The sequence below is a fragment of the Rhyacophila brunnea genome, unplaced genomic scaffold, assembly GCF_057557595.1.
Source record: "Rhyacophila brunnea isolate RB1 unplaced genomic scaffold, BYU_Rbru_1.0 scaffold_17, whole genome shotgun sequence".
NCBI classification, from domain to species: domain Eukaryota; kingdom Metazoa; phylum Arthropoda; class Insecta; order Trichoptera; family Rhyacophilidae; genus Rhyacophila; species Rhyacophila brunnea.
Window position 1 is genome coordinate 11,200,948 of NW_028232827.1, and position 71,488 is coordinate 11,272,435.

Below are 71,488 nucleotides of genomic sequence, written 5' to 3' on the forward strand. Positions count from 1 at the left end.
TGTTCAGGCCTTGGCTTAGACTAATGAAATTTTGGACGATTCATCTCTCACCCAATCATTTGTAGGAAAGATCAAGGGCATGGTTAATATTAATAACAATAAAGAAAATCATTTCGGGATTACGTGTTTCCTTTTTATGTCCATCATCGCGTATTATCATAGTATGCCAATTAAAGTTAATAGCGCCTGTTCACGTGCATGGATTTACTGGCACCAATTTAGTATGTAAATTAAACTATCGTGATAATAACTGTTTAGACCATGGGTGGCCAACCTTTTCACCGGCCGGGCCAAATTTTAGAAATGAGATTTCTTACCGGGCCATACAACAAAATTTCTTTTATTGTTTAAAGCAAACAAGAAATATATTGTATTTTTAAGAAGATATAACAGAAATATTTATTTGATTAGAGTTATACAATACAAAAAAAATAATAAAAAATAAACAAAATATAATAAATTTTAGTGAGACGTCTGATTTTGTTTGTCAGAATCAAGTGCATCGATGTTGTTGCTACACGCAAACAGTTTAACAAATGCTCATCAGTGATTCATGTTCTCATTTGAGATTTAATATGCTTTGTTCGACTAAAAAGCTGTTCATGCGTGTAAGTGTTTCCAAATAGCGAAATCATCGATACAGCGTGTTTGTAAAATGCAGGATATTTCTCCTTGTCCAAATATGTTTTGTAAAACTCTTCCAAACCAACCTGATTGAATTTCTCCTTTAACTGTGCATCACAACACATTTCACAGTGTTCCATTTGTAAAATTCCTGGCAATAAATTCACGTCTATGGAGAATGGCGTTGCAAATGCATCAAAAAGCACACAATGCTTTTTAAAATCTTTAAATCGGTTTTCAAATTCCAGGTTCAAATCGGATATTAATGAAGCGTATTTATCCGCCGCCATTTGTGTGACGTCTGTCTGCAATAAGAATGTAGGAAAGTGAGTGAAGATTTTTGTCCTTAACTGTTGTTCCCAAAGCCCAAGTTTCATTTGGAATGCGGAAATTAGATCATACATGTTATTAATTAGTTGATCTTTCCCTTGTAGACGAGTATTAATAACATTTAGGTGGCTAACTATATCGACCAGAAATGCAAAGTCGCTAACCCACTCCTTGTCTTCAAATTCTGGGATACTTTTTGACTTGCTTGCGAAGAATGATTGTATTTCTTGCTTCAAATCAAACACTCTTTTCAAAATTTTGGCACGGGTCAACCATCTTACTTCTGCATAAAATGTAATGTCATTATACTCTGAATCCGAAGACTTGAGAAACTCTTGGAACTGACGGTGATTCGACTCCTTCGACTTAATAAAGTTCACTGTTTTGATGACCACCTTCATGACATGATCCATTTTAAGGGACTTGGAACATAAATTCTCCTGATGAATAATGCAATGAAAATTTAGCATCAAAGTATTACCAACTTTGCAGGCCTCATTTTCAATCAATTTTACTAAACCTTCTTGTTTCCCAACCATTACTAGAGCACCATCTGTTGTTACGCCCGATAGGTTGTTGAGTTGTAACGAAAAGCGATTCAATGTCGATGTAACAGCTCCTTACAAATCTCGTGAACAAGTAGTGTCCTTAAATGGATACAGTGCCGCTAATTTTTCTATTTTGTTAAAATGGACATCAACGCCCCTGATAAAAACCGCCACTTGGGCGGTATCTGTTAGGTCTGTGCTTTCATCCAATGCTAGAGCATAAAATATGAACTTGGATGCTCGATTTTTCAAATTATCTTCAATATGTTTTCCAATGTCGTCCACACGCCTAGTAATAGTTTGACGAGACAGGCTTATTTTTGAGAAATCCGTTTTCTTTTCTGGGCACGGAATTTCAACGACATTCTCCAAACATTCCTTAACCATTTCACCATCTAAATATGGTTTCGATTTTTTTTCTAGTATCATGGCTACTGCATAACTAGCTTTTACATAGCATGTTGACTCTTGAGCCGCTCTAGTAAATATCCGATGTTGTGCAGAAAGTTTTCTTTTTAATTCATTTACTTGGTCTTGTCGAAATTGCCCCTCGTACTTTCAAGACAGAAACAGAATTATTGCATATCAAGCATATTGCCTTTGTTTTAAATTCCACGAAAAAATAGTTTATAGTCCATCTGTCCTGAAAACTTCTCAGTTCTTCTGTGACTCTTCTCTTCTTTGATCCAACGTCTTTACTACTTGACGCCATTGTTCTAGCAACTTGTACTCTTATCAATGTGTATTTAAAAGTCGATCGCAAAATCTCACGAGACACAATATGGCGATAACGCACACAATGGAAGCGACCATACTATTATGTCCGACGGTGTTGCATGCTTACCAGTGCCACAGACTGGCGGTCACATGACGCATTCCGCCCCGCATCCCCCATTCACGCTCACGTCTATCGACGCAAGATCGGCGTGCACGCTTTTTAAAGTCAGCTAACGTTGTGATTGTTTGTTAAAACGAATATACCATAGAAGAAATTGTCACGATAGTTGAATCAATGTACTGAGATACTTCCATATATGGGATATGATACGAACTACGCACGATGGTATGTTCTTTTGGTGGTTTTATGTACACTAAAAGAAAAAAATGTGTGTATATGCTCCGCGGGCCACAAGTAGACACCCAGCGGGCCACACGCGGCCCGCGGGCCGCGCTTTGGCCACCCATGGTTTAGACGTAATACTGCTGTCTTTCTCTTCAAGCGTAAGTGAGACGAGTTGTTGTCATTGTATGGTGCTTTCACTATTTGATAGGTTGTGAAAATTATTGGTAAACGTCAAAATGCGCATAATATGTCATGCAAGTTCCAATCATCACACAATAATTCAGAAGCTACTGAACTTTTTGATCGATGCATGCAACCTTGCATCTTATACCTAATGATAATACGTGTTTACATGACGTGTATTTTCTTGTTAAGGCCGCGATAATACATACCTACTGTCAGCAGTAAATCCATGGACGTGTAAATGGGGTATAACTCGAGAAGATGATGAATCGACCATTTATTGAATTAACTGCAAGGTGTGAACAAAAACGAACCATAGGTGCGAGTGAGTAAGCATTTGGCATGCTTATTCTCCACTCTATGCGTTAGAATAAGATAGAATTTATACTGCTGAATTAAATTTTTTTGAAAACGTCACCGGTAAATATGGATTTGACTGATTACATTCATTTAAAAACTGCGAGCATGTGTTGCTAAAATTTATTGTTTTTGTGTTAAATATAAAGATAGTGGTAATTATTTTTAGTTATTTTAGTAGAACACATGGTTCGCTATGTTGTGTTTAAATTTGGTAGCCGTACTGAAAAGCAACATGTTGGCATAATGTTTCATAGTTAAGTTGATAATAATAAAATTGAGGTTCGACTGTGCGTTATACGCAAGAAACATGGCTTCATTCTTCCAAAAAATTGGCGCTCTCTATATATCATTACTCTGAGATTAACTGCTTTTACTGGTTAGGTGTATTTTTTAGTTTTTGTGCGGCACTAGGGGCATCTTTTGACAGAGTTTTAATATGTATTCTTTTTTCAGAGGTGCTACCAGAATCCCAAGAATGTCCGCCGGTTTGTGAAAATTATATCTATGTTTCCCTCATTCATGAATCGCCCGATGCCTCCAAATGGATATACTCCATTTTTGGTAAGCTCCAAATATTACTTGACAATAATTAACAACATGCAAGTTATCCATTATTGTATTGGTAATGTAATTCTATAGTTCTGACAAAGTGTGCCGGTAACCAAGTTTATTTCATGTTGAATAAGTAATTCTAAAATACTACATCACCGTTTTCAATATTCTGTAAAGGGATCGTATTCCCAAATGATCCATTATTACTACTCCAAGAAAAAAATGTTATTTCTTTATGTTTATTAGTGTTTGATGGGGTACAAATCTGGCAAAAATCGATGGCTCAGTTTCATAGTACAATAAATCAAAAATTTCAAGCTTTGAGTTATGTTAGTCATTATATTCGTATATCGCTCCTCTTCAGTTCCACAAAATTACAACTCGAAAAAATTATTAGTTACCCTTGTAGGGCCAATGTTTTTATCACTTTTCTACAAGTTTAGTCATCTCAGGTGAATCAAAACTTTGATCAGCCATTATTCAAAACTACTAATTCCTAGTTGTAGCACAATGGAACTGAGCCATCGAAATATTCAAATTAAATACATTCCTATGAAAATAATAACATTTTATTTTTAAATGAGTTCTTAGTATTACAATTAATATCTTAGTTTATTTAATTAATCGTTTGTTATATTTTCAGCGCGTTTGTATGCAAAGCTGCGACGAATTGATATGCTATATGCTCAAGAATGGTATGTGTACTCATAATAATATACTACTATATAATATATCTACTTCTTTTGGAAAGAGGATGTGCGTACTGTGTTTTTTTTATCTTCGAGATCATTAATAGGTACATGTGATTATATGGATTAAGGAGTTGACGGGAACAGTATCGTCAACTTAATGTTTTCTTGCCAGATATATTATTTTTGAATAGGCATCTAGATTACAAATACACTTTTGGCATAAAGCGTTAAAACTAGTTTTTCTCGACACCGTAAATCACTTTGTTTTAAATGAAAATAGTTTAGAATTAAATACACCAAGACCAGTTATGAATAATTGCAAAATCCAGTGATCAGGAGAAACCACCATCAACTCTTCTATCACCACGATATGGAGGTTCATGTGCTTCACCTTGTAGGTGGACATTGGGGATCTTGTTGATTTGTTACACCATCCTATTCACACTGTGTTTTCTTTTAAGGAGCCGATGTCAAAATATGTACGACCCAGGGAGAAACTCCACTCTACATCTGCACATTTGCCATTGTGACCAACAAGACTACGAGTTTCGAATCTCTCAGGATGCTCCTCAGATACGGTGAAATAAGTTAAATCTATTTTTGTATGTAGGTACACAAAAACTTATTATGTTTTCCACAGCAGCAGTTATTTTCAGTGCTAAATAAAATAGTGCTGGATTACTGTTTCTAAGATTCACTTTCTTTCAACTACTTACCTTTCGAAAAGCAATTTTTCAATATTTCGACAGTAGTGACAACAATTGACAACAAATCGAAGTCACTGTGGTACTAAAGATTGACTTTCACGTTGTAAGACAGGCATTTTCTTATAATCCCTTCCGAATTCGACTGATTAATCTAAAGATGTTGAAAACCTTCTTCTATAGAGATAGAACCTAAATGTATTTAAATTGAAGCATTAAAAAGAGACCACTGGTCCACATATAACATTAGCTACTAGTGACAGCATTGCAAGCTCTTTTGAAGAGAACTTCACACATCTACTATGACATCTATTTGCCAGTTTGCAGGCCGTGTAAAAAGACAATCTGTCACGATGAGTAGATAACCAGCTATAAACATACCACGTAAGTGTGAAGTTTGATAGTTTTGACAGCCCGTTTATTACTGGACAACCATTCACCCGTTTACACATGCATGGATTTACTGCTGACAGTACGTATTATTGCGAACATAACAAGAACATGCAAGTGTAAACACGTATTATTGTGCACGTTGCCAGACTGCATGCGTGGATCAAGAGTGTTTAGCGGCATCTTAATTTTCATGTGATAGTTGTACCTTGCACGATATCTGCGCACGCAGATTAAAAATATAGTGGCCAACCAACAAAGCGCAGATCATTTTAATGTTTATCAATTTTTACAACTTGTCCGAACCTGTCAAATAGCATTACACAATAACAACAAACACGTTCACTCTTGAAGAATGAGAATGGCGAGACAGTTGCCTACTTTTGTGTGTAAACAGTTATTGTTGCAATAGTTCGATTTTGTTGCCGGTAAATCCATGAACATGTACAGACATTATAACATTGTGTAAATACATTTTTCATTATTGATAACAATTTTTGAATATCAAGTGACCTGTCAAATAACTTGATATTACCTACATAATCATAACACACACGCGTGATGTTTATAATATAATATAACCATTACTGAACTAATTAGAGTCTTTTTTGTATAATTTCAGGGTGCCCTATAAATCAAGGAAAGAGCAACGGATTAACTGCACTGCATGTGGCGGCTCGCCATGGCCATGATACCCTCGTCCGCTGGCTACTACTCAACGGCGCCCACCCCAATCCCCCCAATTGCAAATTTTCCCCACACGATGTCGCATTGAAATACGGTACCTACCTATTTATAATTTCATTATTACATATTTTGTGTACTTACATATCAACATTTTCTATGTGTGTCAATGGCGAAGATTGCTTACGAAGCAATTGAGACTATTAATTTTAAAGTTGGTAAACTCCATTTTTACTCCATTTAATAATTTCTTGATTCTGACTTTGTAAATACTTTTCCATAAATTTAATAAAATATCAAATCTGACTCTGTTTGGTAGTTAAATAGAATTAAGCCGAAGGTTTATTGAGCTGCCATTTTTAATATTACATAACTAACTTTAAACATAATTATTTACTAATTTTAATGAGGATAAGTGGATCTATTCTATACTTATGGACCGCTAAAGTGATAAATGTTATCAAACTAAGGGTAGGTTTGTATCAAAGTATTGGCACTTATTGTAACAATTACAATAAGTTGGTTGTAATTGTAATTGTTACAATAAGTGCTAATACTTTGATACAAACCTACCCTAAGTTCAGTGACGTTCCGTGGGGGTAGGCAGATTGAGCGTCGCTTGGGAGCGGCAAATCGAGGAGAATCATTTGGTATATGTAGAAAAAACTACGTAAGCTGAGTACCTACTTAATAACGAAGATACCTTTCCTTTTAAAAAATCAGCTCACTGGTTGGAAACAAAATGTATTAATTAACATAAAAGGTTTAACAGTACTGTATTTTTTTTGTCGAGTTCGCGATGTCTAGTTTACTTTCGTTGCCCTTCGATGTCCTTGGTGACCAGAAACAACACGAGCACGGGTGATGAAAAATATTGTATAAAAAATAGGGCTGCATTATGGCCCTGCGAAGGGGCAGCATTTTGTCTAGGGACATCACTGCCTAAGTTTGATAATTTCTATCACTTTATCACTTTAGCGGTCAATAGGTATGGAATATACCCAAAATGTCATTATGTTTGCAAAAAGAAAGTTATAAATGTGTTTGACGGTTATCTCAAAATGTCAGAATATGTAGGTTATCGACTTCGGCTAACGGCCTCAATTATTTTTTAGCGCTAACCTTATGAAATATCTTGAAAAAACCAATATTGTAAATATTATTTTACCAAAAAGGTGGGTTTCTCGCCCTGTTTTTCACTGTTGTGATTTTAAATAAAATTAGACACGTTTTAGCACATTGTCCCTGACAAAAAATGGTACTAAAAGTGATCACTGCATCTAGCAACTTCCTATACATTGAGCAAACTAAGGGTTTCTCCTCCATTAGACATTGTACTTTTGTGTTTTTTGTGACTTACGCTCTTACATTCTCAAATTGAATGGGGCCACTCCTGGGTCATTAGTAGATCCGCTAGTGGCTTACCTTACCCCTTTGTCACTGATGTGCGCCCACGGGAGAGACATAAAACAGTCTAATGTATTAAATTACCCTAAAGTAATCTGGGTTGCATTTATTATGTCCCTAATCTAATTTATTTGATGATTACAGGACACATAAAGACTGCCGAGCTACTACAAATTAATGTTGGCCAAGGTGAAGGAAGAATTGTAAACAATAATGTCATCGATAACTGACTAGAAGAATGTATCCTACTTTGACTTTATATTGTGATTTCATAACGATGCTAAAAAAATTATATTCATATTCTAATTCTGTTTTAATACAATTATATACAATATATTTATAATTATATTGACGGATTAGTGCTCAGATATAGTAAAATTTATCCAGTTTTACATAAATTGGGTTATTATTCTTAAAATGCTCGTCATATATTCAATATTTCAGAAGGCATTGTTTCATTCAAATACATAATAATAATATATTCCTTTAGACTTGGGGTTTGTTTAGACGGGCTTAGTGCTAATTATTAGTTCTAAGCCCTTATGCATAGTCCAGTTCAACATATGTTTGCCCGTAAACAAATAAACATTTTATAAAACCTGTATCCAACTATTAGTATAAAAACATTTAAAATGTGATAGTGTAGTTTTTTGTATTCCACAGCATTTGGAAAATATATACAAATTTACTGACAAACAGGCAAGTACTGCCATATTTGGTAAAAAAGGTTTCATGAGTGGTCTTGTGGTATGTTGTTTTGATTAAATCGTTAAAATCGTACTATACAGATTGCCCAAACTGTATTTAATTTGATTGCAATGTTTGCAAATATTGTGGAAGTGAGTTGAATTTCAAACAAATTTAATGTTCGTGCACGTGTATTTGTGGGGCGGCAAAAGTTTACAAACCATTGTATAATTGGACTGGACTAGGCTTAAATTTTCAATAATTTGAATCATTCAAATTCAATTCAAAGCATACAACATCTGCGCATTAACCCGTTGTTATATACTAATACCATACATCAGAGGTACGCCATCAGTAAAATTATAGTATTTGATTCCTGGTAGTTAGTTATATTTAATTTTATTTAAATACAGAAGCGGCCCTCGTAGTTGAGTTCGTAAGTCGCAGGCCTTTCATCCACTTAATTCATTCAATTCTCGGTGAGGTCACAATGTATTTATGTGATTTTCTCAAAGCGTAGTTGTTTTCGATTGTTTCTTCTATTCTACATAACTATTGTTTTACTACACCAATGTCGTTGGACTTCATGGCCTGTTGTAGTGTTAAAAAAAAGAGAAGAAAAAAGAACAACCACACACAAACACAATGTAATGGTATCTCATATATTTTCATATTGGCGTACCTCTAAGTTACTTTTCTCCTACTATATTAATTACCTAATTCTTTTTAGATAAGGATACTTTTAATGTATATGTTTCTTGTATGGACGTAATGTTATGTATATTATGACAGGCAGAATATTTAAAAATAAAACTAGGTTTATGATTTCTATTTAAATAATAATTTAATTTTGATTGAAATAGATGTACTAAACCTAATTTAAAAAATTCATTATTTTATACTTAATGAAAATTTATATTAATAATAAGTACATCTCGTAATAAAAATATTTCAATATAATTAATTATTCCACTACCTATGTATATAAAAAAATATTATTTACAACTTATATTATTATTGACAAAACATTAACAATACAATTTCACCATAAATTATTTTATGTTAGGTACTTATAATTTTAATAAAATATTATTTTAAAAGCACACTAGACGTGCCACCTATGCCACGCGCGCGTCGCATCTAGTATGCTTTGGCCCTTAGAGGTATAAAATATGTATAAAATTCAACATATTATTATTATTTTGTTATCCTGAACACATTGGTGTACATTTATTTCTATTGTCTTTGCTCAATTATTGCAAGCCAACTAACAAAATACATACAATATTTTTTTTCAATAGTTTCAATTGACCAAATGAAAGAGTTCTGATATAATTTGACTAAAGACCGCAAGATGTTATTTGCAAAAATTTCAATTGCTGTAAAAGACATGTTATTTTGAAATATTTGGCACATTTTTTCCGGATAACTTCCCGCTATATAAAATAAAAATATTCTAAACTATCAAATCAATAAATATTTCTTGCCCCAGCATTATTATTTACAACTTCTTGTAAGGCGATTGAAATTTTTACAGTTATGTAATTATTGTAGTATTTATTTAAAAATGAACACGATATATAATACCACAATGTATTATCAGTACATTAAATTGAAAACCAATAAATATTATAAAATATCAACATCTGAAGATTTTTTATTTAACATTATAATGAGGTACCTACTGAAGATTAAACGGAGTACACTACATCCGATTAAAAAATGAATTAGAAGCAATTTTCACACCACTTAGTTATTTATGTGTAAAACAAGATTTAAACATGTAACTGGTTTGCAAAAAAACTTATAACCATATTATCTACAATATTGTGGAGTATAATCCTATAGACATAGTGTATAAAATGGCGTTATTTTAACAGCAACCGTATGTTATTTGAATGTTTTGACGTGACTTGTCCCCCTTCAAACACGAAAAACATTAATAACCACAAAGAAATTTAAATGTTTTTCTTACAAAGGAGACGTCATTTAAAAAGTTATGTAGAATTATTGACAATAATTGCATATTTGAAACTTTGAAGTCGAATTACACATTGTGGTCACCGGCGTAATTGTATTCGTTCAATCCTCATCCCCTCTACTAAAACTAAATGCATCATCATTTGATAACTGGGATCACACTTTGCTAGGCATTCTAATCAATTCATGTTAATACTTGATTATCGACTTATTGAAAAATTAAATCAACATATAATTTTAAATACTAGACACTACGTGATATCATTAAAAATCACTGGTTTAGCATACTAGAATACTTATTCATATAGATACTCAAGACTGACTATATTTAGGCCGTGGCACATTGTGAATAACGGTGGTAGTGCTAGTTATTTTGCTAGCTAGGATTTTCGATTGCATATTTCGTTCAAATCATTACCATTTATTTCAGTATGCAACATTCACCATTTTATACAAACAGTTTACCGTATTGCATTCAAAGTATGAGCAATATTTAGCACTACGATCAATGTTTACAGTTTTGTATCACGGCCTGACTCGTAATAATAATGCTTTCAAATGTGTAATTTTTTCACATCTGAATATAATAAAACTATGTTAATTTTATACAAAATACACAATTTTTGAAAAACCTTTAACCTACCCCTATGACTTGTGCAAAAACAATATTTGCGTATTCCGAAACATAGCTTTAGCTACCAACTTTATGATTGAATCAAGGTAATAAATGACTTCAAAAATGGGGCTTCTGATTGTGCCATCTAGCGGAGGTCGGCCATCATCGCGATCTTAGCTTTGTCATCTGCTAGTTGGGGAATGCAGTACTTTTGTCCTGTTATAATGTGGCCGAGGCACTGTAGTTTTCCGGTTTTGATACTATGTAGAATCTCTCGGTCTTTTCCCATTCGATTGAGTACTTTAATATTTGTCACCCGGTCAGTCCGAGAAATTTTGAGGATGCGTCTATACAGTCACATCTTGAAAGGTTCAACTGTCCGTGACATCTCTTGGTTTAGCGAACATAACAATGTACCAGTCTCAGACCCAGGTTAAGGTCTCGATTGCTAAGGAGGTGTCTCATTTGAGAAAGGCACTCCATGCAGTCTGAATTCTAGTTATTATTTCCTGAGACTGGTCCTATTTCTCATTGACCCATGTTCCTAAATATCATTCATAATAAGGTTTTTCGAAAATGCAATGATGGGGCTAGGTGTTTTAATTATGACATCTTTTTATACTAATTGTGATTAGCTATAAAATAATTATTTTTTAAAAAATAATAGCGCCCATACACGTACATGGATTTACTGGCAGCAATAGTGTGTATTTAAACTATAGTGACAATAACTATTTACACGTAAAAGTGCTGACTGTCTCTCCAATCTCATTCTTCAAGAGTGAGCGAGACACGATATTGTCATTTTATAGTACTAGATAGGTATTGAAAATCGGTTAACGTCAAAATTCGTTCGTAGTTGGTTTTTTTGCCGGCAGGTTCGCCACTATTGTTCTACTGCGCAGGCGCAGATCGAAAAATTCTCAAATGTCGCATGAAAATTCAGAAGCTTCTGAACTTTTTTGATTCATGCATGCAATCTTGCAACTGCAGGATAATACATGTTTACACATACATTTTCTTGTTATGCCTGCAAAAATATGTACTGTCAGCAGTAAATCCATGCACGTGTAAACGGGGTATTTTGTATTGCTCATAATGCCTGCTGCCATTTGTGTCCACTGTGTAGACAAAGTCGTGACAGTAAACTAGGGAACTTAGGTTGACAACCCGTTAAAATAATATATGTTAGGTATAATAAATAATGACATATTTTAGTTGACAACCTTTTTCTTTGGAAATGCTTGTACGTTCCATTACTGTGCAAAAACTTTTAACAGTAGGTACACATATCCCAGATTTTTTTTGCGCACACATATAACATAAAAATACAAGGAACATTATTTGTAGTCTCAGGTATATTTGCTAATTTGTTAATATGAACTAAGCTAGAAGGATGTTATTCTTTCTTTTTCTGCGTTTGTAACTTATAATAGATGCCCTTCCGTTGCATGAGTTGTGGGTGCGTGCCCGACTCGGCCACCTTGCCTTCATTGAAGACGCATATCATGTCGGCGTCTTTGATGGTGCTCAGGCGGTGAGCTATCGTGATGCATGTCCGCCCCAGCTTTGCTTTGTCCAACGCCTCTTGCACGACCTGTCAAAAAAGAAATATAAGCATGTAGACCTGTATAACCTGATACCGGTGGTAAAATGTGACTTATCTTAGTACTAGACAAGCCACTTTCTCACTGGAGTGGAAACTTTAGTGTAATGCAAAATCTTATTGTACGACAACATTATTTAGGCGACAACAGGAAGTCGCCCTTGTCGCGAATAGAATATTTCACAGTGTTGTCATTTTTTGAGAAAACATATCCCGCGAAATTAGGTTTTAAGTTTATATCAATTCTATTCTCAGTAAGTTTATAAGTACATTAATTTATAAGTCTAATTATTGTTCAATAAATATCAATAGAATTTTTTTTTCAAATAATTTCACCTCTTAATTATTACTATAATATTAGGTTAATTAATACAGCGTAATTATTGAATTTGGAAGGAAATGTATCATTGAACCCACATTAACTGATAATATTGCTGCAGGTATTTATTAATTAAATAACTAGAACACAAATTATGACCAAAAAAGTAGAAGTGAAAGATATACTTAACATATTCAATATTATATTGATGACCCAATCACATGTTTTATAATTTACAAATGATGTCTTTATATAGTATTTTTAGTAAAATTGTTGTAGAAACACATACTGTGAAAATAATTTTCTATAAATTAAATTATATCCACCTTACATAAATTTTAAAACAATATGTACCTACCTACCTACTTATCGGTTTAAAAATACAAGGACAATTCATTAACTAACTAATGATCATTTATACTTAATTATTATACGTCTAAAAATATTAATAAAATAGATTACGATACACATAACTTTATAATATACAAACATAATTTCCAGTATTTGGGGAAATATTTCTAGTATTACAACACTGAATTTTGACATACCTGACATGACAGGAACCCGTAAAATGGGCTTGTTGAAAGTGTTGTATAGGCTCGCCTTTTAAATACGACTCTTTTTCTTCTTCGCAATAAATCAAAAGTTTACTGATAATAATTCAAACATCATTTCGTATTGTTTTAGACATCTTTTGAATATAAAAAGCTTCAAATTACGTAAATTGATAGATGCGTCCAATACGAAGTGTCAAAAATGCAATGAATAATTTGGGGGCGTTCCTAATTTGAAACCGGAAGTTCGATTAGCTGTACTGGATGGGATTGTAGTTCACAGATTTGCCACGTAGCCAAGATGAAGTTGCCGGACAATAGTTATAACTCTGAGGTGTTTTCAAATTATGTAGGTATCTTAATATACAATATTCTTATATCTGGCACAGTGTTGCCATATTTATAGTACAGAGCCTCCAAAATTATAGTAATTGGGGATAAAATATAGTACGCGTTGTCATCTGTTGAAAATGTATAGGTTTTTTGTTTCTCAGAAAAAAAATAACGGACAATTTAGTAGAATGTGTAGCGCCGTGGGCCGCAGGTTCCCAATTTTTCATAGTCGGCTCGTTTTTTTTAGAAGAAATATTATTTCACTGCGGGCCGCATGTTCCCAATTTTTCATGGTCGGCACGTTTTTTTAGGGGAAAAAATTTTCAGATTCCCAAATTTTCAAAGACGGCTCGTTTTTAGAGAATGAAGTTTTACGGAATTTTGTAGAATGAAGAAATATGAGTAGATTCCAGAAAATATCAGTAGATTCAGTATATTGCCAAAATTATCAAAAAATATCAGTAGACATGGCAATTGCGAAATTATAGTACTTTTTACATATTTTTTCCGAAATTCAAAATTATAGTATTTTGGGCGCACTATACCTATTTTATATCGTACATAGTACGCGAACCAAAATTATAGTACAAATACTATAATTATAGTACGGTTGGCAACACTGATCTGGCGGCATAACTTTAGATATTTTATAGATAGAGGAATATTTTTTATCTTTTATCTATTACGGTTTAGTTTAGGAAAGATTTAATACCATCTATAATTATTTGTAATGTGAGTTCAATATAAATAAAAAGGTTTGACCGACAGATTTAATTGTGTACTATTATTTATGTCAGACCTCCACAGCCTACGTCCACGGTTTGCCACTGCTATATCGTCACTATAGGATTGGTTTGTCGAATATCCGTTTTTGTCGAAATCGACCTTTTAATGCAGAATGATTGTTTGTATCTAAATGGACCAGAACCATCCTTTTCTTTAAATTGCTTTGTAATGAAAACAGCATTCATATGCTGTAAAAACAACAATTTAAATACCTTCATGTATTTAAATATAGGATAATCATATTTGTTTTTCGTCTCCTGAACATTTGACATTTGAATACGTGTATTAAATGAGGCTCTAAGTACCAAAAAGTAGTATTGCCTGTAGTTACAAAATACCAAGTCATTGCAGTAAAATTTCATGAAGCAGACCGTTTGAAAAATATAGTTTTACAGTGTGAAGCAATCACGGCAGCTTCTATAATTTTAGGTATTAAGAACTCGCAAGAGTCAACACCATCGTCAGCTATTTTATATTGAATGCCGTTGATCACTGCAGTGTTACTTACACCATTATAAATAAAACACGCCAACGGATAGGGTGTTCATCCAAAATTTTCGAATGCGATTTTACGCCAGGTATATAATACGCCCGTATAATTGCGTTCATCCAAATTTTGTATATAAGCATCTCGCCGAATCCGTACACCGAATGCCCCTCTACCATAAGTTGAGCGAACCGATTGCTAAATTTGTCAGAGTCGATGTTTGACAGATCAACTGACAGCCCGCGTTTGTTGATAATTGTCATACCTAGGTACTTGTTTTCTTCCGTATTTCATTATGATTCAGTGAATTATTTTGATTATTGTCTAATGGTATTATCTATTTTACAATTGATCCTATAATTGGTGCTTCATTTTATTCAATCATGAATGCTTTATTTATAGGTACTAAACTTTGCTTTCGTAGATGAAGCTAATCTAGCGCAGATTCATGAAAATCAAATAAATATAATACAATATTTTTAACAACACAATTCACATCATGCTGGAATCGATTTATGCATAATAATTATAGGGTAGGTAGGCATACTATCACGATAGGTAACCATTTCCTTTCATTTGTTTATATTGTAATGATTATATTTATTTTTAATAACGTTTATTCGGCATTCGGATTATCCGGCCATAATGTACATAGTATTAATCGAAAAATAAAAGAAATAATATAAAATTATGTAATAGCGACAATGACATTAATGTCATTGAATAGCGAGTTCAAAATATGTGGACTACTAGGGCTACCTAGCGGCAAAATGTGAAAAAATATCGTTTGTTTGACAGTTAAGTGCACATAGACATCAAAAACTGACCATAGAGAAAAAATATGTTTCTGTTTTAATATAAGGAATACTTGTTTTACATAGACGTGCATATACAAACACCGTTATTTGAATGCAGCATACTGTGAGCATAATAGAACACCGCGGCAACCGAGTATACAAAGCCGAAGACAAGTCAGTGAACACTCGACAAGTTTTATTGCGGCAATAAACGGTTCCGGCGTAAGATGAGACCGTCATAAACCATTCGGTTTTGCTAATTCCATGGATAGCCTAGTACAACGTCGACAGGTTTAATTATTTTGCTGTATTTTTTTGACTTGCTTGAGGTACTTAGACTATAGTTGAAGTTATTGGCGTTGGTATGTAGAACATTTTTCTATAAAAATGTCAGTTTTTATTATTTTGGTACTTAGCGCCTTAATTAATACACGTATTCATTTGGTCTATTCGACAAACCAATCCTACAGTGACGATATAGCTTACCTATATAACCTGTCTGCACTTTGTTGATAACTATCATATAATCTGATTGTACACATGTGATTCAACTAATTATGACTATTCCTAACACGTGGCACATGTCAAAATAAGTATGGGATAAAAAATTATTATTAAAAATTGATCGAATGAAACGAATTCGCACTCACTGGGGTCGCAATGAACAAGGGTTACTTGTATTGATATAATTCCATGAAAAGTATTTTTTCGAATTTTCATTTAGTTATTAGACGCCTGATAAGTTTGGTGAAAATAATCGTATCTTCCCAGTTGGCTCAGAAATAATCAACTATCGTATTACATATTTTGGAGATTTCTGCACTAGGCAAGGAACCAACAGAAGGAAAAGAAATACCTTCTCGCTCTCAGTATCAAGAGCCGAAGTGGCCTCATCGAGAAGTAAGATCTTAGGATTCCGGAGTAGAGCTCTGGCAATGGCCACTCTCTGTTTCTGACCTCCAGAAAGTTGAGCACCTTTTGTACCAAGTCTCGTATCGTATCCCTGTAAATTAAGAAACAATTCGATTTTATTAGAGCTCGCAAAATTCTTTTGATGACATTAATTTTATTTTAAATATTGTGTGTTCATAAAAACTTCTGGATCTTTCTTATAATACAAGGTAATCCAGTGTGATAATCATCAAGTAAAAAGGCCTATTTTCAACCTCTATGCATTGAAGTGACACCTGTCAACATTCTTGTCGATGCATTCGGTAATATTATGCAAACAAAGCAATATTATAGAGTAATAATATTTAAGCTAAAAAACGCGTCGAAGATTGGTATATATCTATTTCGATAGAGTCGGTGTAAAGATCTACCATCGTAAGTTGGCAGCCGGTCGAATTTGAAACTAAAATTGTTTATCGAGGATAAATTTGTTATAAATGCCATTTAATTTTACAACATGTTTCTCGAATTATGGATTGCATAATATTTGTACAGAAATCTACTACCAATAATAAATTATAAATTACTATTTTTTTGTTAGTTATGGTAAAATTCTCAATGTCATACTAGCGCCCTCGCTGAAACGCCAATTTATGATGGTAGATCTATAGTTTATGTGAGTTTTATTGGTATTGTCTTAAAATAGTTTTTTTATATAAATAATGAAATTTCAATACAATACAGTAAATGTGTCAGTGAAATGCACATATGTGACTAAGCGATTAAGTGCAGCATGCATGAGAGGGATGCAATGTTGGTGCCCTCTTTATGCAAAAGACGCAAACTCTTTCATATACAAATTTATATGTGTCAGAGACAGACAGCTTATTGTTAGCTGTGCATACCTTTGCAGAGAGAGAGTGTGCGGGCTGAGCTGTATTTCGCTGTGTTACAGACAGACAGACAGATAAATCATGACAACTATATAATGTAATATTATATTGGTCTACGGAAATGGCAGTCATGGACAGTGGAAAAACAACTATAAAATCTACTGGATCGATGAACTCATAAAGCTTAGAGGACGTATTTGGCAGCAAAGAACTAAAGTTCGGGAAGAGTGGAAGGAGCTATCGGGAGACCAGTAGTGAATTGACTTCATCTATGACCTATTGTGTATGTATGTTTGAAAAGAGTTTCTTACTTGGGGCAATGATGTCACAAAGTTGTGAATATTGGCTTGTTTAGCGGCATCTATAATCTCCTGTTGGGTGACCTCTCGAGAGTTGTCTCCATAAGCAATGTTTTGGCCGATCGTTCGGTCAAACAAAATTGGTTCTTGCGACACTATACCAAGGTTACTTCGCAGTTCACTCATCAGCAACTCGTTCACTGGTTGATTATCCAATATCTAATAGAAATCATATGAAATACAGAATTTAATACCTGACATTAAATTGACACAACTCAACGAAGTTGAAAAAACCTTCTTCTATAGAGAGGAGCCTAAATGTATGAAATTGAAGCAAAAAAAGACCACTGGTTCACTGATTAAGTTAGCTACATGTGACTTCACATTACAGGTTCATTTACAGAGAACTTCACACTACTGATATGACATTTATTTGCCAATTTCCAGGGTGTATAAAAAGATAATTTGTCACAATGAGAAGATATGCAGCCAATAATACTACACTTTGGTATTATTATTTAATTGAAAAATCATCTAAAATTTGTGTAAAACGGTTTACAACTGCACTCGAGTAAGTAATCAGACGAATATAAACAAGGCCGCCATTAAGTATGTAAGAATATCAGAATGCCAACGAAGCGATCTTAATATTTGTGGAGTTTACATGCTTCATGGACTTGCAAAATAATTTCAAATGTCAATAGAAATAACGTATAAGACTACTTCTATTCATAGTCCTAATTCTTTGACACAACCCATGGATTTCTAAGCAACGCTTACTCAGAAACAGAGACTGATGAAGGGTTGCCATGGTAAATACATGACCCATTTTTTTGATATCAAGAGAAGTTTTGAATCATCTTTAACAGAATTAGTTAAAATAATTATAAAATCAGTGAGTTGGGGACCGTGGCTGTCAAAAGTAATGGACAAGTATTAAAATATCAAGAAGGGTCCTTTGAGTAACTTGCATCGCAGAAGTATCACATTTTCTACAACATCATCGTTACTATAATCCCAGCCTCTTAGTGCCGAGCCACACCGGGCGACTCTGCATGATGGACCGATGCATGCAGTTATATGGAGCATGCCACACCTGGTCGCCCAGTAATCGCGCAAGCAATAAAGTCGCGCGATCAGTAAAATCTCGTTCGTGCGCTCGGTCTGGTCTCCCGGTCTCTCTGGTCTCTCTGGTCGGGCGATCAGTAGCGATGTATGAAAACATATAGCTATGTATTGAGCGCTGCCACACTAGGCGACCAGTCGCCGGCAGCCACGCCGCATTTTTTGCATAATTGTGTATACATTCATTATTATTATTATTATTGGCTGCCTCTCTGGTCGCCGGCAAGTCGCCCGAGTAAATCGCCCGAAGAGACCAGTCGCGCGACTGGTCTCGAGACCAGAGTCGCCCGGTGTGGCTCGGCTCTTAGAGCGTGATGTCATTTATGGAAAACCCCTAAAACAGTGGGTTGGAGCAGTGGGACTGTCCAAAGAGAGTTTCCACCTACAATATTTTAAACCATTTTGGAAACGCTGCTCGAAGTAGGTATAGTCCAAATTCTTTAGGTCTGCTGAATTAATACTGATACCGCCTAAACCATGGCATCCTCAGAGGATCCAAGGCCATGAGGCCTGAATCATCATTGGGCTGATGGACAGATCGACTGCGAGGCAAATTTCTAGCCCATAAGCTTAGATGTATGGAAATTTATAGTCACCCTTTTGCAAGTTCTACAAAATTTAATAGAATCAGTCTACCCCTTAATATAAATAAAATCCTGCATTTTTTTTATACCTACATTAATTCTATAAGCAAGCCAAGTAAAACCTAGCATCATTATAAATTCTATACTTAGTCAATTTTAAAAATACTTAGAAGCAAGCTGTAATTTTAAAGCCAATCAATAGCAAATGATTTTGTAAATAGTTACCTATATAACTTAAAACAATTGTCAGCACAATATTTTAGATGCCAAAAATAGTAATTATTAATACATATCATTTTTTAATATTATTACCTACATTTCATCCAATTTTGACCAATAGGTATTTTCGTACACTTACCTGTATAAATATTGGAAGCAAAGTTCCCAGCCATACAATGTACCTAATACCTAGAATATCTGATTTGAGATTATTTTGAAAAAATATGTATTTGTGTACCTAGTTCAAATATTTCAAAATATGTACCTACCTAGCAAAGAAATCCAGCCCCTTTCCAAAGCAGGTAGGTACCTAAAAAAGGTCTGGCTGACTATTTCTGTGGTGAGCAGAAATTCTCAGAAATAGGAGATCCAAGGTATTATGCAGAGTGTTTTTGTCATTTTTTCAGTGACAGAATTTGTAGGTTTTTTTTATTCTTGCCTAGAGTTGACCTGTTCTCCAAAAAGGTTGAGTCAGTCGGTTTTCGAACTCTCGAGGGTGATGTCGGCCGGCGCCTCGCTCGCCGACGTCCCCGCCATTTTAAATTTATTTTTTTAAATATTATTTTTATAATTTTTTTCCTACTCTGTACTACTTTTACTGTAACTGTATTCCGAACAATAAAACGCCGTTTCCGCCAATAATTCCGCATTGCCAATCAACATAAGCATGTCCCCGAAAGAAGCCAGCAGACGATATCACGATGATTGACATTCATCATCAGGGGGGGTCCAGCGCATCATCCTACACCCTCCCCCCTTTCGGAGGTGACAATACCTATATAATATTTTAACAGCACAGAATACTGCAGGACCAAAATAAAATAAGTGTTAACTTACGACTTGGCCCTCTGTAGGATCGTAGAATCGTTCCAATAATTGAATGCATGTAGACTTTCCACAACCACTGGCTCCGACAAGCGCAATGGTTTTTCCTGATGGCACAGTGAGACTCATGCTATTAAGTACTTTGATGAGAGGCCTCGTGGGATATGAAAAGTCAACTGCCATGTATTTGACACGACCCTCTGATTCCTGTGAACAACAGAACAGATCATTATTAACTACTATGAACACGTAGTACAAAGTACCAGTAGCAAAAATTATTTGATTAAATTTTTTAAAACATGAATTTACATTATGAGCAGTTTAGATAAATAGTGTGTTCTCCCACGCTCCCTTCTCGACTATCTTATTAAAAGGTTCTCCCTCAGGTTGACAGTCTTGTGGCTGGACCCATTGCCCAAGCGAATAATAACACATCTGTTAGTGTTTTTACGAATTGTGTACTTGTGTAAAGTGTAGGAATTTGAAATAAATAAAAATAAAGTTGGTCTTCTAAGATCAAACAATTTTTTCGACCGAATGATCCATCAGAATATTATAGTTAACATTATCTACAGTTGCGCTGTGTTGTATAATTACCACCAATCACACACCTCTAAAGGTTTTAATAACTCGTCCGTAAATGTATCATGTTTTTGTATAGTTGTGAGTTGTGACATCTACCGGTAAATCATCAAACAGATCAGCAAATTGCAACTAAAGTTAAAGGCTTTTCAGTATCAGCCTTCAAGCAAATAATTAAAAAATATATTGTAACAATTAAGTTTTTCTACCCGTTCATCTTTCATCCTTAAACATAATATTTTATGTGAGTTATTTTTTGAGTGAGTTATCTTGTCCTATGGATTTATAACAATATTTTAGAAGCCTGTTTTAAATGCAGCATTCCCTAAATCTAAAACATATAATTTACTTGTAAATATTAAAATAATTAAAATATTTTAGGGGACAATGTGGGAAACATGGTCGCCATTCTGGAAGGATAAATTTCAGGTGGCTCCCCTTCGTAAACATCGCCGATGGATGCCAAACTTGATGCTCTCCTCAAAAAATGCAGTTTTCTTCTAAAAAACGTCGCTTCCATGAGGCGACTATTAGGAATAATGTTACTTTTACGACATTTTAATATGATTGTAATAATATCGTGTATTTTGATGTACAACATTTTAAACTAACATATTTAGAGTCCGCCGGTCTGTTTGGTGAGTCGACAATCTTGGGAACTCGGTTCAGGAGATGAATAATTCTGCTGGCTGCCTGGATCCCCTTCTGTAAGTTGGGCGCGAAAGTCAACGCGTTGGCAATCGAGACCGTACTCATGAGCAGTGCTTGCGACACTCTGAAATAAATAGAATGCACATCATTATATCAATAATGGTGTAATCATTTGCAGTGACAGTGTATAAAATCCACTAACATAATTGAAAGGCAAAATAAGTTGAAAGGCAAAACTGCACAAGTGATTTCAAATTCAGATTGCATTGTGAGTTCATTACTTTTGTTCTAGGTACTGAAAGGTTAGCAATAGTCACTTATGTGGTTTTGGTTTTCAATAGTTAACATAACAAATTTAGGGCTGTGAATATATTACACAATATTTTAATTTAAATTATTTTTATATTGCCAACTGATTACTTTCCATTATATGGTCACTTTCAACAGCAAATAACTCACTTAAGAACACTGCCGTAATCGACACCCTCGTGCTCGATGAGATAACCCCCGTAGAAGATGGAGGCGGCAAACGCAAAGTACATGATACTCCTGGCGATGCCGTACACGATTCCGCGGTAGTGCGTGTTTGTCTTGGCCTTGATCATAGCCGGCTCCAACTCTGACGTGAACTGCGTGAGGAACATCTCTTCGCGACCCAGTGATGCCACCGTGCGAATATTGCTGATAACATCCACGGCCAACTGTATAATACAAATAGTTACATGTTGCCATTATTATTTTTCAATTAATTTATTTAATAGTGTGATTGTACATACAAAATAACAAGTTTAAGCTGTTCACAACATTTCATGAAACATAATATTAATCGGTGTTCAGGTGAGACAAAAAACCTTGTTACCTACCACACGGGTTTGTTCCTTCCTAATTCAATCTTTCACTATACGGCTCATATGTTATTTTATCTATCTTATTTTATTCTATATAAGTATCTCTATACATATAATACAAAATATTATGTTTGTTTGTTTGTTCCTTCCTTCCAAGTTCAGGCAGGCTTATTTTCAAACAGCGTTGATTCCATTCAACCAATCACGCCAATGCAAAGGCTGAATGCCATAGATTATGAATGTGATCAGAGATTCACAAAATTTGAGAATGTGACATTCTTTATTGAACAATCTTAAGAAGATCATATGGGGCTCCAGAGAGTGGAGGTTTGAATTAACTGATTTTATTTGTTTTTTTTAACGAAAAATGGATGTTAGCCACTTGCTCAACTTATTACGTCCATACTCTGACTACAAACACACATTGAAAACAATATGAGTATTTGCCAGACCCAGGATTCGAGCCTGGGACTCACGACAATATAAGCCGACACGCTAGCCGCTCTGCCATCGTGGGCGGCATTGAACATACAAAATATGAAAATATTTGGTAAATCATATTGGTGTATTAAATGATGTCTCTGAGGTGTTTTTTTTAAATTACATCATCATCAGCCGGGGTCGATTCATTGCTGGATGAAGGCCTTCCCTAGCTCCCTCCACTCTTCTCGGTCCCTAGTTCTTCGCTGCCACGTACATCTACTGAACTTTATGAGTTTGTCTGTCATGCAGGTTTTAGGGCGTCCCTGTGGTCCTTTAGTGCCCCTCGGGTACCACTGTATAACTAGTCTAGTATATTAGTCGAGCAGCTATCCACTCGCCGTGTGACACGTAGGTTATGTATGTTCAACTAACATTTTAGTAAGGAGGAATGAAAATACAAAATGTGGATTTAACCAAATTTGAAAACTTACTCCTGTTATGATGGTTGCTTCCTTTTAAAAGAAATATTTCGAATTCAAATATTCACAGATATTACCTTTGTACTTCTCTCCATAGCTTTTGAGGAGCCAAAGTTTTCTGACATCGCCACCGATCTGTGCAAATACGTGCTGATAAGGGTGAAAGGGGTGAACGCCAAAGCCACCAATCCTAATCTCCATTCAAAGTACACAGAGAGTGCAATCGATAAGATAAGAGTGGCAATCGACTGAACTATTGAACCTATGCGTTGACCGGTAGCCTGTAAATATATAACAGAAATGTCGTTAGTTTTTATTTTTAAATATTAGTGAATCCAATTGTTACTCTCATGATATTTTTATGTGTAAACTAAAGAATTTGGAGTAAAAATAGAAGAAGTCTTGTACATTATTTCTCTTATGACATGGTTATGGTCAAGTTGGCAACTCACAACAAAAGTATTAACATCGCTCATCTGGTTTATTTAATTTTCTGATACATGCAATGGCTGCCATTTTTATTATGTTTCTTGTGATTACTTACTTGACTGCAGTTATAAACGGTTTTACAAACATTTTACAGAATTTAAATTTGTCTTAAAAATTGCTGTCTTGTAGTCAACAATGCTCATATGTCTATGAGTATACCCGATAATGATTCCAGCCTCTTTAGGGTTTTTAAGGTTCTATGGAATCTTTTGGTGGTTTTTGGTTATTAACAAAATAACAATGCAAAGTTTTCCAGTATTATTGATTTTATTTACTGCATTCATTATAAAATCATATTATGCCTACTGGAAACCACTAAAATGCCTCAAAGAAATATTTACAAATAAAAATATAACAAAATAAGGAGAAATAAAGGTTACAATTGATTTATTGCTGGCTTATATTTTTCACTGGAAGATAAGTGAGGTAATAGTAACTGTGCACTTACTCCCTGTACGGCACTCGCTTCTCCGGACAACCTGGCGCATAGAGATCCGGTTGCGTTTGCTTTGTCGTCGTACCATCCGATTTCTTGACGCAACATCGCTTCGAATGTTTTCGAACGAAGTCTCATTGTCATTCTCTCGCCGGCAACTCCAAACATGAACACCTAAAAGGAAGCACGCATAAAGTCATATGATATCGCAATAATCTCTAATAACGACTTTATGCAATATCCACTAGGTATATTGACTTCGTTATAGTCAAGTTATGTATTACACAGAAGTGGCATTAGCGCACAATTATTTAACAAATGCAAATAATTCATAACCATGAAGAACGAAATAAGTTTCGAAGGTATAGAGAATGCAGTATCTATATTAAATTTGACTGTAGAAGTAGAAATATAGACCTTTTATTCATGTGATTGTGAAAAATTCGAAAGTTATTCCCGGAAAAAGAGACAAAAATATGTTCAAGCTAATTTCATTTATAAGCATTCTAACATCTAATAGCTATACCGAATGGGTATTTTCTCAGATGAATTTAAAATGGTCAGATACAAAAAACAGATGTTCTATTGAGTTGATAAAATCGGAATTACTTGTTCAATTCAACATGATATACTGATGTGCTGATTTTTGCCAAAATATTAAGTAGGTAGCAGAAAGAATCTTTAGGAAATAAAATCTCCAGCCAAGTACAAATAGGCGAGTGTCGGGACAAAATATTGTTTAATACTATTATTTTGATAGTTAAAGAATTTTGTGGTTTGTGTCGTGTCATTTATGATTGATATTACAGAAATAAACATTAGAATTATTGAACTAGGTACCTATGCGTTTTTCAGGTTGTCCCGCTTTTTGTTCCTAAATTCTGATTTTTTTATCTCAGATGGTAAAAATCTCAATTTGCTAAATTAATGCGTGACACCAAATTATATACGTATCGTTCCTTAGTCATAAGTTTTCAAGTGGTGAAATTATCTACTATAATATTATTATCTTACCGAGAGGAAAGTAGCAAGTCCATGGATGAATCCCGCAACGACAAAGAGAATGCAGTAGAAATTTGTTTTTGTTCGCACCTCTCCTCTGTCATCCTCGGCTAAGAACTGCAATCAATATTTTTTATTTGTTAATAATATAATCCTTCACCATAATTTTACCAAAGTTTTGACAGCGACCCTTTACCACAATATTAAAAGTGGTAATGATTTAGTACCCAATCATTATCATCTTTTATATTAAGGCATACGTAAAACTATGTTATATTACCATTTACTCAGAGCATATTATGGACCTCCACAGAGTGAAGTTTATCATAATATACATTTTGTAATGAGGAATGGTCATTAGCTGTTTGCCCAACCTATTGGGTCCGTACTCTGGATCAAATACACATTGAATAACAACATGCAAATTTGAATACGTATAATACGTAATAGGTATTCATATTCTTCCAGCTTAAAATAGATTACAAAGTAACAAAAAATCTGCAACTGAAAGAGATTCACACCAAATAATGACAGGCAATAAAGATTAGGTTAGGTTAAGTTAGGTTAGTTGAGATGGGTCTTCAATCTCTATATGAATACATAGCGTGCACATTGCCTACCTAAAACTGATTTCAAAATTACAATTTTTCATGATGATGCTCCACCGATGGACTTAACATACCCTAGATAGTTATATGTATGACTCTATTGGTGTTTGTTATGCCAAATTTCTATTGCCGGGGTTGAGCAAAATCCGTATGATTTTGATTGGCAAAGTTAATTAAAAAATATTACTCTTATAATGTCGCCGAACAATATTGAGAAGACTGGCATCGAAGATCCCATGATGAGAGAACAGAGGCAAGCGGCCACCACAAATTGCCACTCGGGCATGTTTAGCAGGACAATCTTCGATAAGGAAATGGCCGGAGGCTCAATATCTTCTTCTGGAACCTGGAAAAATATATGAAGAAGAATTTGAGAAACATTCTTCGAAGCATAATATTATAATGTATCAACATACTAGTGGAGGTGAACTGAGTTAACCATTAACCTTCCCTTTACGATGCTAATAAATTCCGTCAGTTCCGGTGATGTCACCTTGAGTTACCGTACAAGATTGACAATATTACAATAAATAAAAGGTATATGCCTATTTTGGCAACATTGTTAAGTCTAATAAGGTTTCATGAACTATTTGCTGTTTGTTTTAACTATAAAATGATCAAAAAGTTATCATACGAGTATTTCTATACCCCCCCCCCCCGCGGGGGCCGCGCGGCATAAGCGTTGGACTATAAAGCCGTGGGTCCCAGGTTCGAATCCTGGGTCTGGCAAGTACACATATTGTTTTTCAATTTGTGTGTGTGTCAGAGTATGGACCTAATAGGTTGAGCAAGTGGCTGACATCCATTTCTCATAAAAAAACAAAATCTGTCAATACAAACTTCCACTCTGTGGAGGCCCATATGATCCTATCAGGATCGGACATTGTCGGAAAAAAAAAAAAAAATTTCTATACATTCTTACAGCCAGAAAGTCATAATACTCATAATGCTATTTGCAGCTCACATCTTATTTTCATATCTCTTTCTCACAATCGCTCTTTGTCGCATATACTATTAAATCTATCCCTTTTGTTCGTAATGGAATGCTATGCTCTATATGCAATGTGCATTTTATAATTATTAATGACAGGTAAATGAAATCTGACGGATATCTATCAGTTATAATAATATGTATTTACTGGATAATATAATCAATTTTGAAAATAATGACATTAATTCAATATAAAATTGACGATTGTCAATTTATATGAAGACGACGAAATGCATATTATTAACTAAAAAATTAGCAGCTTAATGAGCTGGGTTATCTAAGATAGTAATAAAAAGTAGTGTTAATTCCATTATAAAAAGAAATATGTTCTTAATTGGAATCAATTTTGTTCGAGATGAGAAAGTGTTTCTGACAAATCCTTTGAGATTAACTGTCGGCCGAGTAGTTCTTGCCATGTGTCTTTTATCAAATTTTATGATGCAGGTGTTCATGGCTTGTTATTTTTCTGCATCTTGACCCAAGGTCTGAACAAGAACGAACTATAAGTGCAAATGAGAAAGCATTCGGCATGCTTATATCTCCGCAAGAGTATGATAGAATTTCTATGGCTGAATTAAATATTTTTTGGAAACGTCGCCGGTGAATATTCATTTGAATGTTTACATTCATTTAAAAAATGCGATCACGTATTGCTGACATTTATTGTTTTTGTGCAGAAAATATGTTTAACTATGTTGTGTTTAAATTTAGTAACCGTATTGAGATGCAACATGATGATATAACGTTTCATAGTTAAGTTAATAATAATAAAATTGAGTAAAATTTACTACTGTGCGTTATACGCGAGAATTTTGCCGAACAATGGCCACCCTCTTTATATTATTGCTCTGAGTTTTGACCAATTTTTTAAAATCAGACGTAATGTTAAGTATGTTTATTTTTGCGGATATTATATTATGAATTTTTTTTTTGGCTGTGTAAATAATGGGAATTGTGCTATAATTAAAAAAAAGTGCTATAGCAAAACGCTATATAGCCGCCGTATATAGTGGCCGTATAATGAGGGATATCCCTGTACAACAATGATAAATCTTGTAACATATTATAATTCGTCATCAAATGTAAAACTTATCAATAACAGTACTAAATCTTTTACCTCAGTGGGTAATGGAATTATTGCATCTTCATCAGCACTCTGTTGACTAGAGATACTTCCTCGCTTTGGCCGCACCTCCGATGGACCTGAAATTTTTTAATACAAATTAAATTTTACTTTTTAAAAATACACGTTTTTTGAGTGCAACCTTTTTTACGAGACGTACAGCAATTCCGATGGAAGGGTGAATCTGGCAAATGTGTAATATATCGAGGGTTAAGAAACAATACCTCATAAGTGACATTTTGTTAAAAATACGTTTTACTATCCGAGTCCGGAAACTTGTACGTATGCAGTTCGCCATATCACACACTTCACTGTGAAATGTTGTATCGGAAATATATGGCCATATATCTACTAAAGACCGTCCAACCTCTTTGGGTCATATAGTACTAACATAAAATTCATGTCTAAATAAAACACGATTCTTGTCGGTTTACAGGAAGCCAGCAGCAAACAAATTTTGAAAATAGCCAATGTACTGGTTTATTTGTTAGGTTCGGTTGGATTAGACTAGGTTATGTTAGGTTTTCATTCTTGAATTCATGAATTTTGCCAAAATCAGCTATGAAAATTGAATTAATGTTCATATTGAATCTAATAAAATTGGAGACCGTATAGTATACGGTCACCTCTTTCCGATAAGAAAGCTCACGGCGAACTGTGCCATTGTGAAATGTTGCACGTAAAATTTACTTGTAACCGGTAGTATCTTGCATCTACCGACGAAAGCTGAAAATTCTTAAAAAATATTTAGCTCCTAAAAACGTTTGAAACTTTAACTCGTATCTACTATGTGAACTATTAATTCAACTAATAATAACTCGTTAATCCATCATTTTGTTTGTCGCCAACCATCTGTCAGATGCGTGTAAGTAATCCTCATACTACATAGGTACATATTATATTCACTATAGATGACAAAGACATTGATTTGTAATAATATCAAATATCATACACATAGCGTGCATTCAAGTTTCTTCCCTCTTCTGTTGTTATTTTGTCACTTATTTCTCTCATTTCTTAACCCTCAATATATAAAAAAATAAATTGCCAAAACTTAGTCAGTCTCAAAATCATGTTATGGAGTAATAATTGCAGTTTGAAGTTTGACCTGCCCTCTAAAATCAGGCATAATGCTAATATCTTTGTGCTCTATGTGTATGTTCTATATATCGGAAGGCCTTGAATTTTTTTTCTAGCATACATATTTATATATAGACACATAACTCGATGTTATATCTAAATAAGTACCTAAATTATCGATCTATTGGCAGCAACCCTACAATATATAGTAAAATATTTTGTTCAAAAAGAAACAGTCATTAAGTAATAAAATCACAAAACTTGTCATATAACAGGTCACAGTGGAACCGGCAATGCATCTACACAATAGCTTCCGGTTTGGTCTGGTATATGGCTGAAACTCCACTAGGGATGGCAATAATTAATATAGCTGCATTTATATATTTTATTACACACAAAAATACTCACCGGATATTATTTCGATGGTATTCAATCCTGAGCAAGCTATAAGTAATATAATAGCTATTTTATTTTACTGTAAGCAATAAACATGGCATATCTGCGTGTGGAAAGGGCCCAGAAATAAAGGGTCTTCAATTTTGCAATTCATTCACTTGTTTGCAATGCATACAGCAAATCTCACTGTTTTATAAAATATCCATTAGGTAATGCATAGTTTAACATGTCTTCAAAGATATTTAAATGTAGAAGAAGGAGAAAGATCATTTAGTATATCTATGAGGTTTGATTTTTTCGCTGCGGTAATGGAGACATTCCGTCGCTATAGGATTTGTTTCCCGAATAGACCAAATGTCAATTTTACAGGAGACGAAAAACTAATTTCATTGTCGTATATTTAAATAACAGTAGATGTATCAATCATTCTTTCTACACTGTATGATTGCAATATTATCTAAGAATAGATTCCAAGAATAATATACTGGTATAAATCATTATATGCACAGAAAATGCGTTTTATTTACGAGTACTCACTGTGGATATTTGGGAATTTTTTAGCGCTCTCTCAGAATGATGGATATTCGGGACAAAACAAGGACGTTCGGGATTTAAGACCGTAGCGTATTGCTGCACGGCCCACGGATTACTGAGTGGTCAAAAAGTACGCGCCTCAAATGTTATATTTATTTACACGATAATTGTTAATAATTACTTCTACTATTTAAATACTTAATGACCGTAATTACCCAAGTTCGTATGTAATAATAACATGCGGCAATCGCTTTTTCGGTTTTTTTCGGATTAAGTAATAAAATAGTTTTTAAGTACTTAATTAACTATTTTTTATTGAAAGAATAATTCACAAGATTTAAGAATGTACCATTCTAATAATTGAACATACATAATTTTTAAAATCACTTCTGAGAAAATATATTATAACCAATAGAAAATATCTTGTTGAAAAAAGTAAGATACCCGGCAGGATCGACCCTGCATCTCCTGGGTTTACGCCCCAGTCCACGAATTATCCACTATGCTACGAGGTGACATACTTATGACGACAAACTTTAACTATTTGCCTTTTAATACCTGCTCATCAGCATTCTTCAAAATCAAACGACTATCGGCGATCGGTTTTTGTTTATTAAATAAAAGTAGGTATCTACTACTTCAATTACTAACCGACGTCACAGATTTCTCCAATATTTTATGATGGTACTTACTCGTACTTGCTAACAATTTTATATTAATACTTTTTCCAAAAAAAAATCTGTATATATATCTGTATATTATTATATCTATATATTTCTATAATTAACAATTAAACTTATTACAAACCACCAAATAATATTATATATTTACTATTGTAAGGAATAACAACACAAAATAATAGCATGTATAAATTAATTACCATAAGGCTGCGCGCACACGGCAAAGCGAAGTTTCGGATTCATCCGCCAAACGACGTTTGCGTTTTGTTTGCGAGCCGATTGCGTTTTAAATGCGTGTCAAATGCGTCAATATTTCGACGATGCTGTCCAAGAGAAAACACGGTTTTCAAGGGGATTCATAAACGCCTTTTTTTGAAACTGCACCCTGCTGCGAGAGTATTTATCTTTCATTACAGTGGCGTACAAGGGTAAATAAATCAATATAAAATCAGTACATAATATTGCATTATACCTACATTTATTTTCCCACTATTGCTTCTTTTGGAGCTGGACTGTTTTATATCGAAAGCGTTTTGAAAATTACCTATTGTTGAGCCTATTATATACCATCATCATCAATACTATCGACCGAGGGTACTTGATGGAGTTTTAATTTAAATTCTAATTGATTTAAGTTTTGTACTATTATTATTTATTAATACAATAAAAAAAGATTATAAGTTAATACACGAAGAAAGGGTAAAAACCTTATTACCTAGATACCTACTAAGTAAAGGATTAAGTACAAAAACATAATATTTTGAATAATTTGAATATTTGCAGTTATTAAATACTATTAATACATTCGGTAGGTAAGCAGTTTTACAAAATATAATAAAAAGTTGTGACACAGCACAGCTATGAGAAGAAGTATTTCACGAGAAGAAAGGCTCGCCATATCTATACGGTAAACTAAACTATTATTATTTATTTTGTAGTATGTACTTATTTAATTAATTTTTTTATTAGTTGACACTGTCATCTTCTATAGATACACTAAAATGGAAACGGGTACTAATAATAATATATTGAAGTGAGAATAATGAATACCCACCTACTACTATTGATAGGTATGTGCTTGTGTACTTGTATCGGTACAAGTATATTTATATTAATTATTGTTTTTTTGTTATAATATATTAGTTGCGATTAATTGACAATAAAATTTAGATAATTTATCTATTTAGCCGCTACAGTACCATATTATTCAATTACATATTCAAAAAAAGTTGGTAGTTATGAATTCAAAACACCTTTCATAAAAAATAGATTGAAATATTAGTAGGTACACTAATACAAAATTACCTGATATAGTCTCATTACAATAGCTATCTTTTTAATATGTAGCTATTGAATTCTAAGCAATAATATTCTATTGTAAATATGAACAGATTTTAAGGGGAGATATTTCAAATGTTTATGAATAATATGTTTTAAATGTTTATTTAATAAAAGATACAATAGGTATAATAATATATTACATTGTTCTAACAAATTATATACAAAAAACCTATAAAATATTTTAATTAAATTATATCTGTTTTCCCCATTGCATTAACGCCACTGTGAAATTCTTGATGACACTAATTAAGAAAGAAGGAAGATTTTTTTAATTTTTTCGGACTAAAGTAATAAATTATGTCATACAATATGTGCCTTATTGTCTTCGGCAAACTTGTAGCTATTATGGATATTAGTACTTTTTGTTTTCACCGTTAGTGTTATTATGTAAGAATTTATTTATTGCACTATCCGAAGAATTAAAAAAAACCTTTTTTTTATCGCCAGTGGCGAACTAAGATAAATAAAATATAAAAATATAATATGTAAACATTACCTACATAATTATTAAGTATTTCTTTTTTACCATTTTACCTATATTTATTTTTTCCACTATTGCTTGATTTGGAATAGAATTCTGTTATATTATATCGAAAGCGTTTTTTAATTTGATGATATTTTCATAGTGTAGAAATTATTTTTAATGACTTTCATGCGGATTTTTGTTAGCTATACGCAAATGCAGACAATCTAAATAAGCATTAATCATTCAAGTGAATCTTTCTGGTTGCAAACAATTCATCATGACTTCGACAACAATAACAATACAGAACATGATAGAACAGAACAGCCAGGTTTTCTCCAGGTGTTCTGTTTTGTCATGTTCTGTTTTGTCACTGTCCTGTTTTGTCATGGAACCGACTGAGATTTAACATTCTTCATATTAATATATATGACAATGTGCTAGGTGCAGATTGCGTAGGCTTAAACCTTTACATTATACCCAAGTTTTTAATGAAAAATACCCACTCATCCGGTCATGAGTTTGTCATTGGTAAATAAAATTTATTAGGCCTTTCTGAACATAATTATGTGGTTAATCAGTAATATTTCTTAATACGCGCCCCCATAAATTTCAGCTTTCAAAAGTTCGGTCCTGGCCTAAATGGGAAGATTTAAAAGAACATGTGGTAGGTAGGATGGCACGTATTGTATGACATAATTAATTACTCCATTGCTTCAGTGGCGTTCATGCAATGTAGAGCAACAGATATAATTTAATTAAAATATTTTATAGATTTTTCTGTAGCGGGTGAATAGATAAATTATCTAAATTTTGTTATCAATTAATCGCAAATAATATATTATAACACGAAAACAATAATTAATATAAATATACATGTACCTACACAATTACACAGGAACATACCTATCGATAGTAGTAGGAAGGTATTCATTATTCTCACTTCAATATGTTATTATTGGCACCCGTTTCCATTTTAGTGTATCTATAGAAAATAAAAGTGTCAACTAATAAAAAAAATAATTAAAGAAGTACATACTTACTACAAAATAAATAATAATGGTTTAGTTTACCTTATAGTTATGGCGAGCCTTCACGCTTAAAAACAGATTAAATTTAATAAAAATATTTTATAGATTCGATACCTACATAAAGATTCTACAATCATAAAAAGGAGGCATGATTCTATTAAAGATACATACTTATTTAATATCGAATATAACCAAATGCACACCTACTTGTATTCTTCCCAAAAGAATGGTGTTATTTTAAATATGTATTTCATAATAATATGAATAGGTAGGTGGGTAATTCAATACGTATCTATAGGTACTTATATAAATATTTTCGGTATAGGTATATAGGTATTCATCAAAAATTATTTAAATTTGCATATTACGAACTATACCTTAACATTGTTTATTCGTTTTTTTTATTTAGTGAGTAGTTACAGTTGGTGACATCTCTCATTAGTTAATATTATTAAACTCCCAACATATTGCACAACGAGAAAACTATTGTTTACGAGAAATGGCATTTTAATACGCTTACCTACCGAATGTATTAATCGTATTTACAACGGGTTTTTTTAGAAACACTGCAAATATTCAAATTATTCTAAATATTATGTTTTTATACTTCATCATTTACTTAGTAGGTATCTAGGTAATAAGGTTTTTACCCTTTCTTCGTGTATTAAGTTATAATCTTTTTTTATTGTAGCTAGAATTTGATGTCAATGTGTATTTGCCATTGGCGAGTGCGCAAAATGCTGAAAGGCAAAAGCCTGATCGCAAAAAAATACTCAAGTGGAATAGTACAAAACTTAAATTAATTAGAAATTAAATTCAAACTCCATCAAGTACCCTCGGTTGATAGTATTAATCAGACAAAGTTTATGATGATACATACAAGGCTCAATAATAGGTAATTTTAAAAACGCTTTCGATATAAAATAGTCCAGTTCCAAAAGAAGCAATAGTGGGAAAATAAATGTAGGTACAGTGGCGAAGGGTGCAGGTAAGCTGTTAAGGTCCGCCATAAATAGTGCACATTAACCTTTTTCAGTCAATTGTATATGTTCTTATTGAAATACGACTACAATTTATAGATGGTATTGGTATATTTTAGGCGATATGACAAAATTGTGCACATTTTTTCATTCTTACTTATTTTTTTAACTTTAGATTAAAAATACGTATCACACATATTGTAAATTCATTTTTTTAATTCATCAAGCTATGCCTAAACCAAACTGTAATAGATAAATTGTATTATCCTATCTATAAAATATCCAAATTTATGTTAGATTTCGTATTTTTTTTACTATTATATATTATGGCTTTCGGTCGATAGTATTGATGATGATGGTATATAATAGGCTCAACAATAGGTAATTTTCAAAACGCTTTCGATATAAAACAGTCCAGCTCCAAAAGAAGCAATAGTGGGAAAATAAATGTAGGTATAATGCAATATTATGTACTGATTTTATATTGATTTATTTACCCTTGTACGCCACTGTAATGAAAGATAAATACTCTCGCAGCAGGGTGCAGTTTCAAAAAAAGGCGTTTATGAAAACCCCTTGAAAACCGTGTTTTCTCTTGGACAGCATCGTCGAAATATTGACGCATTTGACACGCATTTAAAACGCAATCGGCTCGCAAACAAAACGCAAACGTCGTTTGGCGGATGAATTCGAAACTTCGCTTTGCCGTGTGCGCGCAGCCTTAGCTGCTAATATTAGGTAGGTACCAATATCCTAAGTATTTAATATTCACCAAATAAATAGTTACTAACATACATATTAAATTAAATTAACTATCAGCGCATTCAAAAATAAATAATAGCATCGCCTTAATTTTCATAGAAATACCTGATCAGTCAAACAATGTTTGATTAATGATAATTTGAAATAATAATTATTTTTTACGTCATAGTAGTTGCCGGCACACTGTAGAATTCATATAACCGTTGGGATTTTGTGTCATTTATCAAAACAAAATGCAGTTATTTAGGTTAAAATACTCACTTCCATAACTCTACTATAAGTTCAGGGCGAACTGGTGATGTATCACCTATGAATGATCTCTTCAAATTTGTTGAATTCACTATTAAAACAATAGTAACTTTAAAAACAATATCAATAAGACGAAATTTGAAAGAGGACTCCGGACGGCCGTAAAATATGAAAGTGGGCGTGATTGTTTTAGAGCTAGACAGCGTGAATGTGGGAGCGAGATGCACGGCGTCAGCGCGGTTTGATTGGCTAAAAGTCATATTCGGGAAATAAAAACTCAGCCAGAGATAGATTTCAACCGAAATTAACTTGGATATTCAGGTACGAATAGTTGGACATTCGGGAGAACACCACGGAGTAATTGTAACTTAACATGGCGTATTCGGGTTTTTTAAATAAATATCTCTGTTCCTAGATAAAAATATATTGTTTTTATATATGATTTCGGTAGAGTTCGATAAAAGATATTGAACTGCATTAAAATGTCGATTTCGACAAAAATGGATATTCGGGAAACAAATCCTATAGCGACGATTCTTATAAATGAGAATTATACATTGCCCACCATAAGTTTGGGCAAACACCATATAAGATCTTATTGACTGAAAACCACTCCATACTAATCAGGTGATACCTCATTGACTGTACACAGTTTAATAACAATACGCCGACCTCAAATGTTTTTCGAACTGTACGAAAATGTGTATGCATGAAATCTATGTGAATTTAGCTAAAGGCACATCCTATACGGTACCTAAATCAATGGTACCTACCTACCTAAACTTTCTTATAGTATATAGTTGAAGTCGTGTCCGGAAATTTGTTCGAATGCCGTTCGCCGTATCACACTTCACCGTGAAATGTTGTATCGGAAATATATGGTCATATATTAAAGACTGGCCAACCGCTTTGGGTCGTGTAGTACTGAGATAAAATTCATGTCTAAATAAATAACAGTTTTTGTCGGTTTAAAGGAAGCCAGCGGCAAACAAATTTTGAAAATAGCCGATATACTGGATTATTTGTTAGGTTAGGTTATGACCTAATTAAATTTAGAGATTATTGTCTGCAATACTCTATGAATAATGCGTATTTTTTTCATCTCGGTGCCATAAAGATGACTGTATAGTAAACGTTCATCTTTTTCCGATAAGAAAGCTCACGGCGAACTATGCTACAGTGAAATGTAATACGTACAACTTATTACATGTAACCAGTTGTAACATGTATGTGGCATTAACAAAGTTTTTAGTGTGGTTCACATTGTTGACATACTGTGGTAGACACAGAAAAATTTATATTCTGCGAAGAGAACGAAAAAAATGTCAGTGTAGTAATGCCCTTACTAATTTATGTAATGAAAAAATTATTTTTTATCCAGCTGGGTTTTGCACTACTATATTATAAATTTCCATAATAATTATAATAGATTATGTTGTATGCAAATACAACGGTTTGTAAGGAAAACGTAAGAATAAACTAGCATTTTTGGAATTGAAATGAAATTAATACCGCAAACCGAAAATGGCAAAAATTGTATTACAATGTTATGATTATTTACTTACTATCTTCATCTTCGCTGGTCGGTTGCACTTGTGCCATTACGAGGTTGTAGTAGTGACCCTTGAGTGACATGAGATCGTTGTGGGTTCCCGTTTCCACCACTCTTCCTTCGGCGATGGCCACGATCATATCAGCATTTCTGATTGTCGACAGACGATGGGCGACAATGATGGTTGTACGACCCTCACTGGCCTGGTTCATAAAAAAATCAATCACAAAATATAACGGGTAATTTTGGAGATAAATACTTTAATATACATAGCCTAGTTATGGTAAGAAGTATCATAAAATTTTAGTTAAAAATATATATTTTTCTAACGATAACAGGGTCGCCATAAAGTAGCAAAATCTAAGTGACACGTGTATGGATTTTTAGAATAAGAAAACGAAATAAAGAGACAAAAGATAGGCCTCTGTCTAATAAAGATGCTGTTTCGTTAGGCAGGGCTTAATTGGAATTTAAAAACTAACCGACACTATCTACAAATTGTAGTCTTAGTTCAATGAAAACAAATTTGTATGACTGACAAAGTTTAGTATTATACCACTTATGTCGGATCTTAACAGCCTACATCCATTCTTCACCACTGGTCGACTTTGTACAAGATGGTATTGAGTTGGATTTAAATATCCTGGGTATCCGAAGTGGGCATATCTTATGTTACCTTGTCAAGGGCTGCCTGCACTTTGGCTTCACTGGCATTATCCAACGCAGAAGTAGCTTCATCGAGCAACAGAATCTTAGGGTTGCGGAGAAGTGCTCTGGCGATGGCTATGCGCTGCTTCTGACCTCCTGAAAGTTGGGTTCCTCGTTCACCAACCAATGTATCATACGCCTGTAAAGACACAGTATTCAGACTGTTAATTAACGGCGGGAAAATTATCACTGACACTGACAGACAACTAAAACAGTACTGTTCTGAAGTACTAGTAGAACCTTTTGCTATCAATGCATTTATAGCAAAGAAGTATAAGTTGTAGTGTATGCTTTTGACCTGATGAATGAGAATTACCTTTCAGAATCATTGAGTGCTTTTTCCTTTTTTAGCTCTTCTGAAATGTGTATTCTGAAAAGTTATATCCGACAATCATTCATACGCAGAACAACAGCCGGGAAAAATTGCCAAACCGGGACGTATGGTAAGCCTAACTATGTATGATAGTAAACTCCAAGAGAACTTATAGCTACCATCAGACGGAAAAAGGCTGTATATTTCGGTCATATTTTCCATAATGAGAAGAATTACTCCAGGTCATAATGTAGGGAAATGTAGACGGTAGCAGAGGTGTAGGCAAAAGGAAATTCTCTTGGCTATGTAAACTCTGGAGGTGTACGTACTGCAATCTGGTCGTCAATATTCGATAAAAGAAGAAGAACTAGGTATATATGATTTTTTCAAAGGTATCTGCTACAAGCAGAAATCTAGCGTGGCACTATAATGTATCATTGTGATGATGCATCAGCACATTGAATTAACATTGTCAATTATTATTTGTTTCAAAATGCTTGTGACATCTCTGGCATTTAGTTGCAGCACTCCAGGGCGCCGCGATTCATACATTGAATACCACTGACATAAATATAGGTTTAACAATTCTTTAATCGTCAACAATCAGGTCGGAATAACGAATTCAAACCTGCGGCAGAATCCTGATGAAATCATGCGCATTGGCCTGTCGACTGGCCATTTCGATGTCGTGCTGAGAAGCCGATTCAAAGCCGTATCTGATATTCTCTGCAATTGTGGTGTTGAAGAGGACCGGCTCCTGACCGACTACGCCGATGTTGCTTCGGAGCCATCGCACAGACAAATCCCTGATGTCATTATTGTCAAGCAGTACCTGAAACCAAATTTAATTTATTTAACTTGAAGGCTTTGCTTGTGGCTGTCATTAGAAATTTAAGATTTGAAAATATAACCTTCTTTTCTGAATATACATAATTTGAAAACATTTCAGTAACATACACATGCCCCCCACATCCTGAAACGGGCCCCCAGGCTAGGATCTTTGACGGGCCCTCCTACCTATCGCTAAGGTTAAAGACAGTCTGACGAGTGGCATTTTCCAAATGGAGTTCGAAGTCAAGTAAAATTCAGCATATTCTTGGTGATTTTTTAACACATTGAATTATGGAGTTGTAGAGTATCAACACATAACAACGACGGAAAATTGCATCCCACAGCCATATATTTAAAAATGGTAATAAATTTGAAGTAAAATAGCGCCGCGGGTGACTTTTTTTTACTATCAAAGTAAATTGATGATGTGTGTTTATCTCATTTAATTAGTCGACCCGCCACGGGTCCCCCCTGAGCCCGGGCCCCTAGACTAGAGACCTGACAGTCCCCCCCCGTTGTGGGGGCCATGAACATACAAATCTTGAAAAAAATACGAAACTGGACAGGACAAATCTGTATCCATCTGTTTCTGGCCAATGTACTTTACCAATTTAACCGCCTCCACTCTACCTAATTACAATGAAATTAATTAATAGTCATGCAATTAAAACACTTCTCAAAATTCGCTAATATTTGCGACCAACTTTTGTGGTTTGAAATGATAAATGATCTTAAAATGATAGTCGTACTTTCACTTTTTAATAATTTAATAAAAAAAAAGTATTCAATGAATAATTGAAAAGGAATGTAACATTCTTCATTGAACATACATTTTTCTATTTATGTGTTTTTAACGGATGTTCGATAAAGATTATTCCTCAAATATCACAAATCAATTCAATAATTAATACGTTTTCAAATAATATGTAAGTGTCACTTTATAAAAATAGTCTATATAAATAATTGTAAATGATGTGCCATATCTACTTACACTGCCCTCTAAGGGGTCATAGAATCTTTGAGTCAGTTGAATGCATGTGGACTTGCCACAGCCGGAACCCCCAACGATGGCGACTGTCTTGCCTCGTGTGATTGAAAGATCGAAACCTTGCAGAATCTACAACATATTTTTCAATTAGATTAATTCTTATCAAGATTTAAAAATGTAACATTCTGTTCAGCATATTTTTCAGTGATTAAAAAAACACAGTAAATATACAGTTTAGCATATTGTTTTTGTGATCTATTGATAATATCTAAAAAAAACAAAATTCCACATAAACACAAACAACACTATGGATCCGGATAGAGCTTCAATATTGGGACCATACCTAATTAGTATTTGATATAAATAAAAAGGATTTTAAGTTATACCCATTTATATTTTTTTATAAAAATCAATGTTTTTTAATATAAATATAAAAAATATTAAAACTATGAATTGGTCAAAACTCTCTTTATTACAATATAGAAAACTTAATAAACTAAATTTTAATAATAAATATGACCATAAAATAATATGTAATAATAAGATGGAATCCTTTAACAAATTCACATTTTATAACATTTTGTTTAAATTGTTAGTTTACCTTTGGCTTAAAATAAAAAATATTTTTTGTTTTAATGTTTTCAGATATTTACATATTTATTAATTAATACAGTTGAAATTGTAAATTATCAAAAAAATGTCTCAAATTGCAAGCTTCGTATTGTTCCGCTAGGTGCCTCGGGTAGGTAAAGACTTCGCCTTAATGATTTAAGAGAAACATCAAGAAGAAAAAGTCGACTTACATTGACCCCCGGCCGAGATGGATAATTGAAATGTATATTCTTGAATGTAATGTTCCCGAGGCATTTCTCTGGCTTCACACCTCTGTCTGAGAGCGGATCGATGGTTGGGATACTGTCAATGACGGAGAAGATCTTGGCTCCGGCACCCTTCGCCACTCCAAAGATTTCAATGAACGGTGTCGACATTCCGAAGTTCATCGAGCCCATGAGGACACCAAAGAACACCTGAAATTGTTCAAAATATTCTTTTAAGATATTATTATTAAGTCTCATACCTTAGCCAATTGGACAATCGCTAATTGGAGCCATTCTTTAATACAGACCTGAGGTGCAGACTGTCTTTGCAAACTTAGTTTCAGTAAATGTCTGAGCATGAAATAATGGCCTATGCAATTCATCATTCGTTATTTAACCCATTAAATGTTGGGAGGTATTAATTAGCATGGTGGTACATAGTGAGCCGCTATGCTAATACGAGGGTGGGTCAATAAGTCCTTAGAAAAGCCGACAGGTGGCGCGACTAGTACTGTAAGCGGTTTGTTTTCATGCAGCGGCACTACCGATTCAGTATGCTGCGAAGTTTCAATCAGATTGGTCGGGTTGTTGTTTTTTATTTTCGTACATTTAAAAAAAAATTTTGCTTGTTTACAAAAATGGAGAAAATTGAGTTTAGAGCTGTTATTAAACATTTTAATATAAAAGGGTTAACAGCAAAGGAAATAAAAAATGAGTTGGATTTAGTTCACGGCATATCTGCTCCTTCACTTGCAACTATTTATAACTGGTTAAATGAATTTAAACGTGGTCGTACATCAACAAAGGATGAACCACGCTCAGGACGTCCTGTAGAGGTGACTACACCAGAAATGATCAATAAAATCCACGATATGGTGTTAAGTGACCGAAGATTAAAGTTGAGTGAGATAATTGAGGTTACAGGGATCTCAAAAGGTAGCGTCATTTCTATTTTACATGACAAATTGGGCATGAAAAAAGTTTCTGCAAGATGGGTGCCGCGTTTGCTCACAGTCGACAATAAACGCAATAGGGTGGTGGCCTTTAAAGCCCTGTTGTCGCTCATGCAACGCAATCCGGATGAATTTTTTCGTCGCTTTGTGACTGTAGATGAAACATGGATACACCACTATACTCCCGAGACGAAAGAACAGTCAAAGCAGTGGATTGCGAAAGGCGAACCATGTCCAAAGAAGGCGAAAACCGTAAAATCAGCTGGTAAGGTTATGGCTACTGTATTTTGGGATGCACGTGGAATTATTTTCGTTGACTATTTGGAAAAAGGAAAAACAATAACAGGGGATTATTATGCATCTTTATTGGACCAGCTAAAAAACGAAATTGAAGAAAAACGGCCTCATTTAAACAGGAAAAAAATCCTCTTTCATCAGGACAATGCCCGTGTTCACACATGTTTACGATCAATGGCTAAAATTGAAGAATTGAAGTTCGAATTGGTCGACCACCCACCGTATTCGCCAGATTTAGCCCCCAAGTGGACAACGTTTTTTTTTCAAATGAAGAAGTCATCGATCGGACAAATGCTTATTTTGAGGACCTTCCGAAAACTTATTTTTCTGACGGTTTAAAAAAAATTGAGAAACGTCTAACCAAGTGTATTGAGCTCCAAGGAGATTATGTTGAGAAATAAAAAAAAAATACAAAAATAAAAACTGTTTTAATGCTTTTTTCTAAGGAATTATTGACCCACCCTCGTACCATGCGGGTTCATGAAAAAATAAAACCTTATAAACATATGAAACATATGTTTTTGGAATAATCATAAAGACAAATGTATTTCGGTTAAGTTTTTCACCATGATTCCAAGAGATGGCAGTATGTGTACAATATTTTTAATTATTTAAAGCAATCGACCGGTGCTAGTATACCTAATGAGTGTAAATTACAGCGTGCCTACACACTCATTTTCCATGGCAGGCCTTGCGTGCACAGAATTGTAGAGTACATAATATAGGTACGTGCTTGTGGCATACATCCGGTTAAGGGCCCAGATGCTGTGTGACGGTCAAAAAAGAAGAATTTGGAGTATCTTTACTTGTTATGCCTGAAAATGTTGTAAACTTTTTTAGGAAATATGTTTATGTAATTATGATTCCCTGTGTCTCATCTTACAAATTAAAATTTCATGATCACTTAAAATGTAATAATTAATACCATAAAAGAGTATTATTGTAAACGTTGTCATGATAAAATTGAGAATAAAGCCATATTTGGTACATTAGATGTCCGTGATTACAACAGCTTTTCAAATTATTATTGCACTACATCTTGAATTTTAATTACATTTAACATTATATAATAAAATTTGCTAGGGTAACCCTTCATTGGACTTTGTAATTGACTCATAATATTTATGCATTCTGTATTTTATATGATATAAATTGTAATAATCGTAAATTACCAATCATTGACATTAAGCATTTCAATCATAATAACAATAAATAATAATTAACATGGCGATGTGGCACCTATAAACACTACTAAAGCTATGTCAACATAGTATTGAAACATAGTATTGTATTACGTAGGAATTTTTCACTTACGGCAACCATGACTGATGGTGGATAGTTGGCTGGATCAGTGATGACCAATTCAACTCCGTACCAGAATGACAATGCATATGTTCCATAAATGCAGAACCAAAGAGTACCAATGCCCAAGCCGGTGAAGAAGCCTAAAACAAATGTTATGTATATTGTAAACATTTTGAATAGCTTAAAAAAAAGTTGAACCGAGTGGGTTCTCAAACTTTCATCTTTCACTGACCGGGTAGGTAAATGTTAATTTGTCTATGATTCATGTGAATTTTTTGTAAAAATTCTGCCATAAACAGGCTACCAGCATTGTAATAATATATAAATAAATATAATCATATGGCGACAATCAAGAATATAATTGGGATAAAAAAAATCACAAAAGAATCAGTCACATACAGAGTCACAGAAGAGTTGGCAAGACATCAATCCATTCAACACCTCCAGTTAAACTTGGTGTATGGGAAACTGAAACTCCTTTGGGGAAATCATAAAAGTTGCATGACTGCACAAAGTGCTCCGTGGCCTCAGAAACATACCTGCACCCTTCGAAATTAAATGATACCTATTATTGTTACTTTGCTTCAAACCACAAAAGCGAGTTGCCAATATTAACGTAATTTAACAAGTGCTTCAGTTGCATGCAGCGCTTGAAATGAAATATTTTTTGAACCGGAGCGCTCGATAATTTTCCGAAACTATTAATATATATATATATATTTTAATTTAATGTATATTTTATAAAAATATGCGTGTTAGATATTTTATTATATGACTAACCTACCTAAGATGGTCAACTTAATTTTTCCATGAGACGGTGCAATAATCTCGGGAATTTCATGACCCGGAACTGCGGTCTAGTCCATTTTGAGGCCTGGTTGCATGACTATTAGTTAATTTCATTGTAATTAAGCAGGGTGTAGGTGGCTAAATTGGTAATGCATATTGGCCTGAATCCGATGGATGCAGGTCCAGCACCATATTTTTGTCAAGATTTTTTATAATAGATATGTTTCTGATAAAAAAAAAATACCTAGTTTATTGACAATTATTAATGTTTATATTGGATACCACAGGGTACCGCGCTAAATTATTATAGGCCATTATTTGAGATAAATGTCCCACCTAACTCTCATGCTAATTTGGATTTAGTATAGTCTGTAATCTTTGTTCATCTTCATTTTCATTTATATAGACTCCATCTATACAGTGAAGATTTTCTGCAACGTCTTTGATATAGTAATAATACACACCTCTTCTGATATTAATCTTCTTAGCCTCCACAAGATTTTCTTGAAAGCGGATAGCCTCCTTCTTTTGGCCTCCGAAGGCTACGACTGTCCGCACTCCGCTCAAGACTTCTTCTGCCACAGCTCCGGCAAATCCATATGCAATAGACTCCTTCTTGGCAAGTCTTGATGAGATCTACAAGAATTTATTAAATTTTTAAAATATACCAATTAATGACTAATGCTTCAATTTTATTCTGCCAACTTGCAAAATATTAATTTTGCTCTGACTACCAATGCAACTACCTACACTAAAAACATTACAAAAGGGTCATTTAGTGTTTTAATACTGATATTTCTATATGTTAATTTTATTAATTTCTCTTGTGATTGTCAAACTCTTTGGTGTCAAATGTTTTATGCTCACAATTCCAACAGCTCCTACTGAAATCAGTGTGATGGGGAATGAAGCAAGGCATACGAGTGCCAACTTCCATCCTCTTGTGAAAGCCATGATGATACAGCCTGCGAATGAGACCCAGTAGTGAAGGCAAGTTGTCACTTTTTCACCGATCCCATCTTCCAGCTTCACCAGATCGCTGAAAATAAAATAAATTATTGTAATAGTTTATTTTATTATGAATTATGTCATATCATAATCAGCTGTTTTCTTTCCACCATATTGAATGTTACCATCAATTATCAATAAATAATCATATTGAATGTTACAAAAGGTTTTATTATTTTTTTGTTCAGTGGTTTTAAGTATATTGAATATTCTCTAATATTAGAGGGGATCTACAACAAGCCCAAAATATAATAAAAGAGAAAGTACACTACCAAACCCAATCACAAAAGAATATAATCATTGCTATACTAGTCAGGACTATTTGTCTATGTACCGAGTCTATATGTCTATGTCTGGAGTCTACATGTAAATTGTATGTATTACATTTCACCGTAGCACAGTTTCGCCGTGAGCTTTCTTATCGGAAGGAGATGACCTTATACTATACAGTCATCTCTATAGCACCGAAATGAAAAAAATACGCGTTGTTAGTGGAACATTGCAGACAATAATGTTCCATCAAGAATGAAAACCTAACCTAACCTAACAAATAATCCAGGATATCGGCTATTTTCAAAATTCGTTTGCTGCTGGCTTCCTGTAAATCGACAAGAACCGTGTTTTATTTAGACAAGAATTTTTTGTAAGTACTATACGACCCAAAGAGGTAGGACGGTCTTTAATATACGACCATAATATACCAGGGTGGGTCAATAAGTCCTTAGAAAAGCCGACAGGTGGCGCGACTAGTACTGTAAGCGGTTTGTTTTCATGCAGCGGCACTACCGATTCAGTATGCTGCGAAGTTTCAATCAGATTGGTCGGGTTGTTGTTTTTTATTTTCGTACATTTAAAAAAAAAATTTGCTTGTTTACAAAAATGGAGAAAACTGAGTTTAGAGCTGTTATTAAACATTTTAATATAAAAGGGTTAACAGCAAAGGAAATAAAAAATGAGTTGGATTTAGTTCACGGCATATCTGCTCCTTCACTTGCAACTATTTATAACTGGTTAAATGAATTTAAACGTGGTCGTACATCAACAAAGGATGAACCACGCTCAGGACGTCCTGTAGAGGTGACTACACCAGAAATGATCAATAAAATCCACGATATGGTGTTAAGTGACCGAATATTAAAGTTGAGTGAGATAATTGAGGTTACAGGGATCTCAAAAGGTAGCGTCATTTCTATTTTACATGACAAATTGGGCATGAAAAAAGTTTCTGCAAGATGGGTGCCGCGTTTGCTCACAGTCGACAATAAACGCAATAGGGTGGTGGCCTCTAAAGCCCTGTTGTCGCTCATGCAACGCAATCCGGATGAATTTTTTCGTCGCTTTGTGACTGTAGATGAAACATGGATACACCACTATACTCCCGAGACGAAAGAACAGTCAAAGCAGTGGATTGCGAAAGGCGAACCATGTCCAAAGAAGGCGAAAACCGTAAAATCAGCTGGTAAGGTTATGGCTACTGTATTTTGGGATGCACGTGGAATTATTTTCGTTGACTATTTGGAAAAAGGAAAAACAATAACAGGGGATTATTATGCATTTTTATTGGACCAGCTAAAAAACGAAATTGAAGAAAAACGGCCTCATTTAAACAGGAAAAAAATCCTCTTTCATCAGGACAATGCCCGTGTTCACACATGTTTACGATCAATGGCTAAAATTGAAGAATTGAAGTTCGAATTGGTCGACCACCCACCGTATTCGCCAGATTTAGCCCCCAGTGACTTTTTCCTTTTCCCAAACTTAAAAAAATGGCTAAGTGGACAACGTTTTTTTTTTCAAATGAAGAAGTCATCGATCGGACAAATGCTTATTTTGAGGACCTTCCGAAAACTTATTTTTCTGACGGTTTAAAAAAATTGAGAAACGTCTAACCAAGTGTATTGAGCTCCAAGGAGATTATGTTGAGAAAAAAAAATACAAAAATAAAAACTGTTTTAATGCTTTTTTCTAAGGAATTATTGACCCACCCTCGTATCTCCGATACAACATTTCACAGTGAAGTGTGATATGGTGAACTGCATACGTACAAATTTTCGGACACGATTTTTGTAATGTACAAGTCAGCCGGAATGAGTTATCAATCTCTCACTATCAGTTAAAATAATCCAATTCAAAGTGCAAATTAGCCATTATAGAATGATAATGAGTATGTACTAACTGTTAATATTACCTATTCTAATACATTTCAAAGTACAAATAAAAATCATCTTTTCTAAAGTTATTATATACCTACCTACATAGGTAATAAGTTTAATACTTAGGTCTCACCCTTTAAGAGAGTACATTCTCCATACAAGAGATTTTGAAGAGGTATTGTACCAGTTTCTGGCAGTCTTATAGCAATATAATCATTGTTGGCTGCAAAATTATTGATAAACAATAGTAATGGTTGCACAAATTCATGAGTGCCGTAGGGTTGGGGCCAGTTAGGCTCTGTTACGAGGTCCTGATGAAAAAGAAGAATAAGTAATATTCCTTTCACCTAAATAATTTGTATTTTATTAGTTCCAGAGAATTAGTTATTAATGTGCTCTTGATAGGTACAAAGCGTCATCTAGTATCGTTTGCTTTATCTGAAATAAATATTGCCATTCTCTGACAAACCAGGCTTGTTCTTGTGGCTGAACTAACTAATCCTGTCCTTAACATAGCATCATCACCCAACATATACCAAAATGGTCTTCACATTACCTCAGGTAAATAATTTATTTCACTTACTCGGTCATTCTGGAAGCAAAGTCTCCAGATTCATTAAGATCATAATAGGATACATCTTGATTCATTGCAGACTGCATGAACTTTTTTCGGATTGTGAAGATCTACAAAAATGATACAAAAATTATTTGATACATTACTGATTACAATGGTCACAATATCGAATCTCGATTCAATATAAATATTGTCTTATGACCTTATGTGGACAAAAAAGGTGAAATCGAAAATTACATCAAAGTTACACCGGAACAGTGTTGCCATCTTTTTCTAGGTTGATTATAGTACAAAGGCGTAAAAACTATAGTATTTCTGAAAAATATATAGTACAGGAACATTTTTCGTCTTCAACCCTTTAAAATTATAGTATTTTTCATTTTTCGCGGAATTAAAATTAAAGTATTGTACTATAATTATAGTACGGTTGGCATCACTGCACCGGAATCATCCATAAATTTTATATTCTTTCGTAATATAGGTAGGTACAGGGCTCGAAATGGACCGGAGCGCCGTTCCGGTTCGTGAAATCGGTAAAGTTATCACTCGGTCTCGTGAAAAAATAATTTGATCGTCTGAGCTAGCTCCATAACAAATCTAACACTTACTTTTATAAAAGACACATAAAATTTGATAACTTTGTTAATATCTTCAGAAAATTGTCGAGCGCTCCGGTTCGTAAAGTTTTCCATTTCGAGCGCTGGGTAGGCACCTACACAGCCTACACTACTTACAACAGATGAATAAGATGAGAGATAAGAATACTAACTTTATCTGCATTGTAATGAGGGACGCGTCAAACGGAAATTTCAGAAAATTAATTTCTTGAGGTTCGAGATAGCCTTTTCTGATTATTTATCAAGAATTCTCAAGACAAGATTTCTCGATCACAACCTCTAGTTATTAGCAGATTAATAAGACTATCTTTGGTTATAACTTATAACTATCAAAATAATATATAGGTAGGTACATTATTTAAAAACATTCTATAACCCACAAAGGCCGAGCGGCTGAGGCGTCGGTTTATAACGTCGTGGGTCATAAGTTCACATCCTGGATCTGGCAAATACACAATATTGTTTATCAATTTGTGTTTTAGTCTGAGTATTGACCTAATAAGTTGAGCAAGCAGCCAACATCCATTTCTCATAAAAACAAAAACAAAAATCAGTTAATACAAACCTCCACTCTGTGGAGGTCTATAATATTATGATCTTATTAGGATCGGACCTGGTCAAAAAAAAAATAGGTAATCGGTAAATAAAATTGAAATAAATTGCATCGTTTGTATTCTGTCGCCAGATGCCTACGGTAAATCTGCACTGCATTTCGCCGTAAAACGCCCTAATTTATGGTTAATTTTGCTCAGACCTTTTATGGAGTGTAATTTAATTTCTTACCTGATTATGTGCCGTATAATTTGAGAACATGGCTGACGAATAGCTAAATACTAGCAGTATAAGTCCGAGAATCGTGTTCCTGATCGAAAACAGTTTCACCTCGTGGGCGAAATTGAAATCCGGAAAGCCCTCTGGAAGGTGGCCCTCCACCTGCATCTGGTAGAAGACCATAGCCTGTGTGAGCTCGGCGAAGACCAGCGTGTTCAACGGCGCCACGGCTCCCGTGAATACCGCGCTCAACGCAGCGAAAAATAACATAATCTTGTCATTTCTGCTGGCGAATCGGAACTGAAAAAAAAATAGGTACAAAATGTTAATTCAGCAGTGATTCCCAACCGGGTCTGCAAGCCTTCTCAGGGACGCAAAATGTTGCAATTTCTCCAAAATTACAAGTGAATTAGGTACCTACAAAGTAATTTTCCGTTTTTGCAACTGAGTTGGAGAAAAATCTCGAGATTTATCATTATTATTTCCCGAGTATTATCGTAAAGAGACGATACGTATTTTTTTTTTACATACTATGATTGTGCTTTCTTACCATTTGGAAAAATCCAATTGTTGGTATTTCATTATCATCTCTATGACTCCCATCACAAGACGTTCCATCACTCTCCTTGCTCGACTTGACGAAAGTCCTGTGAAAAAAAATAATTTAGGTACATCAATAGGGCTTGCGTACCTTTATAAAACAGGTGGTGAGCAAAATTAAAGTTAGTAGAATACAAAAACTTTCTACAATTTGTATCATTCGCATAGGTCAGTAATCAGTGACTTTTCGTAGGGATATGCAGGTCATACACTGATTAGGGACGACCAGGGAACACAGAAATATTGGGGTATGTTATTTTCTGGGTGTGGTTATAAAAAGTTACGATTTTCGAGTGTGGATCAACTTAAAGTTGTGTTAAAGAGTTAAATACTATTATTTTAAATATTTATATCTGTATATAATATGCATCAAAGTTTGTTAACTTTCAGACGTACTTAACTATTAAAAATAAAATACTTATTCTTTAACACATGTTTATCGCACATTTCTGCACACCCGAAAATTACCTATACCTCACCCAGAATGTAACACACTATTATTTATGTGTTCTCTGGTTTGGACTATACTTAGGGACTTAATACCTCTATGCTAGGGACGTATGTAAAATCTTGAGTTATGTCATTCTGTAACAAAACTTCCAACAGGTAGGTATCTAACCATCCAGATTGAAAAATGTTCTATATGATAACTGGATGGAATGGGGGGGGGGGGGATAACATTAGAAAACCAGAATAAATTTTATTTTTCTAAATGTAAATCAAGATTTTAAAATCATAATATTTTATCGCTTATTTTTACAACAGAAAGTGTGCATCACCGGGCATTCGTTAAATTATTAAATTATTTAATGTTGGTACCTACCTACTAATGTGCATCTTCCATTTTTTAATCTTTAAATATAATAATATTACTTTCTTTGTAAATAGATATTGTTTGGATGACCGTTAAAAAGATAAGCCAGTATGAAGATAAATATTTTTAATCATTTGCATTACCTATGTAAAACTAGATTAAGTTCGAAATAATGCTTCATCATCGTCAGTTTTGCAAACGAATTTCCGACCATTAGGTACATATGTATTCAAGATGTCACATTTTGAATGTTATTTTTTTGTATTTTCATAAAAGATTATAATATTCTTAAATCATTTATCAATATTGACGTAACATTTAGATTGCTATGTACCAAAATTACAAATAAAATATTACGCTATGTCAATCAAAACGGTAAGATCAATTATTAAAAAGTTTTTTATTTGAATAGTAACAGTTCGAATGAAATTTTAAATAAAATACTTTCCCGGATATCCGTTTACAAAAATGGCGTCAATTGAATAATTCAAATTTGAATAAGATTCCTCTTCCTACTAGCAGGTGAATTAAAAAAAAAATGGCCGGCCTTCACCGCAGAGCTGTCAAAATAAATAACACTGTCTCTTACCAAACTTTTTTATAGCGTCCTCGCGACATTGTATTGTCGCGATATCACAAATAACTTTATAACAATATATTGTATGTATGCCTCCAATTATTATTTTTTGCGACCTACGTATTGACGATTGATCAGATGTTTTCAATAATTAATATCGTAATGCAAGTTAATTATTTCAAGAGGTCGCACGCTACCTGTAGAGACACTTCACTAATGACAACGTACATACCCGTAATAATATTTTTATTTAGGTAACTCATTGAGTCACTAACAAATAGAAAATACCGTTATTAATGCAAACAGAGTGCTCGAACAAAATGTATGAATATTGCTTTATTTCTTAGTGATTTATTTTTGTGTATTGTATTGCCAACAGATTCTATAGGTATTATATCGTTTGGCAGATCCAGAAAATGGTATGGAGATGAATTCAATTTGAAAACGTAATTCACAAAGAATCAAATTATAAAACATAGATAAATTGCATATCAAAGCAGTGATATCTATTATCAGTGACCAGCGCTCGAAATGGAAAAGTTTACGAACCGGAGCGCTCGACAAATTTTCTGAAGATATTTACATAGTCGTCAAATCGTATGTTTATTTTATTAAGACAAGTGTGTCAGATTTTCTATTATATGGCCTATCTAGCTCAGACGATCAACATATTTTTCCACGAGACGGAGCGATAATTTTACAAATGTCACGATCCGGAACGGCGCTCCGGTGCGTTCCGTTCCATTTCGAGCACTGTCAGTGACGTAACAAGGGGTGTGCTGATGAGGCAGCCGCCCTGAGCGCAACATTTTGTAGGAGTGCAGAGTGGAGTTCCGTGGAACGTGTAAGAATAAATAGTGTAAGGAAAATTTCTTGCTGAAATGAGCAAATAATGGGAGAACGAAGCTTCCTATGATTGTGATAAAAACGTTACGTTTTATCGATTGTTTGGCACTTCTGTCAATGTTGAAAATTCATTGTTTTATTTCTTAATTTATGAATTTTATACCAACAAAAATACAAGGATTTTAGGGGAGAGAACTTTGAGAAAAGTCTCATTAGTTATTTTATCCGAATTATTTAAATCTGTTAATGATAACCAATTAAAGTTGAACTTAGTATTTAAAATATTACGTAGGTTGTAAGTGTGCAGATGTACAAGTTTTGCATTACGTAACGAGCGTATTTTTCGTTACCACCTCGGGCGATAAGACACCTTGTTATACCACTGTCTATTATCTATTTCGACGCTAATAGCTAGTTTAAGACGATACATCAGTGAAACGGCAAATAATTGTCAACTATAGGCGCGACGAAATTTTGGACTCGCTGGCATTCGGAGAGAGAACGTCGAGTTGGGAACATGTCAATTTGTTTCGTGATGGCGACGCGGGTATTAATTCTTAAATCGTGTAAAGATGACTAAAAACGTTACCGATTTACTTGAAAAAGAAAACATGTCAATGAATATATTATTATTGTTACTAATAGAACAATAAACAGAACATTAAATGGATGCATGTTGGATTTATATGACAAATTGTTTATATGCGTCATTTGCACCCGCGACCCGCAATCCACGCATCGCCTAGCCACGATCTTTTTAGTTAGACCGTGCCTCAACTGAGGTATAGCCTTAATGATATAAAATCAGCAATACAATGGATTTTATATTGACTATTGTTTAAGAAGGGGTCGACAAACTTTTTTTTACACAGGGAAAATTTTTAAAATATGTTATACCTACCTATGACAAACTCGAGGATATTTATGCAGTAGGTAGGTACTTACTCAAATATGAAGACGTTTTCGCGAATTTATTGAACAAAATGTAACGTTACAGTGATTATAAGTAGGCTAATAATTATTGTTTGGGACACGGCTCTACTAGTTATTTAACTATTACAAGAATAGATTTTTTTTTAAATAACATTTCACCAAATTTGGATTCAAAGCAAAGGGATATTTGGTTCAAAGTTAGTAGGTAGATGCCTACTTACTTATCATCAAAATAGTTTATAAATATTCATAATTAATAGGTACTTTTCTGTATTGAAAGTTTACGTACTATCATCTTTAGATTCTGAAAGTGTATTTGTCATACTCACGGGTCGAGTGGATTATTGTTGTCTTTATGGAAACCCGTGTTTGAGGAGGGTTCCACGCCGACTTTCAGATCTTTCTTCATTCTGCCGGAAGTCGCTCCCGATGGGAGGACGACTTATCACGGAAGTCCTGCTGAAAATACAAAATAATTATAACGTCAATTTAATTTCATTTCAACATACTAAGGGACAACATGGTATTAATTAGAGTAAAGAATAAAAAGTAAATAAGACAGACATGATATTCTTCTTCCTCAGACATATGCCACATTTTTTCCACGGGAAAACGACAAAAATGCTATCATAAATCGCATTTAGAAGAAAACCTTTAGAAAAATAAAAAAAAAGAAAAATTTCCCAATGAATATGACAAAAGATTTATCAGAATCACCGTCGCCTTATACCCCCTTAACACATGCATGGATTTACTGCTGGCAGTAGGTACGTATTATCGTCAGCGCTCGAAATGGAAAAGTTTATGAACCGGAGCGCTCGAAAATTTTCCGAGGATATTAATATGGTTATCAAATTTTATGGGTATTTTATAAACATAAATGTGCTAGATTTTTTGTTATATGGCATATCTACCTCAGACGGTCAAAATATTTTAACCACGAGACGGAGCGATAACTTTACAGACTCCACGAACCGGATCGGCGCTCCGGTGCGCTCCGGTCCATTTCGAGCTCTGATTATCGTGCAAGTTGCAAGATTGCTTGCAGAAGCTTCTGAATTTTAACGCAATAATTATTGAATTATTGGTACTTGCATGGTGGGTGCGCATGCACAGTAGAAAGACAGTGGCGCACTTGCCGGAAGAAATACGAACTACACCGCACAGAACATTTTGAACTTTACCGATTATCTACGAACCTGTCCTAACCTGTCATTGTATGGTACTATTTGACAGGTCGTGAAAATCGATTAACCTCAAAATGAGTCTTTGATTCATAGATGGATCTTGCAATTTGCACGATAATACGTGTTAACACGTGCATTTTTTTGTTATGGCCGCGATAATACGTACTGTCAGCAGTAAATCAATGCGCGTGTAAACGTGGTATTAAACCAAGAAAAGAAACTGCAGTAGTAAATTTTATAGAACTATCTATCAGAATATTAAATCATTATTTTGGCAGTTTGGGTTGTCAAAACAAAAGAGCCTACGAAATTGTGTAGGTACTCATCTCGCACGTGTATTACGCTACAAAGAATTTTCCAGGGTTGTACGAGAATTAATGAAAGAATTAATAATTGTTTTCAGTAAGGCCCCGTCCAGCGTAGGCGCCTTCGGCGGAGCGTTGAGCGGCGCGCGCAACTCAAACGTATAAACGTATAACCAAAAAAAAACATTGTCTACGAACATTTTCACACACGGTTATACGTTTGAGTTGCGCGCGTCGCTTAATGCTTCCGACGAACGCGTGTACGCTGGACGAGCGCTAAGGCATTTTTCTCAGCCGGCACAATTTTCCTTTGACGTAGCATCGGGTAGAGTAGTTTGCGTACCAAATAAAAGAAACCTTGATAGTAAAAGCTAAGTATCATGAAAATGGCATCCATATTTTAACGACCTTACATGAATAGTATTACTGTCCGTTTCTGTATTTTACAAAACAAAACCTACGCTCAAAAATTTGGTTGGTACCGTCCAAGACCAAAGACAACTCTACGTTGTGTACACGTGGCACTTGTGACATAGGTTCACCACTGCTTGTCTATTCGATGAAGCATTACAGTATCTAGTCACGTGAAAAAACATTTTCATATAAGTGTTATAGTTTAAGTGAGTGCATTGCCCACTGAAGAAGGAAGCCGATACATTACACGACTGGTCCTACTTTTCGCCCCTCCCGCTGTCTATGGATGACTTGTCATTGCCTGTCATTGTCTATAGAGTGCTCATACTGACGCGTCTGTCGTGTTCACTTGTCGGAGTATTCTTAGTTTCAGATTTCTTTCAGATTATTTTAACGTATCTTGAAGACCTTGGAGTTCATCTGATTTAGTGGTTATGTTATGTGTGACGATCAAAGTCAGTAAACTTCTTCTATGTATAATAATATCATAATACACTAGGACGTTTGTCAATGTTACAGTCGATTCTAAACGGCAATAACTAATAACTTATTATTATACTCTTCAGTCATTATAGAATACCAAACTCTGTTTGCAAGTAGGTACGTTATCAATAAATAGTATGGCAGTGGACTACTCGTTGCTTGTGCAAAAAGTTATGCTCAGGCTTTATTAATCTAAAGATGGCGGTGGTGAGTGACAATTATTGAGAATGGAATGAAAACTAATAAGTAGGGTAACAACAAGAAATCATTCAAAATTCATTATTACATACCTATATTATGTAGACTCCATGCATGAATAAATAATATGGTATCTATTATCTACATATTATGTCAGGCATGTTCAACTTCAAGTAGGCTGTGATTAGAGGTTTTAGGAGGATTGAGAAATGGTTTTTTTCCCGAAATTTCGAGTAAGTATTCTCATTTCTAGAGAAATTACCATCAGGAAAAAATAGTAAAAATATCAAAATGAATTTGAAACGGAAAAGAAAGCCGCTGACTTTCATCTGAAATTGAAATGCTTGAATTACCTGAGTAAGAAAAAGGCAACTGACGTTGAACCTTGAATGGTACCTATGTCATATCAATTCTATCAGCCGGTATTTTTTTAAATTGTAAAATAAAAGCTAATTCAGCACTAAAAACATTTGGACAAGACAAGAAAAATTGTTTAAATTCAAGAAAAGCCAAAAATCTCTTGAAATTTGTGAAACCGGTCAAAAAGTTCTCGACTTTAAGCCAGAATGGAATAATTTTGTCAATTCCTCGATGAAAAAAAATATAGTAAGAAAAATTGAAGAAACGGTCACGAATTTGATTTAAACGAAAATTTGGGCATTTATACGAAACCTACTCTCAAACAGCGATGGTTTTAGATACGTGGAAGTCTGAGGAACTGGTAAGTCCCCCGTGGGATTTCTTTAAACTCGGGTGTCGGAGCACTTTTTAACGAAGCAACCGAATCATCCGTTTAATGGAAAACCGCCACTGCTTTTAAAACTTTGTGAATTGACAAAAATTAATGGGAACTGAAATACATAACGGGTGTGGAGTAACAGACAACCAATCTCGAGTGTGGAAGAAGATGGAATAAACACGTGTCAAGAATACGTCATTCTAAGCTTTCCTTCATTCTGACAACTGCTCTCGGTTTATGCACTGACGCTCATTAAATATTGGTGTATTTTAAGGTTGCAACATACACTGTTGCACGTTAACGTGTGCTTCATTTTCGTAGGATACTGACACATTCAAACCCCTGGTTCGAAATTTAGTGTATTGGGGTATAATTAATTCTATTAATTAATTTGTTCTGTGGCACCCACTATAACTACATTTTATTTATATCTATAAGGAAATAGACAAGGGTTTGCGATGTAATAGAGTTCGCTAAAGGCCTCAAATGGAAATGGGCTGGCATATAGCTCGAAGGGATAATCGTTGGACAAATCTAGTCATCCAGTGGTACCCGACAGGTACAAAACGTCCGCAAGATAGACCTAGAGGCTGCTGGATCGATGGAATGATAAAGTTCTGCAGACGCCTGCTTACGCACAGGACCGAGAGACGTGGAATCAGCTTGGAGAGGCCTTCATCCCGCAGTGGATAAATACAGGCTGATGATGATGATGGTTTTTTTATCTATATACCTACTTTTATCTAGGTACTTATCAATCGATGATGTTGTTATTCCTTAAAAATGAGAGATTACAAACATGTACTGAAGCAGTGTAGGTATCTACCTACTTACGTCATACACACTACAGGTATGTTTACCTAATATTTACCTATTTGATTGGTACTTAACTGTATGTACCGATTTTTTTTCCTTGGTGAATTTATCCTTCAGTGGTCCTAAATAAAATCATTATTCATTTGCTCATTAATAACATAATTTTATTTATTATTATGTACCTACCGGAAAGCTGCTCCACAATATACTCGTAATTAAACACTCAACGAGATAATGTAATAATTATAGTATGTAATAATACAAATGTAATAATTATAGTATACGACGACAGCAATTTAGCATGTTTGCGAATTTATCACAACATAATCAACGAATTCCGGCATTCGTGACGGTGAGATAAAGTTTTTTTAAAGATAAGACATTTACAAGAAAATCCGATTTTTGACATATCGATTAATTAGTAGCTACTACCTATTTACTTTGCTTCGCGTCCCAATAGTGCATGATGTACAAATCCATTGTTAACAAATTAAATTTCTCCTTTTTTATCTTAAAAATTTAATGTGTTTTAATAAACCACGGCGACGCTTCCTAAATTTGTACCAGGTTTTCGTGTTACAATCAGAGCGTTGGAGCGAAGGAGGAGCACGGAGCAATGGAGCAATGGGGTTTTACCCGGAGCACCGAAAATTTGTAGTGCTCCACTGCTCCGGATATTTTTCTGATTACAATAACCCGTATCTCCAAATGTCTTTGAGGCGTCCTTACCGTCGTAGTAAACTTATCTTGCATGAAAATGTCCCTCTGAGGCGGACGAAATTGGTCCAGAAAGTGGAAAAAGTAGGTACTAGAAAAAATTTGCGTTTTATTAAATTAAATTAATAATACAATGCATTTTCACCATGAACACACTAAAAGAAATTATCTTATAGGGTTCCCAGACGTCCTCTTTTACCCGGACAAGTCCTCTTTTTTGATGTCAATGTTCGTGTCCAGTATTTTTTTTCTTTTCTATCGAATAATGCGTACCTAAAAATGTCCTCCTTTTCCGCTATGAATATTTTATGAAATCACCAATGAAATTCTCGAGAATTCGATAAATTATTGTTAGGTACTAGGCAAAAATGACAACGGGAAGGTACTAGTCGGTTATCCTGGATACAGCGGCAAACACATTTTGAAAATAGCCGATATACTGGATTATTTATTAGGATATCCTAACCCAGGGATGGCGAACCTATAGCACGCGTGCCACTAGTGGCACGCAAATGTTTTGTGTTGAAGAGAAAAAAATAGATAAGTATAATTTAAAAGATATTTTTTTACAAAAAGTTTTACAAATACCTACCTAAATATATATTATATAATATTAAAATGCGTATTTTCTTCGGTTTTTAATAATATTTTTACCAATAATATTTATCAATCGATGGGCAACCGGAAACGACGAAATTCATGCATAAATGACAAATCACACTGTATAAAAAACAGCTAGCTGATACTCTTGAAAGAATTAGCATTATAATTAATTTAAATTGCATAGATGGGTCCTAAGGTTTTATGCGTCATACATAATAATATTATAGCACTGACCTCATCAGGTGGCGGGATAAGCCGTGTTGCGAACCTATGATTTTGATCGATTTACAATCATTTTACAATGCTTGAGACCACTGTAGCGAGAGAATGCCTCATCTTATCCGAAACATTTTGGCGTCAATTTGTGCGCAAAGAACCAAACTAAGTATCTATTATAGTAATAATACTCAAGAACTCAATTGCTTATATTTTTAAAACTTTATAATAGAACTCTTATAACTATTTTTTCATTTTTTTTCTGCTCGAACTACTCGAAAAACTGTTCGGCACGTCAGACAGTCAAAAAATAATATTTAGGAAATTTTGGCCCGTGTACGTAAAAAGGTTCGCCATCACTGACCTAACCTAACCTAACCTAACTTAACCTAACCCAAACTAACAAATAATCAAGTATATCGGCTATTTTCAAAATGTGTTTGCCGCTGTATCCAGGATAAACGTATAGAACCAACGGGAAAACTGAAACCGTAAAAGAATCTGTTGACCGCAATTAATAGGAATTTTTAGAAAAATTGACAGTTAAAAAATTGAGGCATAAAAAGTAAAAACAGCATAAAAATGCTCTCTGAAATGAAGTTCTTTGAATAGAATTTCAATTTTTTTGGCTGTAAGAGCTTACAAATTAAAAGTAGGTAGATACACGACTTTGATTCTGAACGGAATTTCTTAAATGTTTGGGCTTAAAAAATGAACGATTGAAAACGAAAGCGCTAAAAAAAGGTGTCGAAAATGAAAAAAAAAAAACTCGACTAGATTTTCAATCGATCTATAAACCAATCACGATTTCTCGAGAATCCAAATATTCTTGAATTCGAGGAATCTCTCGAGAAAATGTTGAGTAATGACAAGCTCTACCCAGTCCTGTCTGAAAAGACCATGTGTGATGTCGCTGTAAATTTATTCTTCCAGTATCACATCGGATTCTCCTTTAAAATAGGCCCTAGGAACTCAGAAATAATGGAAACTAAGATGCCCAACGGGCGTGGAGAGACAGGCTACCGATCTCGAATTTTGGAAGAGTTCGGGATAAACTTAAACACGTATCAAGCATACGTTATACGTCGAATACTGATAACTGCTCTCGGTTTACACATTGACGCTCATTTACTTTTGGTGTATTGAGGGTTGCAACACACACTATTGCACGTCCATAATGCGTGGTTCATTTTCGTAGGACACTCACTCACTCAAAACCCTCAAAACTCAAAATATAGTGTATTGGAATATAATTCTAATTATTAATCTGGTCTGTGGATAGGCCTTTAGTGATAGAATTCGAATTATTTTGTTCCGCAACTAAGATTCAAAATTACAAATTACGAGACAGCGAAAACATTGTATCTCTCGCATCAATAATGTTAAGTAAACGTTTTTTCATTGTAAATTGTTGGCTGATATACATGCACTTTAAACTAGATAGGTAGGTACCTACCTTTATATTACATCCAACTTATATTTAAATTATTTAATTAGACAGTACCAACTTAAATCTAACTGATTGTATCGATTATAAATACGAGTTATTAAACTAGAATCATTCAAAATTGTGGCAGTAGGTAGTTGGATTTTCCAAGTACATAAGATTAAAAATGAATCAACCTTAGATAGTAGTTTTTGTGTTTGTTGTAATATTTTTATCCAAACGTTTGTACACCTTTCTGAGATTTGATGTGTCCCCGAGTATTAATTAAAATTGATATCATTTTAATTCTGTTTATTTTTAAATTCGCTTGATAACGTTATCTCTGATTATATATTATTGTAATTGTGTCCAAAAACAATATAATAAGTTTAGTGATACTATTACATTGTTATTTTTTATGTTAACTCGACAATTAGTACTTTACATGAAAAATAATATCCTCATAAAAATATAAGTACTTAGGTTTAAATTTGTAGTCATTTTTATGTTTACAGCTGACTGAAGATTTATTCAGAACTTGACAACCTAGTTGTAGGTGTAGCATTCTTTTATACATGACGTGGCAGTGGCGCACCCAGGGGAAGGGGGGGGGGGGGGGGCAAGGGGCCCTGGCACCCCCCAAACATAAAAATTATCAGAATGATTTTAAACGTTGAAATTGAAAGCCAATAAACTATATCTTGGGCTTAGACAAATAAAAACATGGCAAAAAAATGATTTGTAATTCTCCTGCACCGTTTTTAGAAAAAATTCTTAGATTTTAATTTCTAACACAAAAATTTCGAAGCACTAATGTCGGGTTTTTTAGAAACCCAATCCTGTGGAAACCCAATGGAACTGTCAAAAAAATCTCGGTGTCCACCCGAATTCCGGAGTGGTGTAGGTCATGGCTGGGGAAGGCTGACAGGGCTCTAGCCTGGGGGCCCGGCGTGTCGGGTTGACCAGATAAGTGAGATAAACACACATCATAAATTAGCTTTAATCATATAAAAAGTCGCCTGCGACGCTATTATACTTCATAGCCATAAACATTTTAGATTAAGTATATAATTGTATAATATATTTTCTGATTATTATGTGTTGATACTTGACAGCTCCATTATTAAAGTAGATGTATTAAAAATCGCCAATAATTCACTGTATAAGTACCCTTAATTTGAACTATAACACAATTTGAAAAACGTTAATGTAGTGTTTCACACTGCCTTTAATCTTAGCGGTAGGTAGGGGGCCCGCCAAATATCCCCGTTTCAGGATGTGGGGGCCATGGTGAAGGTACACCGAGTGAAAAGACAAAAGACCGATAAACGAGAAATTAGGCTGTATTGAATTATGTGTTGAGTAGGTATGTGTATAAGTTAAATGCACATAATATTTTTTCTGTCCATTTTCAATTAATATTTTGGAACCTCAATATTAAAAAACCAAAAATCTACGATAAACATTCGCCGAAAAAAACGACTACACTCACTAGTCGGTGGTGGTGTAAATCAAAGAACATTTTTTCAGTGGAATTCGGCATAAATATTGTAGCACTCTAGACCAAGCGGGTAGCACAGCCGATAATATTATTTGAGTAATATTTTAGCATACTAGGCGCACATATCCAGCATGGTCGCTGTTAGTCACTTCCAATCCGACAGTCGCTGATGACATGCTCAACGGTTATCGCCGTTATGCCTCCAATTTAATAAAAACTATGAGAAACTGTACAAATATACCGCCGTGTATTGTGAAAATATGTAAAAATAATTATATGAAGACGAAAAAGAGCCTATGGGACTAATTTACTTTCTCCTCCTTGCCCCCCCCCCCCGATATTAAATCCTGAGTGCGCCACTGTGACGTGGTATTCTTTGGTTCGGCGGAAGATAGGTATTGCAGATGAAAGACGGTACGGTAGTACTTGTTCGTGATGGATGGAGGAGGCTAAGAATTTATTTACTGTCGTTTATGTACTGTTCTAATAACTACAGTGAAACAATCGATGCAATATAATGAATATAACGGTAATTCGGTGCGATGTGTCTTTGACGGAAACTTGTAATCGAGTGAGATCTCCTATCGAATCGAATCGAATCGAAATAATATTTTAAAATAATGATGGTTATGAAATTGCAGATCCTCATAACATTACGAAATCATATAATGTTTTTATATGTTCTGACTGATTGTACGTGAAAAATGAATATTTAATAAATAATATTATAATTATTATTATTATTGAGATCTGGGAATCCGATGACAGCCACATAGGTATAGTTTGGTAGATTCTGTAAGTTACAAAGACTACAATGGGCAAGCCATATTTTTTAAAGAATGACGGAGTATAGGACACCAAAGAATCTCTGAACAGGTGTGTTGTACACCAGCGATATTTCACGGTGTGGTGAAGAACTGGGAATGGCCTGTGACCTGGAGAAGGGAGGCAAAGGTTGGTAGCGATTGTAGGAGACTTGTTGACGGTAAATTAATTTTATATTTGAGTTGTTTGAGTTGTTCATAAGCCAAGCGAATCAAGTCCATTCTGGTTTGTTTTGAGTAAACTAGGTTCAAACCAAGGTCTGAACAAAAACGATGCATAAGTGCGAGTGAGAAAGTATTCGGTACCTTTATAATCTCTGCGACACGCGCTAGAGTAAGATAAAAGGTTTACAGATCTGGGAGATGGTTTGCTATGGCGTAGCCGGCAAATGTTAGCTTATTGCATAACTAAGCGTCGATAACCGTGTTGCTAAAATTGCTATTTTTGTGTTAAACATAAAGTCAGTGGTAAATATTTTAGTTAATTAAGTAGAAAAGATGGTTATGTGTGTTGTATTAAAATATGATAGCCGTACTGATAAGCAATAAGATGGTATTACGTTTCATATGTAAGTTGATACATGTTCGTGTTAATTTATTTGTATATTATTATATATTTTTATATCAGTGACCTAGTGTTTCTTTAAAATAACGCAAATTGGATATCTTTACCTAATGGTTGCATTTTGACCGCTTAAAAATACTATATAACGTAAAAAAATAGAAAATTATATTTTAACTTTACACTTTGGGCGAGCACTAGCGAAATGGTCTATGGTCTCGAACATTTGTAGACGAATACGTTCGCTCGCCCACAAACCAAACGCACGGCATGCGACTTCATTTAGCAATGCAACGGGTGGCGTCTAGATGTATCTATAGCAGTGGCGAAGGGTGGAGGTAGGCTGTTAAGATCCGCCATAAATATTGCATACTATACTTTATCAGTCAAACGTATATGTTTTTTTTTTGAGCTAATACTACAATTTATAGATGGTATTGGTTAGTTTTTAAAATCCAATTAAACCCTGCCTAAACCAAACCATAATAGTTTTGGTATATTTTGGGCGATACGATAAAATTGTGCACACTTTTTCATTCATACCTATTTGTTTTCGTTGTATTAAGAATACATATTACACATATTGTCGGTTCATTTTTTTAATTCATTAAGCCCTGCCTAAACCAAACTATAATCGATAAAAAATATTACTCTATCCATAAAATATTCAAAGTTATGTATAATTTAATTGCATAATTTTCGATACTTTATAGATATACGAGTATTTTTTCACTATTATCTATTATGGCTTGGCTTTCGCAGGGTTTAATTGTATTTCAAAAACTAACTAACACCCTCTGTAAATTATAGTCTTATTTCAATGAAAACAAATACGGATGACTGACAAAGTTTAGTGTGCACTATTTATGGCGGATCTTAACAGCTTACCTCCACCCTTCGCCACTGATCTATAGTCTATGGTTCAAACATAATATTCGAGTATTTCTGATTCTGTAAGGGAAAGATTGCAATTCTGAAGTGTTTTGTTGGGTACATTTAACTTATTCTGTAAGGGCAATCATACCCTTGCAGAATTAGAAATACTCAAATATTATGTTTGAACCTAATTTATTTAAGGCTATACTTCAGTTGAGGCATGGTCTGAAAATATCGTGGCTAGGCGGTGCGCGGATTGTGCAAATGACGCGTGCCGAACGAAATATTCTTCTTCTTTTCTTTCGACTATGTCCGATCCTAATATGATCATATGGGCCTCCACAGAGTAGAGGATAGTATTGACAGATTTTGTTTTTACGAGAAATGGATGTCAGCCACTTGCTCAACCTATTAGGTCCGAAAGAAATATAACTTGTCATAAAAATCCAATATGCGTCCATTTAATGTTATGTTTATTGTTATATTACTAATAACAATAGTATATTCATTGACATATTTTCTTTTTTAAGTACATACGTAAAGTTTTTTAGTCATCTTTACACGATTTAAGAATATTTTCATCCGACGCCATGAGAAAACAAATCGACGTGCAGACACCTCGGCTATCGGTCTCCGATTGGCGACTAGTGAGAAATTTCGTCGCACCTACTGTTGAAAATTATTTCCCGTTTCACTGAAGTACGCTCGTAAAATTAACCAGAATGGACTTGGTTCACTTGGCTTATGAACCACTGAATATGGAATATGGAATATGAATATGGAACCATGGAATAGTGTGCGTTCGTTCGCTAGAATATGTCACCTAGCACATAGCCACCAAGCAAGGCACCTGCCTATGTGGCCGAAGCCTAAGAGTTTGGTATTTAAGTTAATAATCATATGAATGATTTTTATACTCTTTTAAATTTTCCGACGAGGAGTCGATTCCGTCATCTGCGTTAAAGAAAACCGCCGCTGGTCCTGAAATGTAACACTATGAAAGAATAATTCAATTTGAATTAAAAAAAAAAATAATAATCTATCATCCAAAGACCTTACAGAATATCGATTGACCGTTCATTTATAATTCAATTGTGGAAAATTACACACGCAACGACAACTGTGTCAATTAAAAATAATTTATATAAATCAATACTATTCTGTCTGAAGTATTTCAAAAATTAATTTATTAATTTATTAATCAATTAATTTGAAAATTATCTAGGTAGGTATGTATTTTAAGCACTAACCTACTGTTAACTTTTTTAATTCACCTCAATTAATTTCAAATTATAAATTCAAGACGTTCCCAACATGTTATGGAGAGGGAGAGGAGAAAACAAAGAACTATAAATAATGCACACGTTTTGTAAGTATATGAAAATACCGAAAAGCATTCTCTCCTTTTCTCAAAGAATAAAATGGGTCAGTAGGTATCGTAACAAGTATGCGTAAAATATTTCTGCTAAATGTAATTCTTTGTACGGAAAATGGCGCCTGTAAATTACCTAAAACATTAAAGTCAAAAAATCTAAAAAAAATTAAGGGGTACCTATTTGTACATGAATATGTTTCGACGGAAGCTGGGCGTATTATTTAACTGTGTTTATTTAGTAGAAATTAAAATAATTATTTCAACTTTTTTCATATCTTGTGTGTTCCCTGTACTCCATATTTCTATATTTGTGAATATTTTGGGATGGCACCCGGCGTGTCCGGAAAATTGTACGTATGCAGTTCGCCGTATCATACTTCACCGTGAAATGTTCTGTCCGAAATATATGGTCGTATATTAAAGACAGTCCAACCTCTTTGGGTCGGACAGTAATGAGATTAAGTCTTAATAAAACACGCTTCTTCTCGGTTTACAGGAAGCCAGCGGAATTTTGAAAATAGCCGATATACTGGATTATTTGTCAGGTTATGTTAGGTTTTTATTCTTGAATTCATAAATTTTGCCCAAATCGGCTATGAGAATTGAATTAATCTAATAAAATTGGAATATTATTGTCTGCAATGCTCAACGAACAACGCATATTTTTTTCATCTCGGTGCTATCGAGATTGGGGATTGCAATACCGACTGAAAATGTCAATACCGGTTTTTTGGTATTTCTTATTGACTACCGGTATTAATAACAGTATTTCTTAAACATTGAAAAAACAGAAGTAGGTGCTTATCAATAAATATAGCTGTTAAAATCTTTAAAAAAAAAAAAAATTATAGCAAAAACCTACAAAACTACCTACATTTATTATGTTGACATTTTAAAATATTTAGGTATTGATCATAATTGTATAATTAGTGATTATTTACAAATAATTAGAATATATTGATAATTTTGACTAAAGACATGACAAGTTCATCAAGTACAAATAAGTCCGGCTGCAGGAAAAGCTTCTGAAATTCAACGCTTGTACAGTCACAATAATTTATAGAATAATTGAACATTTTTGTCACGGATGTTTACTATTTCGAAATAATATTATGATAATTCATCGCGACAATTACTTATATAAATAAATTTGATGAAATTTATTTTATTATTTTTTCATCTCTGTTGGATTCACTCAATATATTTGCATTTTAGCAGCACAAAACTTATAATTCATTTTCAAAAACGTAAACGAGCGTAACTTAATACCGAAAATTTCGGTATTTTGGATTTTTGGATTTTTAAAACCTGCATTTCGGTATTGATATATACTGGAATACCGGTTTTGAAATTCCGGTATTGGATCCCTAATGGAGATGACAGTACCGTATAGTATGCGGTCATCTCTTTCCGATAAGAAAGCTCACGGCGAACTGTGCAACGGTGAAATGTGATACATACAATTTACAATATGTTCTATGTCGTAATTTGTTTTTGAAAATAATTGCAGAACCGATTTGGGATCAGTGCACTACAGTGGCGCACCCAGGGGGGGGGGGGGGGCAAGGGGCCCTGGCACCCCCCAAAAATGAAAATTATCAGAATGTCTTAAACATTGAAATTGAAAGCCAATAAACTATACCTTTGGGCTTATATAAATATAATAAAAACACGCCAAAAAATGATTTGTAATAATTCTCCAGCACCCTTTTCACAAAAATTTCTTAGATTTTAATTTTTAATACAAAAATTTCGAAACACTGATGTCAGGTTTTTTTAGAAACCCAATCCCAATGGAACTGTCAAAAAATTCTCGGTGTCCACCCGAATTCCGGAGTGGTGTAGGTCATGGCTGGGGAGGGCTGACAGGGCTCTAGCTTGGAGGCCCGGGCTGTGGAGGGCCCGGCGTGTCGGGTTGACCAGATAAGTGAGATAAACACACATCATAAATTAGCTTTAATAGTAAAAAAAGTCGCCTGCTGCGCTATTATACTTCATGGCCATGAACATTTTCAATTAGTTATAATATAATTATACAATATATTTTTTGATTATTATGTGTCGATACTAGACAGCTCCATTATTAAAGTAGATGTATTAAAAATCACCAATAATTCACTGTATAAGTACACTTAATTTAAACTAAAACACAATTTGAAAAACGTTAATGTAGTGTTTCACACTGCCTTTAATCTTGGCGGTAGGTAGGGGGCCGCCAAATATCCTAGACTGAGGGCCCGTTTCAGGATGTGGGGACCATGGTGTAGTTACACCGAGTGCAATAGACAAAATACCGATAAACGATAAATTAGGCTGTGAAGAAGAAAAAGAGCCTAAAGGACTAATTTACATTTTCCTCCTTGGGCCCCCCCCAATATTAAATCCTGGGTGCGCCACTGCTGCACTATGTAGATCATTTTTAGTTTCAAGTTCATTTAACATTCAGATATTATTGTTCAATAAAACGCACTTCAAGTAGGCATTACCAATTGATTGACTGTAAAATAATATTGTTCTGATTAGATAACATACCTACAACATAGAGAGAGGCAAGCATTATATTATTTTCCATCTGTTTTTTTCAGCATGTCTGCTTAATAACGTAAGCAGGTGTTTTTTAATTAACCTAATGATTTTTGATTGTATAAATGTTTAGGAAAATATATAATTTAAACTCATCGCTCAATTTTATGTCGTCAGTGACTTATTGAAATTTCATCGAATTAGTGTGTAGCTGTACATATTCTACTTATAAATAAGTATTACAATTAGTGTGTTCTTTTTCTCTGATATCCACAGCCTACCTCGTTCCAAAAGTCACCTGTCGCCACTGATGCCTAATATTTATTTATTTATTTAGAAAAAGAGTATTACAGCATTACAGCGATTGGCCAATGCGCCATAATACATAATAAATACAAAATTATAAAAATGTCTTAATTACAAACAACAACTAATATAATAAGAAAGTAGAAAAGACAGCATGTGTTTTATGTTTTTGTTTCATTTAAATATTAAATAAACATGATATATTAATTATAACAATTATAAATTTAACCTATTTAACACGTCCACAAACATTATAGATATAGTTCCTTTTATTTTGTTAACTGTCAATTCATGGTGGAACTGCATTGTATTGTTGTTTAATTTAATAAAACGCATTTTTTGTAGTACTTATTCCACTTTTAATCAATAAATTATAACCGGTTTCGTCCGCCTCAGAGGGACATTTTCAACATGTATGTTAAAAAGTTGAAAATGTCCCTCTGAGGCGGACGAAACCGGTCCTAATTTATTGATTAAAAGTGGAATAAGTATTACAAAAAAATTGCGTTTTATTAAATTAAACAACAATTATATAGTTCATAAAAAATAAATCAACCTTTATGGTGCCACCAAATAAGTTAATCGCAAGATACACAGCATCATGAAACATAACATCTGTCCTGCGACGAGGTATCATGAAGACCGTAGAGTTACGAGTGATATTGGTGAGAACATGAAAATTAGTATTTGCCAGTATATACGGATTGAAAATGAATATGTAGATACTAAAAATGATCATTGTTTTAATTAACCTCGTTACCACAATTATTATACTTATCAGAAAATGTCATTATCAAGATACAGGGTAATACATATGGCATCACTTGCTGAGAATAACATATTAATCATTCTTAGGGCATCTAGCAATATTGCTAAGAATCTTACAATTTACAAGTGTTAAGTTGTGTTATACATATACGATAAAAACTATTGTTTTTAAATATGTACTAAATAAACCAATAAATCTCGATACACCTTTGTCAATATATACAAATACAGTTTTTTTGACAGCTCTGAACTCTATTATACTGTTGTAAATTTATTTAAAAGGGTGTGGAAAATAATTGATTGTGGGAATTATAAAAAAATCTGTGTGTGTACTTATGTACGCGCGTTAGAAGTTATACTTCTTTGGCGTAACAAAACAAAAACAAAACTTGTGATAAACTAGATTCTTTGACTAACTCTTAATTATCTTGTTAAATTACACACTCACGAAAAAGGACCGCTTATTGGAACGCCGTTGGTTTATTTCTATATACTTTAACTTATATTACTAGATTATAAATAATGGTTTCTCGTTGTTTTTATTTTTAAAGTACCAACTGTCACTGACGTTTAATCATCGTTTCTTTACGTAAGGAATTGCAAATGGCCGACAATAATAAATTCGCTGTCTAGGCAACGGAACAATTCTAAACTATAATATTATACAGTATAATCGTCACGATTGCAGTATCATACTGTGGCGTAAAGGTAGTGCGTTTTTCTGATAACCGAACAATCTGGTTCGAATCTAGTCGAGTGTTTTTTTTCGTGTGAAAAAATTAATTATGTGTTAATTATATGTCACACGCCAAAAATACACTCTGATCTGATTTCCCAAACGCGCCAAAAGAAGTATAACTTGAAAAATCGGCTTATTTTCACATATCGATCAAATCTTATTTGACATCCCTACCCTATAGTCAATCCAGCCCTGTTGAATACATAAAGTATTTGAGGTATATATTTATAAGCAGTGGTAATAAAAAAAAATCTAGTATACTTAATCAATCTGTTTCTATAATTATGTAATATTTTTCGGAAGACCAAATGAACGTAAGATAATTAAAAATAATACTCTGATTTGTAGATATAACAGTAAATAAAATTAATAAACACTTCTATAAATAAATGAATGATTCAGTTCATTACAAAAAATGGACATAAAATTTCACATCGAGTCGATAATGATTATTAAAATTAAATTTATATTATAGAATTGTAGATAATCTAGAACACGTCATATTTATCGGCAATGACATAATAACAATTATGTAAAATCTTTGAATTGTTTAATACTCGTAACTACAATTTTAATTACACAACAATGTGTATACATTAAAAATGTATGTGTACTGTATACAATATGTATTTAAAACGATGACTTTAATGGGGAATAATGGTATACCTACATTGTTTCACACTATATTATACAATGAAGCCCAATGAGGCCTAGTAGGCTTTCAGAAAATAATATAATATGTATTTGACCTCACAGGGAATCGAACCCGGTGCCCGGAAGCTAGTGCCTACACAATGATATTATGTCAAAAAAGTTTGTAACACGCAAAGTTTATCAATTCAATAATTCTATAGTATACGGAAACAATTTAAAAAAACTAAAATAACGGCGTTTGAAATTTTCACACAAATTCTTACTAAAATTTAAACACCTTGACTTTTGAAGGAATGTGTTTTTTATCAATAGTAAACAAATAATAGAACTTGAATAATGTTCATTGAAATTTTCAGTCCAATAAGAAATAAGCTCAGATATACATTTATATTTCGAACTGAATTATTAATGATTGATCACATAAACTTTATAATAGGCATAAAGTGTTATTCGATTTTATGATAGATTCAATAATAATTTCACTTGTTTTTCTTTATATTTTTACATCAAAAGACATAATTAACTACATATATATTTTGAGTTGCTTAGAACCAAATTAATCATTATGAATGTAATGATATTAGGAACGCTTAATATATAAAAAAGATTACTATGATTGCCTACCTTCGGTGATTTATATCCCACAAATTTCTGTGATGTCAATCCAATTTGGTTTTAGTTTTGTATTCACAAATATATTATTATTGTTATTATCACTTTTCACAGCGTTCCCTCACAAATGTTTCTTGTCAAATGATATTTTTGGGAATATGCAATGTTATATTACGATCACTGTTATTAATTTTTATCTCTCCATGTCGATATTACATATAAAAGATAAAAGCGTGATCTATTAAAAGCATTATCACACTATCAGTGCTGAGAATAATATAATATAAAAACTGCTTATTATCTATCATTACGTATGTACAGGTTCGATATCTACATAGCTATATACATAATATATATTGTGATTTTTTACGCGGGGTACAGCATAATTGCCGGTATAGTGAATCCGGCTGATGTGTAAAAGTGACACACTGACTCTAAAAACGTCAAAACATCCTCGAGTTCACGGGGATACTACACCAGCGCTAAAAACCTGACCGTCTTTTTAAAAGTA

At 34.0% G+C, this 71,488-nt stretch overlaps 1 protein-coding gene across 2 annotated transcripts; it reads right to left on the bottom strand.

Moving 5' to 3' along the window:
* Positions 1-12,089: 12,089 nt before the first annotated feature.
* Mdr50 (Multi drug resistance 50) lies at positions 12,090-53,555 on the bottom strand. 2 transcript variants are annotated; one of them, XM_085944178.1, is made up of 23 exons: positions 53,463-53,555; positions 49,914-50,010; positions 49,376-49,663; positions 47,985-48,085; positions 45,108-45,279; positions 44,705-44,876; positions 43,461-43,591; positions 40,882-41,106; positions 40,082-40,207; positions 38,888-39,091; positions 37,915-38,085; positions 37,252-37,441; positions 28,165-28,250; positions 26,244-26,402; positions 25,461-25,565; positions 24,459-24,620; positions 23,599-23,802; positions 22,231-22,472; positions 21,733-21,895; positions 20,551-20,745; positions 17,798-18,004; positions 16,559-16,705; positions 12,090-12,417 (listed from the first exon to the last, which is right to left on the bottom strand). In XM_085944178.1, the coding sequence occupies exons 1-23, from the start codon at positions 53,540-53,542 to the stop codon at positions 12,220-12,222; spliced, it is 3,825 nt and encodes a 1,274-aa protein (XP_085800304.1). In that variant the 5' UTR covers positions 53,543-53,555; the 3' UTR covers positions 12,090-12,219. The 2 variants fall into 2 exon arrangements, with proteins under 2 accessions (XP_085800304.1, XP_085800305.1); XM_085944179.1 differs by lacking the exon at positions 53,463-53,555 and adding an exon at positions 51,367-51,575.
* Between the last annotated feature and the right edge of the window lie 17,933 nt (positions 53,556-71,488).

Excerpts from the sequence above, each read along its gene's own strand:
- Mdr50 (XM_085944178.1), bottom strand. The coding sequence starts at position 53,542 with ATGAAGAAAGATCTGAAAGTCGGCGTGGAACCCTCCTCAAACACGGGT. Across the intron at positions 50,011-53,462 it reads AACAATAATCCACTCGACCC|GACTTTCGTCAAGTCGAGCA; the intron begins GTGAGTATGACA and ends TTTTTTTCACAG. Across the intron at positions 49,664-49,913 it reads CAATTGGATTTTTCCAAATG|TTCCGATTCGCCAGCAGAAA; the intron begins GTAAGAAAGCAC and ends TTTTTTTTTCAG.